The sequence below is a fragment of the Salvelinus namaycush genome, chromosome 15, assembly GCF_016432855.1.
Source record: "Salvelinus namaycush isolate Seneca chromosome 15, SaNama_1.0, whole genome shotgun sequence".
Lineage (NCBI taxonomy): Eukaryota > Metazoa > Chordata > Actinopteri > Salmoniformes > Salmonidae > Salvelinus > Salvelinus namaycush.
The window spans coordinates 26,358,037-26,430,125 of record NC_052321.1 but is presented as its reverse complement, the minus strand read 5'-3'; the positions used below and the strand labels follow the sequence as shown (position 1 = coordinate 26,430,125).

Genomic DNA, 72,089 nt, shown 5'->3' with positions numbered 1-72,089 from the left:
GCAGTTGCAAACCATAGTCTGGCTTTTTTATGGCGGTTTTTGAACAGTGGCTTCTTCCTTGCCGAGTGGCCTTTCAGGTTATGTCAATATAGGACTCGTTTTAATGTGGATATAGATACTTTTGTACCTGTTTCCTCCAGCATCTTCACAAGGTCCTTTGCTGTTGTTCTGGGATTGATTTGCACTTTTCGCACCAAAGTACATTCATCTCTAGGAGACAGAACGCGTCTCCTTCCTGAGCGGTATGACGGCTGTGTGGTCCCATGGTGTTTATACTTGCGTACTATTGTTTGTACAGATGAACATAGTACCTTCAGGCGTTTGGAAATTGCTCCCAAGGATGAACCAGACTTGTGCAGGTCTACAATTTCTTTCTCAGGTCGGCTGATTTCTTTTGATTTTCCCATGATGCCAAGCAAAGAGGCACTGAGTTTGAAGGTAGGCCTTGAAATACATCCACAGGTACACCTCCAATTGACTCAAATGATGTCAATTAGCCTATCAGAAGCTTCTAAAGCCATGACATAATTTTCTGGAATTTTCCAAGCTGTTTAAAGGCACAGTCAACTTAGTGTATGTAAACTTTTGACCCACTGGAATTGTGATACAGTGAATTATAAGTGAAATAATCTGTCTATAAGTGAAATAATCTGTCTATAAACAATTGTTGGAAAAATGACTTGTGTCAAGCACAAAGTAGATGTCCTAACCGACTTGCCAAAACTATAGTTTGTTAACAAGACATTTGTGGAGTGGTTGAAAAACGAGTTTTAATGATTCCAACCTAAGTGGATGTAAACTTCCGACTTCAACTGTATATTTTCCTCCTGGTCTGCATACTACACTGTAAAACCAACAATTTCACAGCAAATGATTCAAATGTTTCTTAGTTGGGCTTTAATTGTCCCCCATGATAAATTCCCTCCGTATTTTCGTCCGTACGTTCGTTAGTCATACACAATATCTCAGTCAGCACTAGGCAGATTTTGACAAAACTTGGGTGAATGATGCGTCTTGCCATAGAGATCTGGCATTTACAAAATTACACTGATTGGCGGCAGCTATAGTAATTCATAGAAATTTGCTAGTCACACATGATATCTCAATTGTCCCAAGGAGGGTTACATAATTAGTGGGGGACGAATTAATCGCAACATGCAACTATTTCAAACATTTTACTGAGTTACATTTCATATAAGGAAATCAGTCAATAGAAAATTAATTAATTAGGCCCTGATCTATGGATTTCACATGACTGGGAGTACAGATATGCATCTGTTGGTCACAGACACCTAAAAACAAAAGTTAGGGGCGGTCAGTATCTGGTGTGCCTCATGCAACACGACACATCTCCTTCGCATAGAGTTGATCAGGCTGTTGATTGTGGCCCGTGGAATGTTGTCCCACTCTTCAATAGCTGTGTACATTTTCTGAATATTGGCTGGAACTGTTGTACACATCGATCCAGAGCATCCCAAACATGCTCAATGGGTGACATGTCTGGTGATTATCAGGCCATGGAAGAACTGGGACATTTTCAGCTTTCAGGAATTGTGTACAGATCCTTGCAACACAGATCCTTGCAATCATTGAAAAGTGAAAGACTAAAGTTACATACATGGGATGCTTTAGTGAATTTCAGAATGTCTGGAATAGAAAAGGCAGAAATAAAACAATTCAATAAGCATTCGCAGCCAGTAATCCAAAACATAGTCCTATGCAGTCGTTAAATTCCTATAGAAGGCTGAGGATGTGTGTTCAACAGGCAGACAAGTTTCAAACCATTTAAATGCATTATCATGCATTATCATGCTGTCGGGGAGAGTGTGGTGTGCCCAACTACACAAGTGACAATGAGTAAACAAGAGTGTGTTTACTTTAGCTTTTAGTTTCTCTTGTGTTCTAGTCCACAAGCCGTTCAGGCAAGAGGGTGGTTAAAGATGGTGGCCACCTGTAGTCTCTTGCGGTGTGGCCTCAATGGCAGAGTCTGTAACTTTCTTCCTGAGGAGTCTGTGGAAGGAGAGAGAACCACATTGTAAGTGGGAGAGTAGGCACAGTGTGGCTGTCTTCCTAACTGCTCCTCTTGAGTGAGGTCCAGCCTGCGTTCCCTAATCAGTTGATTAGGGAATGCCTTGCAGGTGTGCCGAATAGTAATCCTGCACAGGTGTGTTGGGTGAGCAGAGCCGTGGCGCTGTCTTCGGCTGGCTTGGTGCTGAAGGTAGTGCAGCCTTCCAACGTGCTGAACTGAGTGTAGCTTTCCACTGTGCTGCAGCCAATGCCGCTGTCAATGGTGCTGAAGTGAGCGCACCTGTCTCCTGTGCGGAGGTGGGTGGCGACAGATGAATAGCATGACAATGGGCCTCAGGATCTCGTCACGGTATCTCTGTGCATTCAAATTGCCATCAATAAAATTTAATTGTGTTTGTTGTCTGTAGCTTATGCCTGCCATACCATAACCCCACCGCCACCATGGGGCACTCTGTTCACAACGTTGACATCAAAAAAACGCTTGCCCACACAACGCCATACCCGCCGTCTGCCATCTGCCCGGGACAGTTAAAACCTGGATTCATCCGTGAAGAGTACACTTCTCCACCGTGCCAGTGACCATCGAAGGTGAGCATTTGCCCCTTGAAGTCAGTTACGACGCCAAACTGCTGTCAGGTCAAGACGCTGGTGAGAACAACAAACACGCAGATGAGCTTCCCTGAGACGGTTTCTGACAGTTTGTGCAGAAATTCTTCAGTTGTGCAAACAAACAGTTTCATCAGCTGGACTGGCGTGGTTAGATGTGGTCTGCGGTTGTGAGGCCGGTTGGACATACTGCCAAATTCTCTGAAACTATGTTAGAGGCAGCTTATTAACATTAACTTATCTGGCAACAGTTCTGGTGGACATTGCTGCAGTCAGCATGCCAATTGCACGCTCCCTCAAAACATCTGTGGCATTGTGTTGTGTGACAAAACTGCACATTTTAGAGCTGCCGTTTATTGTCCCCAGCACAAGGTGCATTTGTGTAATGATCATGCTGTTTATTAATCAGCTTCTTGATATGCCACACTTGTCAGGTGGATGGATTATCTTGGCAAAGGAGAAATGATCACTAACAGGGATGTAAACAAAGTTGTGCACAGCATTTCTGAGAAATAAGCTTTTTGTGCATATAGAATATTTCTGGGATCTTTTATTTCAGCTCATAAAACATGGGACCAACACTTTACATGGTGCGTTTATATTTTGTTCAGTGTAGTTCTGATTATTTGCCATCAATACAGAAATCCTGGAGACTAATTTGAGCAAAAAACACCAAAACTAAATTTCCCAAGTTTAATCCTCTGAAAAAGTTGTCCTTCTAAACTTCTCCATAAGATGGCATACTAAGTTAGCTTAATATCCCTATATAAAATATGCAACCATAGCTGTTATTATCATGTGCCCATTGTGTATTCACCGCTACCACAGTTTAATTTGCTTTGATTTGATTTCCTGTTATTCATGATATTTTCAGATACAGCATTAAACTATCAATTTATCACATTGATGTTGAGACTATTGCAGAAATTAGAATATGTATTTGCATATGGTTATTGGAAATGACAGTGCAGATGTTTTAATAACAGCGTGTCACTAATGTTGTTACTCTTCATTAGCAGAGTCATCGTAATGTAATAATTGTAGTTTTAATGTCTTGGAAAAAGGGAAAACCATCATTGAGGCAGTGGATGCCCTTGCATTTCTAATTTGGGCTTAATTACTTTATTGAGATGACTACTAAATTGATTATCTGGTCTGCATATTTACATTTTATAAATTTAGCAGACACGCTTATCCAGAGTGACTTACGGTGCATACATTTTGCACTGTGGGAATCAAACCCACAACCCTAGTGTTGCAAGCACCATGTGCTACCAACTGAGCCACATGGGACCAGCCTCAAGAGGCTAGCATATGGGTTGGCTCCTAATGGCCTCTGTTCCTTTAATTGCTGTGATACTTCACTGTGTTCCCTGTTTGTCTCCATGGTCTGGTCATGCCTTCTCAACAATTCACACCCATTGCCGCACTGCTCCTGAGTTACAACAAAAGGTTAACATGTTAATCCTTCAATGCAGTAGGAAATTTGATGACAGCACAGAGAAATAAGGGATGACAAGGCAGACAGAATAAACAGACAATAAGGCACATTGTAAGTGAAACACACAGCCCAAAGTGATGTATTATCATTGCTGGATTAAAAAGAAAATGTTGGTCTATAAATCTGACACATAAGCCTACTTCCACTGTTGCTAAATGACTAAGTTTAGCAGAATCAAGAAAGAAGAAGTAAGTCACCTTTTAAAATGTACCATCATTTCCCCATGCACCAGTGAAAATCCTAATAAACTACTTAAATCTGGTGGTCTGAAATGACCTCCCATCCCCATGAGGATTTAGTGAATGAACCAGGATAATAGGCACACGTGTCATCCACACCCGATTCATAACACCTACAGCCAAGGGTTAAGGGATGGATTCCCTATTGACGTTTTGAACTCAATCAGCCTTGCATGTTACTTGTTGAACGATCATTTAAACCACGTCAGTCCCCAATTTCAAACCCATTAAACCACCATGCATGCTTTACTGGTCCCCTTCCACCCATCCATCAATGAATATCCATACAGCAGCAGGCAGACTGGACTCCCTGAGGAGAGTGAGGGGCGTTGTGGCCTGGATCTAATGTGAAGATCATCGTAGAACTGTAGTTAATTTGGCAGATTTGGGTGCAGATCAAAACATCTCACTAGAATTATATGGGAATTCCAGTCAGGGCAATCAAACACAATAAACCAACCACTCAAAGTGGTGGACAAAAACAATGACTTTCATCTCCGTGTTGATTGATCCTCTTTAATATGCCTAAACGTAGAATGTAGACCTGGGTCTTGGTTGTCGTTGTGAAGTTTATATGCCAGTGTTGTCAGGATTTTTTTGTGTCCCAATCACTCAACTAGAACAGCTGCTTTGGAGTATCCGAGGAAGATGTTTGTTATATGTCATAAAATGTCAACAAATGTCATATACTAACTAGGCCAAATAAAACAGCATGTTTCCCCTTATGCAATGATTGGACTAATAGGAAAACAATTAAGCAGCAAAATTCTGAACACTAGCTTTTTGGTAGTGTGTGAAAACAGTCCAACAATAATTAAGCAAAGCACCAAGTCCCATGAAAGTGCTAAGCTCTATTGTAATACAGAAATGAGTAATATACACACGAGGAACATAATCCAGCTATTCCCAAATGTCTGCCCACGGCCTTTTCCCAACAGGGCATTGAGAGTAGGTTCAGGCGGAGCGGTTATTTGAAAAGGGAATAAGGGATCTGAATTATCTATCTGAACACATGAGGAATCAGCTTCATTACAGTATGTCTCACTGGGACTCACTAGGGTCTGCACACAGTTATTTCTGTGTGGTGAGTTACTTCTGTAATATTTTTACTTTCACACTTCATATGAACAAAAACTAATACATTTTTGGAAATTAGACAACAAGAGCCCCCACACCCTATGGGTCCACAGAACCAGGCTTGAAGAAAGCTGGAATAAACATTTTCTGACAGGAAACTATTATATTTGTCTGGCATGAAATTTGCATATTAATTGTACTGTGGTACAGTTTCCACATGATGCTAAATATGTATGGCCTCTTGAGTAATGACTATTGGTTTAGATGAGACAGAAGGCAAGCCATCAGAGATAAATTAATCCTCTACACAATACCTAATGAATACTTAATGACCAAATATGTGAATTTTAACATTTTGCCACTTTAGCCTTCTTTAACTCATGTTACATGCGTCACAAGTGAAAGCAGATGTTTCGCAATACGGTATGTTTCAAGATCATGACAATTTCTGTGTTGACTAATCAAAGCTTATATGAATCATGGCCGTACTGTCAGGGCCAGATTAAGAAATAATAGGCCTGTGGCTTAAGGTTCGGGTTAGGGTTAGTGGAAGGGTGAGCTAACATGCTAAGTACTTGAAAAGTAGCAAGAAGTTGAAAAGTTGTCTATGATGAGACTAGAACTCACAACTTTTGAGTTGCTAGACATTGATGTTATATGCTTACCCATCAACCCTCACCAACCACCATACTTTTATCTTTGCCTTATGGAACCATACCAAACATAACATATCATACTAATTTGAGTGTGCCGGATTTACATTTACAGATGTATAAAATCAAGTATACAGCCATGCAATCTCGATAGACAAACATTGGCAGTAGAATGGCCTTACTGAAAAGCTCAGTGACCTTCAACATAGTCATAGGAAACATCTACAGTAGGAGCAACAACGGCTCAGCCACAAAGTGGTAGGCCACACAAGCTAACAGAATGGGACCGACGAGTGCTGAAGCAAAAAAAAAAAATCTTCTGTCCTTGGTTGCAACACTCACTACTGAGTTCCAAACTGCCTCTGGAAGCAACATCAGCACAAAAACTGTTAGTCTGGAACTTCATGAAATGGTTTTCCATGGCCGAGCAGCCGCACACAAGCCTAAGATAACCATGCGCAATGCCAAGTGTCGGCTGGAGGGGTGTAAAGCTCACCGCCATTGGACTCTGGAGCAGTGGAGACGCGTTCTCTGGAGTGATGAATCACGTTTCACCATCTGGCAGTCCGACGGACGAATCTGGATTTGGCAGATGCCAGGAAAACGCTACCTGTCCCAATGTATAGTGCCAACTGTAACGTTTGGTGGAGGAGTAATGGTCTGGGGCTGTTTTTCATGGTTCGGGCTAGAACCCCTTAGTTCCAGTGAAGGGAAATTTACAATGACATTCTAGACGATTCTGTGCTTCCACCTTTGTGGCAACAGTTTGGGGAAGGCCCTTTCCTGTTTCCTCATGACAATGTCCCCATGCACAAAGCGAGGTCCATACAGAAATGGTTTGTCGAGATCGGTGTGGAAGAACTTGACTGGCCTGCACAGAGCCCTGACCTCAACCCCATCGAACACCCAACCTCACTAATGCTTGTGGCTGAATGGAAGAAAGTCCGTGCAGAAATGTTCCAACATCTAGTGGGAAGCCTTCCCAGAAGAGTGGAGGCTGTTATAGCAGCAGAGGGGGGACCAACTCCATATTAATGCTTATGATTTTGCAATGAGATGTTCGCAGGTGTCCACATACCTTTGATCATGTAGTGTATTCATTTTTTAATCATTATTTTATATAAATATCTAAATGTTAGAAATAGATTAGGTCATTAACAATCATAAGGTCCTGAAGCCCTCATAATAGTATCACAAACCTCACATATTAAAATTCAAGATCCTGAAAAAACTAGATACTGAATCCTGTCATATTTATATGCATGTCAGATGCTGTTAGATAAAGTTTATACAGTGATGTCATTATTTCATAGACCGCAGACATTGTAGACGCTTCCGTCACCAGACCCAACATATCCCAAGCTGCCTTTCCTGCAGCTCAACTCAGCAGCCAAATTAGTTATGACGTGTTCAGTGCAGTATACACATTTCTCCTGAGGGTAAAGAGCCTTTTGCTCATAGGGTCAGACTGGGAATTTTATCTTGCTGCCTTAATGGCTCAAGTCATATACGGAACAGATACAAATTGGGGAAATGTCCCTTTCAAATAATTCTTCAGGGTGTAACACAGTAAAGATGTAATCTATAGCAACATTTTTAGTGCCTATTGAGCGTACTTGTATTGAATTGTAATCACACTTCTGCAACAGTGTCACAACCACAGCTGGGTTATGCTACAGTAATTTGAGCATTCGCTTACAGTGACAAAAGAGGTCAAGCTGCTGTAACTCTACAGAGTCTGTTGTGAGGTTATTTCAGCTCTGCCATGGACCGCAATAGCATTCAAAGACAGAAAGTTTGAGCTCTTTCTAAATCGAGTCTAATTCTAGGTTACCATTGATTCATATGATTCATAGCTACTCGACCAGGAGTGTTTCAAAGGTATCCTAGGTTAGGCTATATCTAGATCAATCTCTTTTGATGGTGTTAATTACTGTTTGGTCCTCCTAACTTTTTAAGGTTGGGAGCACCATTGCTACTAATTTTTATTTTTATTTAGAGCCCTGCTCATAGATTCTCTGGCTACTAAAGACTTGACTACACATAAGCTGTCACCTAGACTTTTTAATGGGTTAACATGGTCTTCTCTGGTTGGTGGGTCACTAACAATTCTTGTTAAAAAACAAGGCTGTGGAAGATAGTTTTATTATTTGGTCCCTCACTATTGAATTCTTGTTTTTGTAAACCCATGGGACCCAACCTCTGTGCAGTTTGTTGTGATAGGTCATTGTGATCCCACATTCACAAAGTAGATTCTCAGCTGGTGGCTGGTAATCCCCTAAATTACCCTTTTCTAAAAAAAAATATATATATTCATACCTTAGAGGGAACACACTGCTCTTTCAGTCACTCATTCTCCTGCTAAACTACTGATTGGTATTCTTCCCAGGCCCCTATCTCACCCCATAGTCCATGTGCGTTAATTGCCCCTTCTCGCTGGGCAGGGCAAAGCTTGCCAAAAGACACCATGAACAGAGCAGCATGTCCCCAAACCCTTCATCTCTGAGAAAAGGAGTTGGCCTATTCTCAATCAAACACCCTAACATCATTGCAGGGAATTTTTATAACCCAAACTCTTTATGGCATGTTATTCAATGGAGCAATTTCAGTACCAACAGAAATTGTATTCGAATTCCATAATTTAGAATTTGTATTACAATATTGAATTTGAATGTAATACTTTTAAATTTGTAACGCACAAATGTAATCATTGAAATCATAAATTGAACATGTATTTCATGACTTAAAACGGAATATTGAATTCCGTTTTACAATTCAATTTCAAAGTAATTCAAAATTCTAAATCAATATTTATATATTCAATATCAATATGGTACATATTGTATTCATTGTCTGTGTGTCAAGTTTATAAACAATCATTTCAAGTTGATCAAAGTTACATATATTCAACTTCTCAGATCCATTCAGATTCAGTTTTCAGATTCAGTTCTCTATATTCAGATCAAAACCAGAGACAACACAATGGTACTTTTCCAGCCAGGAAAGGTAGAAGAAAACAAATAGAATCGAACACTCACTGTGGTAAACAGATGGGTCCGTGCTATCCGGGCTCATTGGGATGTTGCGATCTCATTGAAGTTGACATTTAAAATGGTTACGGTAAGGGTTAGAGTTAGGTAAGGGTTATGGCTAAGGTTAGGGTAAGGGTTATGGTTGATGATCACAGTCCGCGTTAGAAGGGAATGTCACAAAAAATGCAATTTGGCCCCCATAAGAATACAGTTGAATAGCCCTATCATAGCCCTTCTAAGGATAGCCTTTCCACTATCCATTTCATTTTGCTATTGTGACTGACTGGGTTCAAACCAGGTCTCCTGCATGTTTCAAGACTGTGTTAACCCACTTAGCTAAAGCCTATTGGAATAAGTTCAGGAAGTTCATGTAAAGGACGACAAGCTACCTGCCATAGAGCAGCATGTAACCTAGTGGTTAAGAGCGATGGACTAGCAACTGGAAGGTTGCTGGGTCAAATCCCTGAGCCAACTAGGTGAAAAAAATATATCAATGTGGCCTTGAGCAAGGCTCTTACTCCTAACTGCTTCAGTAAATTGCTCTGGATGAGAGCGTATGCTAAAAATGTAAATTAATTTGTATTTGTCACAGGCTGTGTACTGTAGACTAACAAAAACTGCAATAAAATGCTTACTTATGGACCCTTCCCAGCAATGCAGAGAGAAAGGAGATAATAGAAAAGGAAAATACACAATGAGTAACAATAACTTGGCTATTTACACAGGGTACCAGTACTGAGTGAATGTGCAGGGGTATGAGATAATTGAGGTAGAAATATACATATAACTAGGAATAAAGTGACATAATACGCAGCAGAGTATATGATGAGACAAAAAAAGTTAGTGTGAAAGGGCCAATGCAGATAGTTACCTGGACTAACTATTTAGCAGTCTTATGGCTTGGGGGTAGAAGCTGTTCAGGGTCCTGTTGATTCCAGACTTGGTGTATCGGTACCGCTTCCTGTGCGTTAGCAGAGGGAACAGTCTATGACTTGGGTGGCTGGAGCCTTTGACAATTTTTAGGGCCCTCTTCGGACACTGCTTGCTATAGAGTTCCTGGATGGTAGGGAGCTCGGCCCTAGTGATGTACTGGGCTGTACACACTACCCTCTGTAGCCTTGCGGTCGGATGCCAAGCAGTTGCCAAACCAAGCGGTGATGCAGCCAGTCAAGATACTCTCAACGGTGCAGCTGTAGAACATTTTGAGGATCTGAGGGCCCGTGTTGGTGTGTGTGGACCATGATAGATCCTTAGTGATATAGACATTGAGGAACTTGAAGCTCACCCCCACTCTACTACAGCCCCGTTGATGTGAATGGGGGTGTGCTTGGCCCTCCGTTTCCTGTAGTCCACAATCAGCTCCTGTAGTCCGTCTCATCGTTGTCGGTGATCAGGCCTACCACCGTTGTTTTGTTGTCAAACTTAATGATGGTTTTGGAGTCGTGCATGGCCACGCAGTCGTGGGTGAACAGGGAGTACAGGAAGAGAATAAGCACGCACCCCTGAGGGGCCATCGTGTTGAGGGTCAGCGTGGCGGATGCGTTGTTGCCTACCCTCACCACCTGGGGGCGGCCCGTCAGGAAGTCCAGGATCCAGTTGCAGAGGGAGTTGTTCAGTCCCAGGGTCCTTGGCTTAGTGATGAGCTTGGAGGGCACTATGGCATAGAACACTGAGCTGTAGTCAGTGAACAGAATTATCACATACATGTAGGTGTTCCTCTTCTCCAGGTGGGAAATGACAGAGTGGAGTGCAGTAGAGATTGCATCAACTGCGGATCTGTTGGGGCAGTATGTGAATTGGAGTGGGTCCAGGGTGTCTAGGATGATGATGTTGATGTGAGCAATGACCAGCCTTTCAAAGAATTTCATGGCTACAGATGTGAGTGCTACGAGTCGATAGACATTTAGACAGGTTAACTTGGCTTTCTTGGGCACAGGGACTATGGTGGTCTGCTTGAAACATGTCGGTATTACAGACTGGGTCAGGGAGAGGTAGAAAATGTCAGTTTAGACACTTGTCAGCTGGTCAGCGCATGCTCCGAGTACACGTCCTGGTAATCCGTCTGGCCCTGCGGCCTTCTGAATGTTTACTTTTTTGGGGTAGATCAGCTTTAATATCACAGATAGATTGTGGGTTCTATCAATGTAATTTTTTGCATAATTTCTAATCTCCATTATTTTTATTTTTAAAATATATTTTCCTTCTTTATTATTTTCCCTAACCCTACCACCACTCCCCTAATTGGAGTAAACTAATGGACAACAATACTTTGACTTCTACTTCCAGCTTATACTATATACATTTTAGGGACACAATACATTTGACATTGGTTATCTTTTTTAGTCCCACACTTCAGCTACCTTCAACCCCTCCCATGTACTGTATCTCTGAAAACCATCCACTTTTGAGTTCTACTTGCCATTCTTTTTTCAACTGTGCTGTAATGTTTCACAAAAGTTCTGAACCTTTCTATTCTAATATTTTGTACAGATTGTAAATTAAAGATGAACATTTTTACTAAGAGTATTATTATATTATACATCGATTGACTATAGATTTTCAAGACGCCCAACAGTGGTATTTTCAGAGTTAGTTTTAGGTAAATGTTGTGATTTTTCAGCCAATTCCTACATATGGGCAGCACCAAAACAAGTGATCTAATAATTCTGTCTCTTCGCAGCAAAATCTGCAGAGCTGGGATGGTTGTACCCCCCATATACATAACATTCTATTGGTCGCAAAACTGTTGTATAATCAATTACAGTGGCAAGAAAAAGTATGTGAATCCTTTGGAATTACCTGGATATCTGCATAAATTGGTCAACAAATTTGATCTGATCTTTATCTAGTCACAACAATAGACAAACATAGTGTGCTTAAACTAATAACACACAAATTATTGTATTTTTCTTTACTATATTGAATGCATAATTAGACATTCACAGTGTAGGTTGGAAAAAGTATATTGGAATGCATTTCAATTAATAGGTGTGCCTTGTTAAAAGTTAATTTGTGGAATTTCTTTCCTTCTTAATGCGTCTGAGTCAATCAGTTGTGTTGTGACAAGGTAGGGGTGGTATACAGAAGATAGCCCTGTTTGGTAAAAGACCAATTCCATATTATGGTAAGAACAGCTCAAATAAGCAAAGAGAAACGACAGTCCATCATTACTTTAAGACATGAAGGTCAGTCAATCTGGAAAATTTCAAGAACTTTTAAATTTCAAGAACTTTTAAATTTCAAGAACTTTTAAATTTTCTTCACAGACAGATGCAAAAACCATCAAGCTCTATGATGAAACTGGCTCTCATGAGAACTGCCACAGGAAAGGAAGACCCAGAGTTACCTCTGCCGCAGAGGATATGTTCAGTAGAGTTACCAGCCTCAGAAATTGCAGCCCAAATAAATGTTTCACAGAGTTCAAGAAACAGACACATCTCAACATCAACTGTTCAGAGGAGACTGCGTGAATCAGGCCCTGCCAAATTGCTGCAAAGAAACCACTACTAAAGGACACCAATAAGAAGAAGTGACTTGCTTGGACCAAGAAACACGAGCAATGGACATTAGACCGGTGGAAATCTGTCCTTTGGTCTGATGAGTCCAAATTTTATATTTTTGGTTCCGACCGCTGTGTCTTTGTGAGATGCAGAGTACAGTAGGTGAATGGATGATCTCCGCATGTTTAGTTCCTACCGTGAAGCATGGAGGAGGAAGCGAGATGGTGTGGGGGTTCATTTGCTGATGACACTGTCAGTGATTTATTTAGAATTCAAGGCACACTTAACCAGCGTGGCTACCACAGCATTCTGCAGCGATACGCCATCCCATCTGGTTTGCGCTTAGTGGGACTATAATTTGTTTTTCAACAGGACAATGACCCAACACACCTCCAGGCTGTGTAAGGGCTATTTGACCAAGAAGGAGAGTGATGGAGTGCTGCATCAGATGACCTGGCCTCCACAAATCACCCGACCTCAACCCAATTGAGATGGTTTGGGATGAGTTGGACCGCAGAGTGAAGGGAAAGCAGCCAACAAGTGGTCAGCATATGAGGAAACACCTTTAGGACTGTTGGAAAAGCATTCCAGGTGAAGTTGGTTGAGAGAATGCCAAGGGTGTGCAAAGCTGTCATCAAGGCAAAGGGTGGCTACTTTGAAGTATCTCTAATATAAAATATATTTTGATTTGTTTTGCACTTTTTTGTTTACTACATGATTCCATGTGTGTTTATCATAGTTTTTATGTCTTCACTATTATTCTAAAATGTAGAATAAAGTAAAAATAAAGAAAAACCCTTGAATGAGTAGGTGTGTCTAAACTTTTGACTGGTACTGTATGTTCCAGGGAGGGTTGTCTTCCGGGGAGGGTCGCTCGGGGAGGGCCAACTCTCCCAACAAATCACAAGGTAGACATGCCAAAACGATGTGATTCAAAACCAAAGTCGGCAGGCAAAACTTTTGCAATGGTTTTTGTGAAAGTAGTTGTTGCAAACTAGCGACTTGCGAAATTCACTCATAAAAAATCTTCAAAGGTTGCATTTTCAATCGCTTCATATAGCGACAACATGTGGCCAATTGGCATGGTATTGCATGAGAGGGTGTGGCCCATGACCCTTGATCACCATGCAAGGTTGTACCCTCCTAGGTCTTATAAATCTCACAGGAATTTGCCTTTTTTCACTGTAGTATCCTTAAAGGCTTCTTAGAATAACGACTCATGAGACTTAAGTACGGTTTAGTATTTAATTGTAACTTAGAATTACATTCTCTTATGCACCTGGCTTAAAACTACCTGAAGCTTTCTTAATCATAGTTAAATAGGCAGACATAGGAAATAGCTACGGATAGCTGGAAGCAAACCACCGTCTTGAGTCAATACTGCCATCTATTGGTAAACATAAATATACCAGGTTACTACATTCACCAAAAATGGCAGAAGAACTGGAATAACATTAGTGGACGTAAAACAATAGGGAAATTCAATAGGGTTTAACACAGCTTCGCTGCTTGAACCCCTAATAAAATACACTTCCCGACCCCACCCTGAGAGCACACATCTTATCATTATTGCATGGCGGCTATGGTATTGTTTACAGATGTCATGAAAATAAACTTCAATCTAACAATGTGTGGCAAATCTAAAAGACAAGGCCATAATTCGCTGCAGGTTAAACTACATACAGTGCATTTGGAAATTATTCAGACCCTTTGACTTTTTCCACATTTTGTTACGTTACAACAATTGATTAAATTGTTTTTTATCCTCTTCAATCTACACACAATACCCCATAGTGACACAGGTAAAACTGGTTTTAGTAACTTTTGCAAATTTATAAACATAAAAGTGTATTCAGACCCTTTAATCAGTACTTTGTTGAAGCACCTTTGGCAGTGATTACAGCCTTGAGTCTTCTTGGGTTTGGCGGTACAAGCTTGGCACACCGGTATTTGGGGAGTTTCTCCTATTCTTCCCTGCAGATCCTCTCAAGCTCTGTCAGGTTGGATGGGGAGTGTTGATGCAGAGCTATTTTCAGGTCTCTCCAGTGATGTTTTATCAGGTTCAAGTCCGGGCTCTGACTGGGCCACTCAAGGACATTCAGAGACTTGTCCCGAAGCCACTCCTGCGTTGTCTTGGCTGTGTGCTTAGGGTTGTTGTCCTGTTGGAAAGGAAACCTTCGCCCCAGTCTGAGGTCCTGAGCGCCGGGATATTGGAGTGGGAGGGTTAGATATGTATAGGGGTAACGAATAAATAAAGACTAAGCTAAGACTGTCTTCAAGCCGCCGTTACATCTTCATGTCCTTGGGTTGTGCCTCCTTGGGTTGGTCCTGAGTCATTACAGAACTACCCACCACCAAAGGACTAAGCAGCGTGGTGTAATGGACTCCTGGACATGGGAGGAAATCCTGGACGGCAAGGGACCCTGGGCACAGACGGGAGAGTATCGCCGTCCTAAAGAGGAGCTGGAGACAGCTAAGGCGGAGCGGCGACGCTACGAGGATTTGGCTCGAGGAGGCGTGCACGAGAGGCAGCCCCATCATTTTTTTGGGGGGGGGAACACGGGGAGATTGACGGAGTCAGGTCATAGACCTGAGCCAACTCCTCGTGTTTGCCGTGGGGAGAGATTGACCGGGCAGGCACCGTGTTATGTGGTGATGCGCAAGGTGTCCCCAGTGCGCACTCATAGCCCGGTGCGCTACATCGCAGCTCCTCGCATCGGCCGGGCTAGAGTGGGCATCGAGCCAGGAGGGACGGCTCAGCGCATCTGGCCTCCAGTGCGTCTCCTCGGCCCGGGTTATCCTGCACCAGCCCTATGCACGGTGTCCCCGGTTCACCAGTACAGCCCAGTGCGGCCTGTTCCAGCTCCCCGCACTTGCCGGGCTACAAGGGGTATCCAGCCAGGACGAGTTGTGCTAGCTCTGCGCTCGAGACCTCCAGTGCGCCTCCATGGCCCGGTGTATCCGGTGCCTCGGCCAAGGAAGAGGCCTCCTCCATGTCTCCCCAGCCTGGTGAGTCCTGTGCCTTCTCCCAGAGCCAGGCCTCCTGTGTGTCTCTCCACTCAAGTGGTGATCCATGGCAAGAAGCCTCCAGTGGTGATCCATGGCACGAAGCCTCCAGTGATGATCCATGGCACGAAGCCTCCAGTGATGATCCATGGCACGAAGCCTCCAGTGATGATCCATGGCACGAAGCCTCCAGTGATGATCCATGGCAAGAAGCCTCCAGTGATGATCCATGGCAAGAAGCCTCCAGTGATGATCCATGGCACGAAGCCTCCTGTGTGTCTCTCCACTCCAGTGATGCCAATGTCTCTATTTTGGTTGGTGTTTTGTGGGTAGTTGTTTTCTGTTTTGTGTCTACACCAGACAGGACTGTTTCGTTTGTTCTGTTTTGCTATTTTTTGTTCTAGTGTTCAGTGTTATTAAAAGTCATGAACACATACCGCGCCGCACCTTGGTCCTCTCCTTCTTCCTCAGACGAACGTCGTTACACTGACATACACTGTTAACTGTGGGACCTTATATAGACAGGTGTGTGCCTTTCCAAATCATGTCCAATCAATTGAATTTACCACAGGTGGACTCCAGTCAAGTTGTAGAAACATCTCAAGGATGATCAATGGAAACAGGATGCACCTGAGCTCAATTTCGAGTCTCATAACAAAGGGTCGGAATACTTATTTAAATAAGGTATTTTTGTTTTTCATTTGTAATACATTTCCAAACATTTCTAATAACCTGTTTTCGTTTAGTAGGAAAAGACACACATTTTTTGTGACTTCATTCATAGGAAAATACATTTTTTGGGGGGAACATTTTGGAACAAACTTTTTAGAGCAATGCATGATGGGCAATGGTGTTCTACACTGCCTTTTTTGTGTCCCACATTTATTTATATATATAAATATATATTTATAAATATATATTTATATATATAACAAACATTTGTTAACAACCCAATATTTTTTATCAACCAGGTTGTCACCGACATAATTGTAATATAATGGTAGCTTTACGATGATTGCATTTTTATTAATGCCAATATTATTTTCCGTGCTCACGTGTGGTTCAGTTGGTAGAGCAAAGCACTTATTACGCCAGGGCTGTGGGTTCGAATCCCATGGGGGACTAGTACGGACAAACATGAAAATGTATGCTCTCACTACTTTAGTCTGCTAAATTACTAAAATGTAATAAGGTTATCTCATCCAATTTGTATGCTATTTTATAACTGGGTAAGATACAGTCTAATATAGTATATGTCCTAGAATGCATATGATATTGTACAACTGCTATTCTATTCATAATGTAACCTAATATACAGTATTATACTAAATGGATTGTCACAGAATAATACCAATTGCCCTGAGACCATGTTTATTTCTGAATTAATTACGATAGGCGAAGTCACGCAGCCTCTTGAGCGCATCCAAAGTGCCTCAAATAGCATCTATCCAACTCCTTTACTTGAAACCAGTTCTAGTTTTTACATGGTGGTGGTGTGTTTTGTGTTGCAGAGAAATAGCTTTTCCAAAACCCACAAACATAAATTTGTCACTGGAAATCACATCTGGGATTTATTCTGATGGTCAAAGGGTGGAAGCTATCTCTAGGACCTAGTATATCTGCCTCGCTCGTCTTCCTCACTTTTGTCAGTGGCTCGAGCCACGCGGAATTGGGCGCGCGGGTGCATCCGTTACAGGTGAAAGGTGGGAGCCAATATCGAATATAATTGTGAACCACGGCACTTGGATACAGATGGACAGACCTACATTCGGTCTTTTGGATTTTTTAGGGTTTGGAATATAATCAAAATCTTTACGCGCATTCCGGGTGCATTGCCAAATCTCCGTGGTGTAATTTAGATAATGCACAGAGCTCTTGGGCGCAACTTTACAGCTGAGTTCTCAGAAAGAAAATCAAAGGGGGATACCTTGCGCTAGTCAGGTAGCCTAGCTGTCAACCGCCTCATTGTTTTGCTGCGACTAAGTGACAGTTGCCTTGAAGGTTTGATGATTTCCAAAACGTTTTTAAAACATCTTCTTGCTCTCCATTCCAGCAAATAATAATGGAATTTTCAATAACTTCAATACGTTTAAAAAAATAATGTATCATGTTTTTTATGGAGTGGTCGAATTTATTTGTGTTTGCATGTTGCCATCACATTTGATGTCTTTGCATGGACTTTATAGAGTATACAGCGCATTACTATTTGATTTTGGATAGAGAAAACAGTTTATAGAATTAGTTTGCATTAATTTGTTAACATAAGGCAATAATTCAGAATGAATGGTATTGCTTAGCATTTCAATCGAATGTCTTCATGAATGGAATTTCGGGCTCTGAATATTGCCTTTAATTGGGCATCCTCCCATTCTGTAGGTTTGGATTTCAGCAATGAGCAAGCGATTGGATTTATCACATTATCTAGCGGTGTTCTTCTCTATGATGGTACTGTGGCAGTCAAGGTAAGTTTCGTTGTATTTTCTTTATAAAAAATAAACAATCAATAGATAAAACAGTAAGCGGTGACTGCATCTGCACGTTCTAAATCTTCTAAATTTTGGCCAATCTAAATGGTTCTCAGATTGGAATAAAGCAGTCACGCGAAATTACTATTTATTTTAAAATTATCGTGATAACATGGTGGCACAATTTGTGTGGAGAGCGGAGACACCAATTGCGCGGTGACCTGCGAAGTAGACTCTAGGTGGAGATTGCGCACAGCTCCAGGAAGTTAGAACATTTGTATGAATCTGAAGAAAGAAAACTCAGTAATGTGATAATCGACTGATGCATTTCTTGGTCCCTTCCTTCATTTATCTTCGGAAATGTTTAGGAATTTCTTTGGTGAGGTGGAAATGTCTGTTCTATAATGAACAAATGAGAGCGAGAGGCTGGTTGTCTTTGCAAGAAGCCAACTGAGCCACATTAATTCACTTTTGTGGTCTTTAATAGTTGGCTACAGAACAATTGTTTGCCGCGTAGTGCTCTGTCCCATTTCAAGAGAGGAAGTTGGCAGAGAGAGGTTGAATTAGGTTTTTATGTTCCTTAGGAAAACACACAAAAACAATGTTTTTCCCACATGTCAATTTTCCCCTCACATCTCTCCTAATCATTGATGTTTCTGCTACTTAATGTTACCTACATAGATCAAGAGTGGAATCATCGGCATATGCCTCAGAAGCCTTCAAAAACAATATCACTCTGTTCACCCGGATCTTGGACAGCCTTCTGGATGGCTATGACAACCGATTACGACCTGGACTTGGCGGTGAGCAGTTAACATTGCATACTTTCCATATAAAATGAAAGTTAAATTGGTTTTAAATGTTGATCAGCTGCTCAGCAGGACCTTGATTAGTATAATCAGGTGTGTTAGAGTAGAGCTGGAACAAAAGCCTGTACACCCAGTAGGACTCCAGGACATATATTTTATTCAAAGTTTTAAATATCTTTGAGATTAAACATGTTCTTGTGTCAATCTCTTGCATTTCCCCAGATAGAAGCTTGTTTAAATTCCCAAATAACTTGTCTGGTGTCAGAATGAGTTACTGAGCTTGTATTTGCATCCCCCTTATCACCAAGACAACAACACAGAAGGTATTATCTGCTGTAACAGAAGAGATACTGTAAGAGCTATTCTAGGCTGTTTTATTTAGGGCTGACCCAGTCACATTGAAGTTTTGTTTGCGTGCATCCATTTTAACCGTTGACACTCAAATTTCTCTGTGTGTTTTGGTGTGTCTGGCTCACCATGATGATTGAGCTGTGTATGAGTGTACGGTTCACTATGATTGTGGAATCTCTAATTCATAATGTCCCAGGGTGCATGACTCACAAGGCAAAATAGCTCCCAATACCTCAATGGCTCCCTTTGTCCCAGTTCTGATGAGCAGCATAGACACTGGATGTAGTGTACAAAGACTAGTCTTAGTGACAACTAGGGAATTCTGTTAGAAAAAGGTAAGATAACGAAAAACCAAATGCCTACTGTGCCAATGTGATTATCCTGATAACTGTGTCACAAGGCTTTGCTGAAAATTCACATCCAGAAAGATACAAATGTACATTTGGGACAGCCCTTTAGTCATGTGGTACTATACCTCCAACTGTAAATTGCTGGCAAGGATGTACTTTGCTTCTGGCTTCTTACTGATCCCGGAGCAGCCCACATTAGGTGTGAGTGGTGTGATTTATAATGCCTGGTCCATAAAAGATGACTGATCATAGTTATACAGTAGCCTCTCACTGATCCCAGTACAGTCACTGATCCCATTTGTGTGATTGAATATGCTTTCTTGACTCGTTTAATGAGGACTTACTGAGGTTTTAACTTTTCATGGATCCTATAATAGCCCACAAGGTGCTATGATTTATGTTGATGTTTATCTACTGTAGTTGTAGATATTCCTTCATGACAGAAGCACTCTACAGTCAGGCAGTAAAGTTAATTTGGTTTCCCATGAGACCAAAGAAGACAGATGCACCAGATGTGTACTGGGAAATGGCTGTTTTATTTATGGGAAATGGGATTTTTTTCACTGAGAGATTTTAGAATTGCACAATAGCTCCCAGGTTTGGCTTAAATCAAGGCTTACAGTTGTAGACAATTCAGTGCAATTCAAAATAAGTAGACTGTTTGTTTGTTTTTCACTCCTGACCGCAAAAAAAAATGTAAGAAGCTCAGCAAACCTCATAACAGACAAAAAATGCATGAATTCTGGCACGTTGAGATGACAAAGAATTTGAAATAAGTGATAATGATTTTCAAAACAATTACCAAAAACTGTTGTTGCACAATTTGGGAAAGTCAATGTAAACCTTGTTTGAGATTACCCAGGGCTCCAATGTTTCTGCACCCGGTCATCACACAGGTTTTAGGAAAATCCATGTTCATGGTGTATTTAATAAAAGTGAAAACATATTTTTCAAAATGTTTGCAAATGTGTTGAAAATGAAATACAGAAATATCTAATTTACATAAGTATTCACACCCAAACTCAATACATGTTAGAATCACCTTTGGCAGTGATTACAGCTGTGAGTCTTTCTGGGTAAGTCTCCAAGAGCTTTGCACACCTGGATTGTACAATATTATTTTCTAATTTCTTCAAGCTCTGTCAAATTGGTTGTTGATCATTGCTAGGCAACCACTTTAAAGTCATGCCATAGATTTTCAAGCAGATTTCTCTCCTCTACTTTGAGCCAAGAGAGATTGACATGCATATTATTAATGTTAGCTCTCCGTTTACATTTAAGGGCAAACCGTGCTGCCCTGTTCTGGGCCTATTGTAATTTTCCTAAGTCCCTCTTGGTGGCACATGACCACATGACTGGATAGTAGTCCAGGTGCAACAAAACAAGGACCTGTAGGACCTGCCTTGTTGATCGCGTTGTTAAGAAAGCAGAACAATGCATCATTATGGACAGACCTCTCCCTATCTTAGCTACTGTTGCATCATTGTGTTTTGACCATGATAGTTTACAATCCAAGGTTACTCCAAGCAGTTTTGTCTCCTCAACTTGCTCAATTCACAAATTATTCATTACAAGATTTAGTTAAGGTTTAGAGTTCAGTGAACTTTAAATGTGTACATGACACTGCAACAAAATTTCCCCATGGGGACAATAAAGTAAGTAAGTAAGAATGATTTGTCCCAAATACAATGCTTTTAGTTTTGAAAAATGTAGGACTAAATTATTTCTTCCCACCAATGTTTTAACAAAGAGATGCAGTATCTCTTTGTTAAGATTTGCAGTGATTTCACTTGCTGTGGTAGCTGATGTGTTTAGTCATCAGCTTACATAGACACACAGGCTTTACTCAGAGCCAGTGGCAGGTCATTAGTAAAGATTGAAAAAATTAACGGGCCTAGACAGCTGCCCTGGGGAATGCCTAACTCTACCTGGATTATGCTGGAGAGGCTTCCATTAAAGAACATCCCCTGTGTTCTGTTAGACAGCTAACTTTCGATCCACAATATCAAATCACATGTTATTAGTCACATGCACCGAATACAACAGGTGTAGACCTTAGAGTGAAATGCTTACTTACGAGCCCCTAACCAACAATGCAGTTTAAAAAAATACGGATAAGAAATATAGTAACAGGTAATTAAAGAGCAGCAGTAAAATAACAATAGCGAGACTACAGTATATAAAGGGTACTGGTACAGGATCAATGTGTGGGGGCACCGGTTAATTGAGGTAATATGTACATGTAGGTAGAGTTATTAAAGTGACTATGCATAGATGATAACAGAGAGTAGCAGCAGTGGGGGAGAAGTGGGGGGCAATGCAAATAGTCTGGGTAGCCATTTGATTAGGTGTTCAGGAGTATTATGGCTTGGGGGTAGAAGCTGTTTAGAAGCCTCTTGGACCTAGACTTGGCGCTCCGGTACCGCTTGCCATGCTGGAGCAGAGAGAACAGTCTATGACTAGGGTGGTTGGAGTCTTTGACAATTTTTAGGGCCTTCCTCTGACACCGCCTGGTATAGAGGTCCTGGATGGCAGGGAGCTTGGCCCCAGTGATGTACTGGGCCGTTCGCACTAGCCTCTGTAGTGCCTTGCGGTTGGAGGCCGAGCAGTTGCCATACCAGGCAGTGATGCAAACAGTCAGGATGCTCTCGATGGTGCAGCTGTAGAACCCTTTGAGGATCTGAGAACCCATGTCAAATATTTTCAGTCTCCTGAGGGGGAATAGGTTTTGTCGTGCCCTCTTCACGACTGTCTTGGTGTGCTTGGACCATGTTAGTGTGTTGGTGATGTGGACACCAAGGAACTTGAAGCTCTCAACCTGCTCCACTGTAGCCCTGTCGATGAGAATGAGGGCGTGCACGGTACTCTTTTTTCTGTAGTCCACAATCATCTCCTTTGTCTTGATCACGTTGAGGGAGAGGTTGTTGTCCTGGCACCACACGGCCAGGTCTCTGACCTCCTCCCTATAGGCTGTCTTGTCGTTGTCGGTGGTCAGGCCTACCACTGTTGTGTCATCTGCAAACTTAATGATGGTGTTGGAGTCGTGCCTGGCCGTGCAGTCATGAGTGAACAGGGAGTACAGAAGGGGGCTGAGCAAGCACACCTGAGGTGCCCCTGTGTTGAGGATCAGCGTGGCGGATGTGTTGTTACCTACCCTTATCACCTGGGGGCGGCCCGTCAGGAAGTCCAGGATCCAGTTGCAGAGGGAGGTGTTTGGTCCCAGGGTCCTTAGCTTATTGATGAGCTTTGAGGGCACTATGGTGTTGAACGCTGAGCTGTAGTCAATGAATAGCATTCTCACATTGTTGTTCCTTTTGTCCAGGTGGAGTGCAATAGAGATTGCATCATCTGTGGATCTGTTGGGGCGGTATGCAAATTGGATGTGGGTCCAGGGTTTCTGGGATGATGGTGTTGATGTGAGCCATGACCAGCCTTTCAAAGCACTTCATGGCTACACACGTGAGTGTTACCGGTCGGTAGTCATTTAGGCAGGTTACCTTAGTGTTCTTGGGCACAGGCACTATGGTGGTTTGCTTAAAACATGTTGGTATTACAGACTCAGACAGGGAGAGGTTGGAAATATCAGTGAAGACACATGCTAGTTGGTCAGCGCATGCTCTGAGTACACGTCCTGGTAATCCGACTGGCCCTGCGGCCTAATGAATGTTGACCTGTTTAAAGGTCTTACTCACATCGGCTGTGGAGAGAGTGATCACACAGTCTTCCGTAACAGCTGATGCTCTCATGCATGTTTCAGTGGTATTTGCCTCGAAGCGAGTACAGAAGTATTTTAGCTCGTCTGGTAGGCTCGTTTCACTGGGCAGCTCTCGGCTGTGCTTCCCTTTGTAGTCTGCAATGGTTTGCAAGCCCAATCTTAGTCCTGTATTGATGCTTTGCCTGTTTGCTGGTTCGTTGGAGGGCATAGCCGGATTTCTTATAAGCTTCCAGGTTAGAGTCCCGCTCCTTGAAGTGGCAGCTCTAGCCTTTAGCTCAGTGCGGATGTTGCCTGGTTGGGGTATGTACGTACGGTCACTGTGGGGACGACGTCATCGATGCACTTATTGATGAAGCCAATGACTGATGTGGTGTACTCCTCAATGCCATCGGAGGAATCCCGGAACATATTCCAGTCTGTGGTAGCAAAACAATCATGTAGCTTAACATCTGCTTCATCTGACCACTTTTTTATTGATCTAGTCACGGGAGCTTCCTGCTTTAATTTTTGCTTGTAAACAGGAATCAGGAGGATAGAATTATGGTTAGATTTGCCAAATGGAGGGCGAGGGAGAGCTTTGTATGCGTCTCTGTGTGTGGAGTAAATGTGGTCCAGAGTTTGTTTTCCTCTGGTTGCACATTTAACATGCTGATAGAAATTTGTCAAACGGATTTAAGTTTCCCTGCATTAAAGTCCCCGGCTACTAGGAGTGCCGCCTCTGGGTGAGTGTTTTCTTCTGGCGGAATACAGCTCATTCAATGCTGTCTTAGTGCCAGCCTCTGACTGTGGTGGTATGTAAACAGCCACGAAAAAAACAGATAAACTCTCTAGGTAGATAGTGTGGTCTACAGTTTATCATGAGATACTCTATCTCAGGCGAGCAAAAGCTCGAGACTTCCTTAGATATCATGAACTAGCTGTTTTTTACAGAAATACATAGTCCGGCGCCTCTTGTCTTACCAGACGCCGCTGTTCTATCCTGCCGGTGCAGCGTATAACCAGCCAGCTGTATGTTGACAGTGTTGTCCTTTAGCCACGACTCTGTGAAGCATAAGATATTACAGTTTTGAATGTCCCGTTGGTAATTTAATCTTCCGCGTAGGTCATCTATTTTATTCTCCAGAGATTGCACGTTTGCTAGCAGAATGGAAGGAAGGCAGCCCGCCCGTTTGCCCCTTTTTCTCCACCTCCTCTTCACGCAAATCACGGGGATCTGGTCCTTTTCCCGAGAAAGCAGTATATTGTTCACGTCGGGCTTATCAGACTCGTTAAAGGAAAAAAAGGATTCTGCTAGTCTGTGGTCAGTAATCGCAGTACTGATGTCCAGAAGTTATTTTCGGTCATAAGAGACGGTAGCGGCAACATTATGTACAAAATAAGTTTAAAAAAATAAGTTACACAAAACACAAATAAATGAACCAAAAAACACTATCGGTTGGGGACATGTAAAACGTCTTTCTCCTGTGACATTTTTAGATGAGGGATGTAAAGCAAGGTATTGGATAGCCATGTTTTTTCAGCAGCAGATTATGATCTATAATATCAAAAGCTGCGCTGAAGTCTTACCAAAACAGCTCTCACAATCTTTTTATTATCAATTTCTCTCAGCCAATCATCAGTCATTTGTGTAAGTGCCGTACATGTTTAATGCCCTTGCCAGTAAGCATGCTGAAAATCTGTTGTTGGTTTGTTTACTGTGAAATAGCATTGAATCTGGTCAAACACAACTTTTTCCAAAAGTTTACTAACGGCCTGATTGAGCCTGTATAGGGTGCTTTGCTATTCTTTGGCAATGGAATTACTTTTGCTTTCCTCCAAGCCCGAGGGCACACACTGTAGGCTTAGATTGAAGAGATGGCAAATAGGAGTGGCAAGATCGTTCGCTATCATTTTCAGGGATCTTCCTTCTAAGTTGTCAGACCCAGGTGGCTTGATACTTGATACAATACTTTTTATCACCTCTTCCACACTCACGTCACAGAATTCAAAATGTTAATCCTTGACTTCCATAATTTGGTCAGTTATGCATGGTTGTGTAGGTTCAGAATTTGTTGTTGGCATGTCTTGCCCAAGTTTGCTAACCTTGCCAATGAAAAAAAAAATCCTTAGGTCCATTTAGTTTATTTTTTATCCTGAAACTTCCCAGTCCTTAACAATTACGAACATATTCAGAACATGATGCAGACACCACCATGCTTGAAAATATGAAGAGTGGTACTCAGTGATGTGTTGTGTTGGATTTCACCAAACCTACCATTTTGTATTCAGGACAAAAGTTAATTGCTTTGCCACATTTTTTTCTGTATTACTTAAGTGCCTTATTGCAAACAGGACGCATGTTTTGGAATATTTTTATTTCTCTCTACAGGCTTCTTTCTTTTCACTCTGTCAATTAGGTTTGTATTGTGGATTAACTACAATGTTGCTGATCCATCCTGTAACTTTAAAATCACCATTGGCCTGGGTGGCAGGTAGCCTAGTGGTTAGAGCGTTGGACTAGCAACCGAAAGGTTGCAAGATTGAATCCCTGAGCTGACAAGGTAAAAATCTGTCGTTCTGCCCCTGAACAAGGCATTTAACCCACTGTTCCTAGGCCGTCATTGAACATAAGAATTTGTTCTTAACTGACTTGCCTAGTTAAAGGTAAAATGGTGAAACCCCTGAATGTTTTCCTTCCTCTCTGGCAACTGAGTTAGGAAGGATGCCTGTATCTTTGTAGTGACTGGGTGTAATGATACATCATCCAAAAATGTAATTAATTACTTCACCATGCTCAAAGGGATATTCAATGTTTGCTTTTTTTTACCCATCTAACAATAGGTGCCCTTCTTTACGAGGCATTGGAAAACCTCCCTGGTCTTTGTGGTTGAATCTGTGTTTGAAATTCACTGCTTGACTGAAGGACCTTACAGATAATTGTATGCGTGGAGTACAGAGATGAGGTAGTCATTCAAAAATCATGTTAAACACTATTATTGTACACAGAGTGAGTCCATGCAGCTTTCTACTCCTGAACTTATTTAGGCTTGCCATAAAACTGGAGTGGAGTACTTATTGACTCAAGATATTAAATGTTTTAATTTTTAATTAATTTGTAAAAAATGTGAAAACTAAATTCCCGCTTTGATGTTATGGGGTATGGTGTGTAGGCCAGTGCCAAAAACACCTCAATTTAATCCATTTTAGTTTCAGGCTTTAACACAACAAAATGTGGACATTTCTGAAGGCACTGTACTCAGTGTTATTGGTCACTGGGGTGCTGCCTGAACACTTTTGCTTTTGGCAGTTGTTTGCTGTTCCTTCACTATATTTTTGAGAGTGTGAATTATGAGTATGACTGTATTTGTGTGTGAGGACCTGTGTTTGTGTGTGATGGCCAGTGTATCTGTGTGATGGCCTCTCTATGTGTGTGATGGCCTGTATTTGTGTGCACGCATGCATTTACTGTATATAAGAATGATCATTGATGATACTTTAGTGTTAGATTGGATTTGTATTGTACTTTTCAGTAGGTATCATGTGTCCCTTACTGGGATATTGCTTGGGAGTACTCCCATATATTCCCATGCATTAAATCACCCTACCCATGATCAATATGTAACTCTGACCTGGTAAAAATGAACATTGCTTTTACTATACTTAGGTCAGAATTAATTCCTTTGCATGGAGAGTTGGAGACCAGGAAAGGAGGCCACTTTAGCCAATTGAGATGCCCCTAAAGTGTCTGAAGGGCAGTGAGGAGAGTGAGTGTGTTTTCCCCATGAGGACAGCGCAGACGTAACATGATATAGTGCATGTTCCCATCCCACTGTTCACCAGGGAGTCTGAGGCAGGAATATGAGCGATGAGAAAATGTAAATGTGGAATCATGGACAAAGCGTTGCCATGACAGCACAGACATCTAAGTTTAATGTGAAATCATGGCTTTCAGTGGCTGGATTGATCTCAACCACATCTCATTCCAGATGTACCTCACAGTTCTCAAAAACATGTGTTTTAACATGGGATTTGCGAATGGATGCCTTGTTGACATGAACAGATTGACCTAAAAATATACGTATGAATCATGAATGAAGCATTAAAAACAGTTGTTGCGACTATATAAAAACAACAATTTTAAATACATTTAAAACATTTTTTGTGTTTATATATTTTACAGATCGGGTGACAGAGGTGAAGACTGATATTTATGTCACAAGTTTCGGTCCAGTGTCAGACACAGACATGGTAAGTGTTATACTAGGTATTAGACTACTATGATAAAGCTCTTAGTGAAATATATTCAGCTTCTTTACAGTAATTAATTATTTCATTATTTTTATATATAAGCTTATGTTTAACAATAGATATAAATTGATATATGTTAAGTATTTCACATATTTTGAGTAGGACAGAGACTGACCCTTTAAATTGTGATTGGTCCATCAACATTTCATGTGATTTTGGGGTAGCATCACTACTGTGTCTGTCTCTGTTGCCGTTATAGGTGCACTTTTTTTTCTTAGACACACACACACATACTGTAAATACACAGGCATATCATCTTCACAGAGTCCTCACTCTCTGTGTCCCATTTCTTTTTTCTTTCTCTGTCTCACCCTCTCGCCCCTGTCCTTTGGCCTTGTTCCCCAAGCTCCAGGCTCGTACCTGCTGGGCTTTAAAAGCTTTTCTCAGTTTCCCTCCATCACACTCTCAGCCCTCCATTTCAGCCTGCTCTCAAATATTTAAACCATAAAGAAGAGGGGAAAATGGTTGCTACCGAACTAGCGCCTTAAAAAAGAAGAAGAAAAAATGGCACATGTATAATTCATTTAGAGGCTCCTTCCAGCTCACGGTGGATCATTTCACTCTTGGGCCATCACTCTGCTTTGATAGTGTTTCTCTGATAGTGGCATCTCTCTCTCTGTCTCTGTCTCTGTCTCTGTCTCTGTCTCTGTCTCTGTCTCTGTCTCTGTCTCTGTCTCTCTCTCTCTCTCTCTCTCATATATTTGACAGCATCCCTGCTGCTCCCTATGCTTTTTGTCTGTAAATATATGGCTTCTATATTTCCCTCTCTCCTTATTATGATCCCTCCACGGAGCTCTTGTGGCATAGAATCAGTGTTATAGTGTTAGACAAAACGAACCATTATTAGGCCGAATATTGGACGATACAATTCTAGACTACTTTCATTTGACTGACCAGGGCCCAGTTTTTCCAAAGTTATCTATTTAGATTTTGCCTATCAGACATTAAACGCACAGAAATAGAATTAATAGAATGGACAACTCATTGACTTGAATGGGGACACCAGTTCTGTTCATTTTATTTCTATGCATTTAATTCTATCCAATAGCTGAAATTATCCGTATAGATAACTTTAAAAAAATTGGACCCAGGTGATAATAGTGGATTGGACTGGTTCAGAGCGTTTCGCTAGGCTTTCTCATAGGGCTTTCTCTGTTTGGGGTAACTCAACCCATTAACATCCATTGTGAGACATCACAGCGCTAACTTGTGCTCTTGGAGTGTGTTAACAAAGAAAGTAATTTTCTCTGGGATAAATGGATTGCAACTTCACAGTTGTCATTGAAGTCTTTGAGCATGTGTTTTTGTTTAAGGGCTTCAAATTCAAAGGGTTTCAGAGTCCAGGAATCATTTACCCTTGTGTGTCGCCCCATGAACTGCTCAGTAAAGCCCTTTGGGGTCAGGAGCCTGGGGGCTGTGTGTATGGGAAGGGGGGCTGTACCCATCAGACCCCAGAGGGTCAGATGTTGACGGGATAGGGGGTACTGATGTAAATCCACCATGACATTTGCCAGAGGGCAGGGAGCAGGCATCCACCACTGACTCTGCATGTCCCCAGACATAACAAACCAGGTGCAACCTCAAACACTGACTCAGGAGGCACCACTTTAGAACACACTTTTTTTATTTTATTTTATTGATTGAGGAGATTTAATACCCTTAACGTTTCACTATACTTATTCAATTATTCAAAACACATGTTATGATGCAGCAGTAGGTTTACCAGATCGAAGGTGTTTGTATAACACCCTCTGCCATTGCAGTCTCTTCATTACATATTGTGAGAATTGTGATGGGGGGGGGACATTACCCATATCTCAACCTGTGCTGAAGTCTTTTGTACTCTGCTCTTTGTCAGGAATACACTGTGGACGTGTTCTTCCGTCAGAGCTGGATTGACGAGCGGCTGAAGTTCAATGGGCCGATGAATATCCTGCGGCTGAACAACCTGATGGCCAGTAAAATCTGGACGCCAGATACCTTCTTCCACAATGGGAAGAAATCTGTCGCTCACAACATGACCATGCCCAACAAACTGCTCCGGATCATGGAGGATGGAACACTGCTGTACACTATGAGGTAACAAGTGCTTGTTTTTTTTATTACTCCTGGTTTCATTAGAGGGCTAACAGAGCTGTCCTCAGGTCTAAGGACAAGGTGATGTCAGTGCAGCAGCCAATGCCAGCATTGAGATCTACTGCTATTGTACAGGCAGTCAGCATCACCCTATGAAAACCATACAGGATGGGTACATACAATGTCTCAGCATAGCCTGAAAGTGAGGAGAGATGAGGCCATTCAAAAGAAACATGGTAGCACAACAAAACAACTGCACTGCGAGAGTAGCCCTGAGGTTCTGGGGTGATGTGAACTCTTGCGTCTGTATTTTTGTATTTACTCAGGTTAACGGTCCAGGCGGAATGTCCCATGCACCTCGAAGACTTCCCTATGGATTCCCACTCCTGTCCACTGAAGTTTGGCAGTTGTAAGCTTATCTCCTCATTCTTTCTTCTATTTTACTTTGTAAGGAACTGATTGAGCTAGAGGCAGGACTTTGTTTCTTGCTGGATGTTTAACTGGTTGCCTGTGAGACTGAAACATCTAGTTAGTTGGGTTCATTCTGAGTTCACAAGTAAAATTAGGCTTTTCATAAACAGCAATGCGGTACAGGTACGGGATGGCAACAACAACTGCCCGATTTACACCAGGAACACACAATCCCTCCATCAGTGCTCAGACTGTCCGCAATAGGCTGAGAGAGGCTGGACTGAGGGCTTGTAGGCCTGTTGTAAGGCAGGTCCTCACCAGACATCACCGGCAACAACGTCGTCTATAGGCACAAACCCACCGTCGCTGGACCAGACAGGACTGGCAAAAAGTGCTCTTCACTGACGAGTCGCGGTTTTGTCTCACCATATGATGGCTGCGTGGTCCCATGGTGTTCATACTTGCGTACTATTGTTTGTACAGATGAACATAGTACCTTCAGGCGTTTGGAAATTGCTCCCAAGGATGAACCAGACTTGTGGAGGTCTACAAGTTTTTTTCTGAGGTATTGGCTGAATTCTTTTGATTTTCCCATGAAGTCAAGCAAAGAGGCACTGAGTTTGAAGGTAGGCCTTGAAATACATCCACAGGTACACCTCCAATTGACTCAAATTATGTTAATTAGCCTATCAGAAGCTTCTAAAGCCATGACATAATTTTCTGGAATTTTCCAAGCTCTATAAAGGCACAGTCAACTTAGTGTATGTAAACTTCTGACCCACTGGAATTGTGATACAGTGAAATAATCTGTCTGTAAACAATTGTTGGAAAAATGACTTGTGTCATGCACAAAGTAGATGTCCTATTAGGACCTGGAAGAGGTTGTGCCACAGATTATTTTCAGAAGGAGGAACCACACCGTGTGGTTACATACCTAGGTAGAGACGGGTGGGTTGTATTCTTAACGGCCATGCATAGTGCATTGTCAGAACACAAGTTAACTATCTTGGTATTGTCACTGATTGCGAAGAGACAAGGAGTTGTGTGCATCAGTCCCTGTCATGGTGCCCTTCGAATTCACTACAATGTTATCCTCAATCCCCTGTGTATGCCACCACCTTGCATGGTATCTTAGAGAGTAACAGCTAGGCCAGCAGCCTATTTGTTGAAACGAAAAGTAAAATAAAATAATATTTGTCACATGCGCCGAATACAACAGGTACAGATAGATCTTACCATGAAATGCTTACTTACAAGCCCTTAACCAACAATGCAGTTCAAGAAATAGAGAAAATATTGACTAAATAAAGTAAAAAATACAATAAAAAGTAACAATAAAATTACATAACAATAACGAGGCTATATACAGGGGGTACCGGTAATGAGTCAATGTGCGGGGGTACAGGTTAGTCGAGGTCATTTGTACATGTAGGCAGAGGGTAAAGTGACTATGCATAGATAATAAACAGCGAGTAGCAGCAGTGTAAAAACAAAGGGGGAGGGGTCAATGTAAATTGTCAGCGTGGCCATTTGATGAATTGTTCAGCAGTCTTATAGCTTGAGGGTAGAAGCTGTTAAGGAGCCTTTTGGACCTGGAGTTAGCGCTGCTGTACGGCTTGCCGTGAGGTAGCAGAGAGAACAGTCTTATGACTTGGGTAACTGGAGTCTTTGACAATTTTTCGTCCTTCCTTTGACACCACCTAGTACATAGGTCCTGGAGGGCAGTCAGCTTGGCCCCAGTGATGTATTGGGCCGTACTCCCTACCCTCTGTAGCGCCTTATCATCGGATGCCGAGCAGTTGAGAGCAGTCAGGATGCTCTCAATGGTGCACCTGTAGAACTTTTTGATGATCTGGGGACTCATGCCTCATAATTTCACTCTCCTGAGGGGGGGAAAAGGTGTAGTTGTGCCCTCTTCATGACTGTCTTGGTGTGTTTGGACACCAAGGAACTTGAAACTCTCAACTGACTCCACCAATGTTTTATTTTATTTAACTAGGCAAGTCAGTTAGAAACAAATTCTTATTTTCAATGACGGCCTACAGTTACATGTCTTGTTCAGGGGCAGAATGACAGATTTTGACCTTGTCTGCTTGGGGATTTGATCTTGCAACCTTCCGGTTACTAGTCCAATGCTCTAACCACTAGGCTACCTGCCGCCCCAGGTAGCCTCTACCTCTGTTAATGGGGGCATGTTCGGCCATCCTTTTCCTGTAGTTCACAATCATCTCCTTTGTCTTGTTCACATTGAGGGAAAGGTTGTTGTCGTGACACCACACTGCCAGGTCTCTGACTTCCTCCCTCTCATTGTTGTCGGTGATCAGGCCTACTGTTGTGTCATCAGCAAACGTAATGATGGTGTTGGAGTCGTGCTTGGCCACGCAGTCGTGGGTGAACAGGGAGTACAGGAGGGGATAGAGCAGGCACCCCTGAGGGGCCCCGGTGTTGAGGATCAGCGTGGCAGATGTGTTGTTGCCTACCCTTACCACAGCCCGCAGGAAGTCCAAGATCCAGTTGCAGAGGGAGGTGTTTAGTCCCAGGGTCCCTAGCTTAGTAATGAGCTTTGTGGGCACTATGGTGTTGAATTCTCACATGGGTGTTCCTTTTGTCCAGGTGGGAAAGGGCAGTGTGGAGTGCGATTGAGATTGCGTGATCTGTTGGGGCGGTATGCAAATTGGAGTGGGTCTAGGGTTTCCGGGAGGATGGTGTTGATGTGAGCCATTACCAGCCGTTCAAAGCACTTCATGGCTACCGAGTTGAGTGCTACGGGCGGTAGTCATTTAGGCAGGTTACCTTCGCATTCTTGGGCACAGAGACTACGGTGGTCTGCTTAAAACATGTTGGTATTACAGACTCGGTCAGGAAGAGGTTGAAAAGGTCAGTGAAGACACTTGCCAATTGGTCCACGCATGCTCTGAGTACACGCCCTGGTAATCCGTCTGGCCCTGCAGCCTTGTGAATGTTCACCTGTTTAATGGTCTTGCTCACATCGGCTACGGAGAGCGTGATCACACAGTTGTCCAGGACAGCTGGTGCTCTCATGCATGCTTCAGTGTTGCTTGCCTCGAAGCGAGCATGAAAGTAATTTAGGTCGTCTGGTGGTTTCCTGTCACTGGGCAGCTCGCGGTTGGGTTTCCCTTTGTAGTCCGTCATAGTTTGCAAGCTCTGCCACATCCGACGAGCGTCAGCTAGAGTGTAGTAGTGTGTATTGATGTATTGATGCTTTGCCTGTTTGATGGTTTGTCTGAGGGCATAGCGGGATTTCTTATAAGCGTCTGGATTAGTGTCCCGCTTCTTGATAGTGGCAGCTCTAGCCTTTAGCTTGGTGCGGATGTTGCCTGTAATTTATGGCTTCTGGTTGGGATATGTACGTACGGTCACTGTGGGGATGACATCGTCGATCAACTTATTGATGAAGCTGGTGACTAAGGGGGTATACTCCTCAATGCCATTGGATGAATCACAGAACATATTCCAGTCTGTGCTTGCAAAACAGTCCTGTAACGTAGCATCTGCGTCATCTGACCACTTCCTGCTTAGTTTTTGTTTGTAAACAGGAATCAGGAGGATAGCGTTATGGTCAGATTTGCCAAATGGAGGGCAAGGGAGAGCTTTGTATGCTTCTCTGTGTGTGGAGTAAAGGTGGTCTAGTTTTTTCCCCTCTGGTTGCACATGTGAAATGCTGGTAGAAATTAGGTAAAACGGATTTAAATTTGCCCACATTAAAGTCCCCTGCCACTAGGAGCGCCGCTTCTGGATGAGCATTTTCTTGTGTGCTTATGGCCTTATACAGCTTGTTGAGTACGATCTTAGTGCCAGCATTGGTTTGTGGTGGTAAATAGACTGCTATGAATAATATAGATGAGAACTCTCTTGGTAAATAGTGTGGTCTACAGCTTATCATGAGGTACTCTACCTCAGGCGAGCAATACCCCAAGACTTCCTTTAATATAGACATTGCGCACTAGCAGTTATTGACAAATAGACACACACCCCCACCCCTTGTCTTACCAGACGTAGCTGCTCTGTCCTGCCGATGTACGGAAAACCCAGACAGCTCTATATTATCCGTGTCATCGTTCAGCCATGACTCGGTGAAACATAAGATATTACAGTTTCTGATGTCTCGTTGGTAGTATAGTCTCCACCGTAGATCATCAATTTTGTTTTCCAGTGATTGCACATTGGCTAATAGAACTGATGGTTCTATTAACTTACAAATTTGTGCATAATGGCATGGTGTTTTATGTACACTTCCAAGTAATCTTACAGGCCTAGGTTTATAATCTTGTGAATGTAAGTCACGGATTGTGTGGAGAAGGATTGCGTGGAGAAGGATTGCGCGTTTCGGTTGGGCTCAAGGGCTGCCGCAAAACCCCTGTCATTGACCTTGCATAGTCACGGGGCAGGGGGTTTGGGCAAAGCCCCGTCTGAGACAGCAATTTTTTATCTAATAGGTCTAGCCACTAGCCTCTATAAGGTGAATAAGTGGTAGCCTAAGTTAGCGGTATATAGCTGAGACAAATAGCCTATAACGGAGACAATGCCCCTGTTTTGGGATTACCCATGTGTCCTTCATTCCTCCCATCCTTGAAGACATCACCAATAGATGGATAGTGAAAGGAGATTTTACTCTAGACTACCAACCAAGTCATGTCAGATAAGTGATTATTTATTTATACATAGCCTATGCTCATTGGTCATCATTGATCTAATAGGCCTATATTTATATCAAGGATTATTTCAAGAAAGGGAGAATCCATCAATTAATATATTCAAACAGAGCCTAAGAATAGCTACTTTAAACATGCAGGAGTGGTCCTTGAGATGCCTCTTCTCCCACAGACAGGTGCTATAGGTTTATAATGGGCTGCAAAATAGCGGTGTTGTAGCAGGTTGACATGAGACACATACACACGCATAGCCCTCGGTCTTCAGGATCCCAAGATAATTTGTTTAATTGGGTGTGCTCACATAGCCTAGCCTATAGTCGTTAGAAGGAAATACTACTGTTAGTAAAACACCATGGATAAGGTCATTAATGGTTGCCATTATGCACAGATGTTTTATTCCCCTCTATTCTGAACTTTCTTTTCTCATATAGGTCTAGCTGTAAGACTCTCTAAGCTACTGTCTGTAGTCTATGCAAGGTGTTCGCCTAAGATACACAGAAGAACATTGTAGCAAATTCAGAGGGCAGACTGACAGGGACTAATACCCCTTTTACATCATGGCGTAATGCATATGTCATCTTCACGGAGTCTCGCCCCACTACTGATCAGACAAGTGTAGTGATTGTAACGCAAGAGAGGCGACGCTGTCTCTCGACAGAGATTGCATTTATTGTGGGAGATTGCTAAATATTACCTTTTTATGGAAGACAGGATAAATATATTGTTTCAGGTGATAATAAAACATGTTTTGTTTAGTTACTTTATCCTCAACTTGTTTCTCTAACTTTATAGCATGTCAAGCAAGCTAAAAGCCAACGCTAGGTTGAATGTACCATTGTAGCTAGCGACCTCACCTAGTAATGACTTTTGGTTTTTATAATAATTATTATCACAATAAACTTCAACTGAAGGCAAGTCATATAATATAATGGGTATTATTTACCATGAATATTAAAATATGACTCACTTTTATGGAATGGGTAAAGTTGCTAGCGATCCCATAAAGCCATCAATATTTTAATCTTCTTCTATGGTTTGGTAACTTCCTGTTCTTTGACGGACTGAAAACGACTCAAAGTTATAACAATTTCAAAGTATGCTCTGTCCTTCTCGCAACGGAGCCTATAATCACAAGGGCGCGTTGCGTTTCCACTCTGTTGTGGGTGCAATGTAACAGAGTTCGTTGGGGTAATGTGAACAGGGCTTAATGCCTTGATCACATCGACAGTGTCACTGCATTTTAGTACACCAGAAGTACATACATTTCCAATGGAACACTGTGTTTGCCTTACAGAAATACATTGCAGAGGCAGTTGCAGGGTATTTTGTCTGGTGCATAGTTGGATTTATTCAACGTATGCGTTAAACTGTATGCATAGATGGCTTGACAGGAATGACAGCAGAAAGTTGAACTTTTGTTGCACACACATCCTATTGATGCTGTGTACCATTTTAAGCAATGACGCTGTCGGTGTGATCAAGACATAAGGCCTCAAACACACCTACAGCACCATTGTGCAAAATGGTACGCAGCATCATCTAGATATGTGTGCAACATACAGTACCAGTCAAAAGTTTGGACACACCTACTCATTCAAGGGTTTTTCTTTTTACTATTTTCTACATTGTAGAATAATAGTGAAGACATCAGAACTATGAAATAACACATATGGAATCATGTAGTAACCAGAAAAGTGTTAAACAAATCAAAATATATTTTAGAGTTTAGATTCTTCAAAGTAGCCACCATTTGCCTTGATAATAGCTTTAAACACTCTTGGCATTCTCTCAACCAGCTTCACCTGGAATGATTTTCCAACAGTCTTGAAGGAGATCCCACATATGCTGAGCACTTGTTGACTGCTTTTCAACATATTTACCTCTGCAATGCAGTACTGCAAGGCAGTGCTGCAAAGCAAGCACAGCGTTCCATTGGAAATTAAGGTACTTCTGGTGTACCAAAATGCAATGACGCTGTAGGTGTGATCGAGGAACCCCAGGTCTCTTCGCAGTCAGTGACAGAGCCAAGAAAGTTTTTTGTTTGCACTCATAATGCACCATGGCCTTTAGAAGAGCATATGCCTATAGTATGAAGTTTTCAGGGGGAAACTTGATGTGTGTGCGCGCGTGCAGTGACACCTGTTTGAACTGAGTTATTAGATCATTATACTGATAAGCGTGCGCACGCAGTGACACCTGTTCCAACAAGTGTATTAGATCATTAGATTGATGGCCATTTGTTTGTTTTGCCCCTACCCTTTAACACCCACCCATCTTTACCTATGTATGTAACCACACAGACTTGGATGAAATACCTCATCCAAGTCTGTGTGGTTCCTCCTTCTGAAAAGACCCAATCAACCTCTTGGCTCAACCTCTTCCAGGACCTAATACTTATAATAATACTTTTTTGGGGGGGATACTACATTTGGCCTTTAGTACCACATCCCATAGAAACACAGTTATTTTATTTAACCAGGCAAGTCAGTTAAGAACAAATTCTTATTTACAATGATGGCCTAGGAACAGTGGGTTAACTGCCTTGTTCAGGGGTAGAACAACAGATTTTTACCTTGTCAGCTCAGGGATTTGATCTAGCAACCTTTCGGTTACTGGCCTAACGCTCTAACCACTGGGCTACCTGCCACCCCAAATAACACATCCATAAACGGCAAAAAAGACAGTAAAAAAAAAAAAGGAATAAGGGTTTGAAGTATCTGCCCCATACATAATTATTAACTTTTTTTACACATAACCCCTTTTTTATGATAGGCACAAAATGACCTCCATAATTCCATAACAAATTTTAACCGGTATGTTACCTTCAGACGAGTCCGTCACACTTGTGCGGGTCATAGAGCAAAATGGAGAACACCATAGTGTTTGTGAGAATCTCCCCTTTCCATAGAGTGTGGTTTTGTCTACCTTCGCAGACGATGCAAAAAAACATATCTCTAGCTTAAACTGACGTATTTTGATGTGGATCTTTTATTATACTACTTATATTGACACACCAGTGATAATTATGTGCTAAAAGAGCAAGGATTTCCAGTGTTACTGAAGCCGATTTTAAAAGTATAGTTTCACCAGTCATCTAACTCCGGCATTTCAAAGGTGGCGCGCACAGCAACAGGGAGCCAGAGAGGTATGCAATTAATAACCAAATCCCTTACTTTAATCGCACGTTGACTTTTATTGCCAAGAGTCTTGTCCTGGAGGCAGAACTGAGCGATTTCCCATTAGATAGGCCAGCTATAATGTCAAAATTGGCTAGATTACGAAAACAAAAATTAGTTTCTAAAGTACTATCTCTTCACTTGGTCATAATTCAAAATTACAGTGCTTGTCTTTCATAATTTGGTCAGTTATGTATTATTTTTTAAATATTTTTTATTTATTTCACCTTTATTTAAACAGGTAGGCCAGTTGAAAACAAGTTCTCATTTACAACTGCGACCTGACCAAGATAAAGCAAAGCAGTGTGACACAAATAACAACACATGGAATAAACAAACATACAGTCAATAATATAATAGAGAAAGTCTATATACAGTGTGTGCAAATGAGGTAGGATAAGGGGGTGAGGAAATAAATAGGCCATAGTGACGAAATTATTACAGTATGTCAAAATAAACACTGGCGTGATAGATGTGCAGGAGGTGAGTGTGCAAGTCGCAATACTGGGGTGCAAAGGAGCAAAATAAATAACAATATGGTGATGAGGTAGTTGGATGTGCTATTTACAGATTGGCTATGTACAGTGATCTGTGAGCTGCTCTGACAGCTGGTGCTTAAAGCTAGTGAGGGAGATATGAGTCTGCAGCTTCAGTGATTGTTGCAGTTCGTTCCAGTCATTGGCAGCAGAGAACTGGAAGGAAAGGCGGTCGAAGGAGGAATTGGCTTTGGGGGTGACCAGTGAAATATACCTGCTGGAGCGCGTGCTGTGGGTGGGTGCTGCTATGGTGACCAGTGAGCTGAGATAAGGTGGGGCGTTACCTAGCAATGACTTATAGATGACCTGGAGCCAGTGGGTTTGGCGATGGATATGAAGCGAGGGCCAGCCAACGAGAGCATACAGGTCGCAGTGGTGGGTAGTATATGGGGCTTTGGTGACAAAACGGATGGCAGTGTGATAGACTGCATCCAATTTGCTGAGTAGAGTGTTTGAGGCTATTTTGTAAATGACATCGCCGAAGTCAAGGATCGGTAGGATAGTCAGTTTTACTAGGGTATGTTTGGCAGCGTGAGTGAAGTGAAGGATGCTTTGTTGCGAAATAGGAAGCGATTCTAGATTTAATTTTTGATTGTAGATGCTTAATGTGAGTCTGGAAGGAGAGTTTACAGTCTAACCAGACACCTAGGTATTTGTAGTTGTCCACATATTCTAAGTCAGAACTGTCCAGAGCAGTGATGCTGGACGGGTGGGTAGGTGTGGGCAGCGATCGGTTGGAAAGCATGCATTTAGTTTTGCTTGCATTTAAGAGCAGTTGGAGGCCATGGAAGGAGAGTTGTATGGCATTGAAGCTCGTCTGGAGGTTAGTTAACACAGTGTCCAAAGAAGGGCCAGAAGTATACAGAATGGTGTCGTCTGCGTAGAGGTGGATCAGAGAATCACCAGCAGCAAGAGCAACATCATTGATGTATACAAAGAAAAGAGTCGGCCCGAGGATTGAACCCTGTGGCACCTCCATAGAGACTGCCAGAGGTCCGGACAACAGGCCCTCCGATTTGACACACTGAACTCTGTTTGAGAAGTAATTGGTGAACCAGGCGAGAAAGTCATTTGAGAAACCAAGGCTGTTGAGTCTGCCGATAAGAATGTGGTGATTGACAGAGTCGAAAGCCTTGGCCAGGTCGATGAATACAGCTGCACAGTATTGTCTCTTATCGATGGCGGTTATGATATTGTTTAGGACCTTGAGTGTGGCTGAGGTGCACCCATGACCAGCTCGGAAACCAGATTGCATAGCGGATAAGGTACGGTGGGATTCGAAATGGTCGGTGATCTGTTTGTTAACTTGGCTTTCGAATACCTTAGAAATGCAGGGCAGGATATATATATAGGTCTGTAGCAGTTTGGGTCTAGAGTGTCTCCCCCTTTGAAGAGAGGGATGACCGCGGCAGCTTTCCAATCTTTGGGGATCTCAGACGATACGAAAGAGAGGTTGAACAAGCTAGTAATAGGGGTTGCAACAATTTCTGCGGATAATTTTAGGAAGAGAGGGTCCAGATTGTCTAGCCCTGCTGATTTGTAGGGGTCCAAATTTTGCAGCTCTTTCAGAACATCAGCTATCTGGATTTGGGTGAAGGAGAAATGGTGGAGGCTTGGGCAAGTTGCAGTGAGGGGTGCTGGGCTGTTGACCGGGGTAGGGGTAGCCAGGTGGAAAGCATTGCCAGCCGTAGAAAAATGCTTATTGAAATTCTCAATTTTCGCGGATTTATCGGTGGTGACAGTGTTTCCTAGCCTCAGTGCAGTGGGCAGCTGGGAGGAGGTGCTCTTATTCTCCATGGACTTTAGTGTCCCAGAACTTTTTGGAGTTAGTGCTACAGGATGCAAATTTCTGTTTGAAAAAGCTAGCCTTTGCTTTCCTAACTGCCTGTGTATATTGGTTCCTAACTTCCCTGAAAAGTTGTATATCGCAGGGGCTATTCGATGCTAATGCCGTACGCCACAGGATGTTTTTGTGCTGGTCAAGGGCAGTCAGGTCTGGAGTGAACCAAGGGCTATATCTGTTCCTGGTTCTAACTTTTTTGAATGGGGCATCCTTATTTAAGATGGTGAGGGAAGCACTTTTAAAGAATAACCAGGCATCCTCTACTGACGGAATGAGGTCAATATCCTTCTAGGATACCCGAGCCAGGTCGATTTTAGAAAGGCCTGCTCGTTGAAGTGTTTTAGGGAGACAGTGATGAGTGATGGTCGCTTGACCGCAGACCCATTACGGACGCAGGCAATGAGGCAGTGATCGCTGGTTGAAGACAGCAGAGGTGTATTTGGATGGATATGTTTGGCTATGAAGGTTCAGAGTTTGTTGTTGGCATGTCATGCCTAAGTTTGCTAATCTTGCCAATGAAAAAGTCATTCAAGTAGTTGGCAATATCAGAGGGTTTTGTGATGAGTGAGCTATCTGATTCAATGAAGTACAGTATGTAGCTGAGTTTGCCTTTTTACCCCAAATTTATTTTAATGTGCTCCAAAATAATTTATCTTTGTTTCTTAGTACAGTTTCTTCTTACTTTTGTTTAGTTTAGTCACATTTACAATTAATCAATTTACAGTACATTTGCCAATCAGCTGTTGTGGCAGACTTATTGTACAGACTTATTGACCTTTATTACTTTCTGCAGATGCTTACACAATGGCTGAAGTGACGTACATTTGGACTCGAAACGCATCAGCGTCAGTAGAGGTAGCAGGAGATGGATCCAGACTGAACCAGTATCACCTTCAGGGACAAACTGTGGGGACAGAGACCATTAAATCAAGCACAGGTGAGTCTAGACCAGAATAATCAAAAAATGGTGTGCTCAAATCAAATAGTCTTTTAAAGAAAAGTATTTCGGTGAAGGGTTGGAAAGGAAACATCAACTGGAAAATGAAAACCCACACTCACTAGTAATAGTAACCTGTGAGTGTGTGTTTTCCAGTTGATGAGTCTACACCAGTACCCGTTATTGGATCTGAGCAGCGACACCAAGCAGAGACAACAATCTCCTGAACCAATATAAAAAAATACAATTATCACAACACACTCTCACCTGTATTTGTTCTGCTTCTTCCCTGTCTGCAGGTGAGTACACCGTCATGACAGCCCACTTCCACCTAAAGAGGAAGATTGGCTACTTTGTGATCCAGACTTACCTGCCCTGCATCATGACCGTCATCCTCTCCCAGGTCTCCTTCTGGCTCAACCGAGAGTCTGTACCCGCCAGAACTGTATTTGGTAAGCACTTTCTCACACAATTTCTTGATCACAGCAGATAGGGATTACTACCACAACGGTGCCATGTTTGCAACGTCTCATATGTGATTTTGTCTTTAGTCAGGCTGAACATGTTTGCCTATGTAGTCAAGTAAAACATATTATTCCACTGGAAGTCTCTGCTCTTTAGTGGTTGAGAGTGCTCCTCAATGTTCAGGTCAAACACATTGATGGTCATGTCATACACATCATATGTTCCATTTTTCTAGTCAATCAGCCCTTGTCAGATAAAATGCATTCCACCATAGCTAGTTCGAACACCTGTTACTCTACAGTCAGGCCAAACACCTGCTCTTAAATAACAGCCTGGTCAAATGGTCAGATAAGTCACATGCTGCACATACACTCCTATCCCTGAGCAGGAGTGTTACATCTGACAGGCTAACACTATCAGAGCATCACAGCATGCTTATCACAAGAAGCCCAATCGACCCACAGAAAAAATAAAATAAAAGCCCAGACCCTTATATCCTGTTTGGAAATGTCAGGGACCTGTCGGTCTCTAAACTGGGGCTTCTATACACTCTCTCCGTCTGCCCCATAATGTAGATTCCCCTCATATAATCAGTGCTAATTATGCATTGGAGTTCCATGTATTCAGATCCAGTCAGTGTATTCACAACCTTAATGACATGAAGATTATGTTCTGAATCAGTTGAATGGTTTAACATTAGGGGAACTGGAATGGTTTTTAATAGGCCTTTAAGAGGAGCAAATTCATGGCTTTTAAGTTGACTTAACATAACATAACTACCACTTTAGCCCTCAATGTAACCATAGACCATTTACATTTTAGTCATTTAGCAGACGCTCTTATCCAGAGCAACTTACAGTAGAGTGCATACATTTTATTACATTTTTACATACTGAGACAAGGATATCCCTACCGGCCAAACCCTCCCTAACCCGGACGACGCTATGCCAATTGTGCGTCGCCCCACGGTTGCGGCCGGCTGCGACAGAGCCTGGGCGCGAACCCAGCCCAGCCTGGGCGCGAACCCAGAGACTGGTGGCGAACCCAGAGACTGGTGGCGCAGCTAGCGCAGCTAGCACTGCGATGCAGTGCCCTAGACCACTGCGCCACCCAGGAGGCTAACAGGCGTATTAATGATCAGTTACTCTAAATGCCCATGGTTGCCAACATAACAGACAACATATGAACAAAAACGTTATCAATTTTGTCTATATATGCATTGTTGTTGGTTTAAATTAGTGTAGAATAGTTTCTAAAGTTTTAGGAAATAGTATATCCATCTATTTGTTTTCCTTTGAATACTTCTTTCTATATTATGAGTCCTTTCTTTTTCTTATTGTTTACATTTTGGGGTCAACTCACCATACAAATTCAACACCTGCAGGATTTTCTGTCTATACTTTTAATTTGTTCACAATTCTCCCTCAGTCTTCTAGTGTATCAAACAGATTGATAACTGTTCTAAACATGTTCAATGATAATCCTCATGAATATCACTCATTGAGACAATCTAGCTCAGCATTTCCTAAACTTGGTCCTCAGGACCCCAAGGGATGCACGTTTTGGTTTTTGCCCTTACACTACAAAGCTGATTCAAATGATCAAAGCTTGATGATTAGATTATTATTTGAATCAGCTGTGTAGTGCTAGGGCAAAAACCAAAACGTGCACCCCTTGGGGTCCTGAGGACCGAGCTTGGGAAACCCTGGTCTAGCTATTCATGCAAGGTTATTAAACATTTCAAATTCAGATAATAGCTGTTAAATCCAGCTTTCTAGAGGGGTCAAAGAACTGTGGCTGATTGCTCCTTTTTTTCATTGGGATTTGGCACATTCTACACTGAAAGAGTGAACAGGTTTCATGAAGTTTTTATGAATATGCTTCAAAGGGGGGCTGAACTTCCTGATCTAGCCTCGGTTTCAATTATCCTCATTATGAGATGCCACTGATAACGAGGCGTGCTTTGATGTGGGTGTCTCTTTTGTGTGTTCGAACGTGGGAAGCGATGGTACATTCGCTCTGCTAAAACAGTACACAGTTAGTCATTCACCCTTCCAGATAACTTAAAACATTCTAACCAGGTCTTGTCTGGAAGTAGGCTAGACTAGCTAGCAAGCTAGCCAACTTCTTTCACCAATTAGCTTCAGCCGGCTGGTGTGCGACCATGTGAAAGTTGGTTTGACTTTGAATAGTCTAGCTCTGTGGCTAGTTAGGGACCGTCAATAAATTACACAATATGTTCATGTTGCATATCTTTAGTTGTCTCATTAAATGCTTTCAATATTTGCATATTAATTTCTAAAATTTATAGTTGGTTTGAGGTTTTTAAGTCATTGAAATTTGGAGCTATTGACATTTAAAAGATTGTCTCATGTACTTTTACTGATGGTCCCTAACTAGCCCCATAGGGATATCAAATGTCAAACCAAATGGACCATGGGCATTACAATCGGGTCCCATGCAGCTGCGCTCCGAATTGATGATTACTTGGGTGCTGCCAGCTGTGGGCAGGATTGAAATAAACCCAACCCAAGGAAAACTGTTACGGTACCCTTCATTCTGTGACATACAATTTTTTCCTAATTATCTCGCAAATCTCAGTTTTGGATGAGATTGACTTTATGACGAAAATTATCCTATTTACACTTTGTAGTACATTTTGACACTACGATAATTGTTTCTGACTAATATCGATGCCACATTGGCCGTTTTCTACCAGAGAAGTTGTTTATTGCCTTCAGTTGCTCTTTAAAGGCACACTAACTTGTAACACTGTGGTAGCTAGGAATGAGTTACATAAACAATGATGTTCGACAAACTCCTAACAAATATCTCACAAATACACTGTAACATTAAGGGCTCGATTCAATCCGTAGCGCTGAAGATCTGCGCTGTAGCGCAATTGAAATTTAAAGGCATTGTTCTCGTGTTCGCGGCGACTGCATTCACGGTAAACGCTGCATATATTGGCTCAATCGGAAATAAATCACGATATAATGCAGATTTTCAGCAAAGGCCATCTAAGGAAAAGTGTTCCTTTTTAGAACTGTGTTCCTTGTTGTCTCTGTTCTGTGAGGTCTGGCTCTGTGGTGGTGTTCTGGTTAAATTATTAATGTAGTCACCACTTCAAGCCTCCACAGCACATCCCCACTGGGCGTTTTATCCTCGCAATCGGAGGATTGTTATTTTACGTTAGCCTGCGGTATGTTGTTTGATGTAGTTTCATGTTTCCTCAAATGCATTGAAAAAAAGCCACCAAAAAAACCTATCCATCAGCAGCCATGTGGAAAAAAAACACCCATTATTTCACTGTCAATGTCATCTTAGTCAGAGGTTTGAAGGAAGAAATGATAACTCGTTGTCTATTTACATGCCTATGTTTGCATGTTTAGAGTACACAATGACAATGTGTAGATTGTCAATGGAAAACATGTTTTCCAGATTTGTTTATCCTCTCACCTTCACCTGCAATGCAGTAATCTAAGTGTATTTTTTCTCTCTGAAAATGATGAGGATGAGGCCAGGCAATTAATAAAGAGACAGGGAGATGCTTTGCATTTTGCTCTGACTGAATTCATAGAACAGGGACTTAATTTAAGGGGGAGAGACACCTATTGATCATTTCGGAGGAAACTCAAGGAAGCGGAGGAAATATGGTAGATGCCTCTATGTGTGTGTGTGTCTGTTATTTCTGTGTGTATTCCCGTGTATGTATGAGTACATGTCTGGGAAAACACATTATCCTTTCAAAGCATTGGAGTGGTTTGATAGGGTGGGATTCCCGCATGTCCTCCAGCAGCTGACAGTCTTTGTACACCATGCCGAGTACTTCGTATCAGCCTGTTGGTAATACTTTACTTGAACTGCGCTGCCGAAATGCCTTCTTAAACACATCATAGAAATGATGTGCTAGACATCATAAAAGGTCATGACAACAGCTCACCTTTGACTTGAGACAATTGAACAGTAAAACATATTTTTCCAGATATTTATCTATATATCGTGACTGTGTTATATAAAGATTATTTTTGTTAGGACTGTCAAAAGTAAATGCGTTAATAATGCGTTTAACTCGTGACATGTTTATCGGTGTACATTTTTGGGACGCCATTAATTGCATCTTTATTTCTTCACTGCACAGAATCTTAACGCCTCGATCGCACTAACAGTGTCTTTGCGCAAAATGGTACGCAGCATCATCAAGATATGTGTGAAACATAAGATCAACATTCACCTTCTGCTACCATTTCTGTCAAGCCGTTTACACATACAGTTTGATGCATACATTCGATAAATCCAACGTATGCACCACACAGAACGCACTGCAACTGCCTCTTCAATGCAATGCTGCAAGGCAAACACAGCGTTCCATTGGAAATGAATGTACTTCTGGTGTACTAAAATGCAATGATGCTGTCGGTGTGATCAAGGCGTAAGTGCACATGTTTCCGCACGGACCCTTTTTAAGCGCAAAGCACAACACCACAACTACGGTCAATGGGTGTTTCTAGAAGGGACACATATTTTGTCAAAATTGACTTGTCGGAGAATTTACGCAGCAGGGTAAATAACGTAGGGTTAGCTAAAAACTACTTTTGACATCATTTTGACAAACTGTATCCCATCTAGACATGACCTAGTCATGCTTGCGCCTTAACATGAAACCCCTTTACATCGCAGAAGACCTTGTGCCTCTAGCCAAAATCATGTAAAAATGATGCCCAATATTACCAGAGCTGTTTTTCTTTCTGCCGCAGATTTGTGCGCATGTCACGGGCCACTCGCGAGCCACTATTTTTGGGGGTTTGATAACAAAATATATTTAGCTAGCTAGTTATGTTACTTGACCACAGGAAGAACTGACATTTTATTTTTTATTTTTTTATTTAACCTTTATTTAACCAGGCATTCTTATTTACAATGACGGCCTACCAAAACGCAAAAGGCCTCCTGCGGGGACGGGGGCTTGGATAAAACTTTTTTTTTTAGGACAAAACACACATCATGACAAGAAAGACACCACAACATAACATAAAGAGAGACCTAAGACAACAACACAGCATGGTAGCAACACAACATGACTTCAACATGGTAGCAACACAACATGACAACAACACGGTAGCAACACATGGCAGCATCACAACATGGCAGCAGCACAAAACATTGTGCAAACATTATTGGGCATAGACAACAGCACAAAGGGCAAGAAGGTAGAGACATCAATACATCACGAAAAGGAATAGGCTACTCAAAGAGATGCTTTAAAGGTAGGCTGCATATGCAAGAGTGGGGTGTTTATGATTGTGTGTGTGTGAGAGAGGATGTGTGTGAGAACGGGATTAAGTGGGAGAGTTCGATTTGCCTGGTCCGTTTCCTGGGTGAATGGAGATTTCACTGAAGGACCAACGGAATGGCCTAAAATGTTCAAACTCCGCTCACCCCGGGCACTGAGCCATGCAAAATGAACTTGCCCATCAAGAGCGAGAGGAGGGTGTAGGTGGGAGAGTGTGTAGGCCTATGGGTGTAAAGTTATCTGAACAGTACAGATGGTAACAGTGCTTTCATAACATTGTTAGACAAGTTTAAAAGCTCTTTGTTCTTTGTATCCATAGAGCCCGTTCTTTTTTCCTATAGTCACACTCATTTAGAATGTTTGAAGCTTTAACAGTACTTAAAGCTGTATGTATGTGTGTGTGTGTGTGTACGCGCGCGCACGCAAGTATTAAACTTCAAGAATATTGATAAGAGAGAGTTAGCTTTCTTAACCATCGGGAGTGTTAATAAGCTGTATGTTAGTGACTTTTGTGTTTACTGTGAAAATGCTATTAAAACAGTCTAATTTTGTGTTTCCGTCCCCAATCAATGCATAGTATAACTGCAACTCAATGCAAAGTTGTTTTTTTTATGGAAAAAGCTTTCTTTAGGGCCATTAACTTTATTTAATTATTGTAATCGTTTGACAGCCCTAATTGTTGTGCATGGTATGGGGATGGGCATTTGTAATGCTTGCACTGTGAGGAGTTTCCCCCGGTTTTCAGTAACAGCAGCCACAGCAGTTACATCTTGAAAGAATGCTTCACTCAACACGCAGTGAGCTGTTTGCCACTACATGTGGGAATACTTTTTTTGTAGCCTACCAGAGAATCATCCACATGAATAATCGATTGTCATTGTGGATGGAAATACAATTTTCTGTTACACAAGGAAATACAAGTGAACAAGGAAAAAACTACAGTACTCTTCATTGAAATTAATTGTCAACATTTTTGATTTAGATGGTGATCACATTTCTCTTTTTGTGATGACACAGGTGTGACCACTGTGCTCACTATGACGACTCTCAGTATCAGTGCCCGTAACTCTCTGCCGAAGGTGGCCTACGCCACGGCCATGGATTGGTTCATTGCGGTATGCTACGCCTTTGTGTTCTCTGCCCTCATCGAGTTTGCTACTGTCAACTACTTCACTAAAAGAGGCTGGGCCTGGGACGGCAAAAGTGTGGTCAACGTCAAGGTAACTAGGGCAACCCCACTGACAGTCCCATATTGCTGTTCATTAAATTGAATGTCACATGCAATCCTGCATTTGAGATAACACTGCATCTTTATCATGGTACTGTACTCACTAATAGCAGTTTTCATTTAGTAATGCTATAAGAGGTATGTGTAGAACAAGTGAACAACGGCTGTCAAGACAAATACAAATCTGAACAATGTCATACATTCGGTTAATGTACAGATTCTACAGCCCCATGGCATTGCAGAGATAAATGTAAAGGAAATGCAAAGACCTACCTATAAAGCATAGAAATAAATACATTATATTCAGAGCAAGCCAGGCTCTCTAATACTCAGAAGTGTTTGCCTGAATATTCATGTTGAGATATTGCATCTGAAGCGGTACCTTATTAAAAGAGAGGGAGGGATGAAAGAAAGAAAGGATGATAAAAGGAGATGAGGAGCTGCGTGTGGGTGCTTCAAAAGCAGAGGCGAAACGCACAAATGATCTGTGATCTCTCAAGTAGGAGATGGTTGATAGAGTTACAGTGCCTTCAGAAAGTATTCATACCCCTTGACTTATTCCACATTTTGTTGTGTTACAGCCTGAATTCAAAATGGGATTAAATAGATTTTTTTCTCTCACCGATCTACATACAATACCCAATAATGACAAAGTGAAAACATGTTTTTAGAAATTTTTGCAAATGTATTGAACATTTCATACAGAAATATGTAATTTACATAAGTATTCACACCCCTGAGTCAGTACATATTAGAATCACCTTTGGCAGTGATTATGGCTGTGACTCTTTCTGGGTAAGTTTCTAAGAGCTTTGCACAGCTGAATTGTACAATATTAGCATATTATTCAACATTTGCATAAAAATTATTCAAGCCATGTCAAGTTGGTTGTTGATCATTGCTAGATAGCCATTTTCAAGTCTTGATGTTCAAGCCGATTTAAGTCAAAACTGTAACTCTGCCGTTCAGGAACATTCAATGTCATCTTGGTAGGCAACTCCAGTGTATATTTGGTCTTGTGTTTTAGGTTATTGATCTGCTGAAAGGTGAATTCATCTCCCAGTGTCTGTTGGAAAGCAGATTGCACCAGATTTTCCTCTAGGATTTTGCCTATGCTTAGCTCTATTCCGTTTTTACCCCCCTATTAAACTCCCTAGTCTTTGCTGATGACAAGCATACCCATAACATGATGCAGCCACCACCATGATTGAAAAAAAGAGTGGTACTTAGTGATGTGTTGTGTTGGATTTGCCCCAAACATAACGCTTTGTATTCAGGATATAAAGTTAATTTCTTTGCCACATTTTTTGCAGTTTTACTTTAGTGCCTTATTGCAAACATGATGCATGTTTTGGAATAGTTGTATTCTGTACAGTGTTCCTTCTTTTCATTCTGTCATTTAGTTCAGTATGGAATCACTACAATGTTGTTGATTCATCCTCAGTTTTCTCCTATCACAGCCATTAAACTCTAACTGTTTTAAAGTCACCATTGGCCGTCAGGGTGAAATCCCTGAGCGGTTTCCTTCCTCTCTGGAAACTGAGTTAGGAAGGACGCATGTATCTTTGTAGTGACTAGGTCAATTGATACACCATCCAAAGTGTAATTAATAACTTCACCATGCTCAAATGGATATTCAATGTCTGTTTTTTTACCATCTACCAATAGGTGCCCTTTGAGGCATTAGAAACCCCTCCATGGTCTTTGTGGTTGAATCTGTGTTTGAAATTCACTGGTCGAATGAAGGAGTTTACAGATATATGTATGTGTGGGGTACAGAGATTAGGTGGTCATTAAAAAATCATGTTAAAAACTATTATTGCACACAGAGTGAGTCCATGCAACTTATTATGTGACTTATTAAGCACAGTTTTACTCCTGAACTTATTTAGGCTTGCCATAACAAAGGGGTTGAATACTTATTGACTCAAGACATTTCAGCGTTTCATTTTTAATTAATTTTTAAACATTTCTAAAAACATAATTCCACTTTGACATTATGGAGTATTGTGTGTGTGTGTGTGTGTGTGTGTGTGTGTGTGTGTGTGTGTAGGCCAATGACACAAAATCTCAAGTTAATCCATTTTAAATTCGGGCTGTAACACAACAAAATGTGAAAGTCAAGGGGTGTGAGTACTTTCTGAAGGCACTGTAAGCCAGAGAAATATGTGACACCATGGCTGTGTTTAGACAGACAGCCAAATTTGGATTTTTTTTTGACCAATCGGATCAGCTCTGAAAAACATCTGATGTGATTGGTCAAAATTAGTGGAAAATAAGATCAGCCCAGCATTCAGATTTCATAAGTGTTTCTGAGTTCCGAATTCTGATTTCAGCTCATTCCTTTCCCAGCATATCTGATAATTACACTTTCTCCCCACAACTCACATACTCCGAGGAATGTATGTGACAGCGACAGTGATGGGTGTGCTTTTACTTCAGCTTAACTATTACTAACTGAACTGGTTGTAACCTTATACATATCCTGCCATAATACAGATTTGATAAGTGAGGCCAATTAGAATGGTCATGAGAATTCAAAGAGATTCACACTCCATAAGGACCTCAAGGTTACTGTTCATTTCAATCCAAATTGATATTGAAATCAAACCCCATAAGGCTTAACAGGCAATTTAGCAGATTATACACTTTTTTTTGGTAATACATCATAGATTGTTAAAGGCAGAATCATAATTACTGTGAAATAGCTACTGTACAACAGATGCTCCATTTAAATCAGAAGAATAATTTCAATCACATTATGTTGTCTGGGTATTGTGCCTTGAGATGAGATTTTAGCTGTGTGAGAGATATTGAGAAAACAAATGCAATGATCTAGTAACAATCAAACACTTGAAGGATCAGTTAGCCTTCATAGTAGTATTACCTCTGGTTGTAATTAATTACTGGTTGTAATACAATGAGAGACACTACAAGCCAGTCTCTAATGTGTATTTTATTTCTCTCCTACAACAGAAGAAGGAGGCATCCGTCACGAAGAAGAACAATGCCTACGCTGTTGCCGTGGCAAACTACGCTCCAAACATCATCAAGGACCAAGGTGGTATGCCCACCATCTCCAAGAGTGCCACCTCTGACCCCAACAAGGCCAAGCCAGAGGTCAAGCCCGAGCAGAACAAGAAGACCTTCAACAGCGTCAGCAAAATCGACCGTATGTCCCGGATTATGTTCCCTGTGCTCTTCAGCGGTTTTAACCTGGTCTACTGGGCCACCTACCTGAACAGAGAACCAGTCATAAAGGACATGGTCCCATCCAAATGAATACAAAATATTCACTTTGCAAGGAGACAGGATTCACTTTACACAGCTGACCCAGGACTGATAATCTGTGTGCTTTTATGTGTGTGAGTTTGGTTACATGGAGCCGTGGCATGCACTGGAGTCAATATGGTTGCTTTCTTTTGTAGGCGCATTCATTACGAGGAGATACCTAGGTAAATGATTACTAACTTCTAGTTGAATTGTAATTTGTTTGAAAGATTATACTTGTAAAGAGGTTAACATTTAACGATTGTTTGTTTATAGTGATGTAAGGATCTTATACTTACATAAATAAAGAAATCACTGGTGCTTTCTCTACCTTCTATTTGAACCTCCAAGAAACCAACTGCCATAATTCAGTCAACACAAAAAATAGTTACCAACTCCTAGTTATAACCCTGTATTGAAGACTCCTGTATAAGAAAGCACAGACAACCATTTCCTGTTTTTGTTCCATTATTAACCTATATCATGCTCTTCATATCTTACGATGTAAATGTTTACGTCTCCACTATTCTTTACTTTAATCGGATCAAATTCCTAAGTTGGAAATAAAGACCGTACAGTCATGTTGCACCATTTTTTCATCACACAGTGAACACAGATCTACACAAGTGAGTGTTGATCCTGCAGGTTCCGGCAGTACACAGCTAGACTCACCATAAGTTCAGGGATGGATGAAGGATCACTTCCTATCACTTCCTATCGTAGGCTCAAAGACACTGTGACAGAGGACAGTGAATAGACACAAAGTGTGAGTAAGGCTTGCAGGAATGTACTGTATGCCAATATTTAATATCACTGTTATCTATCATAGAGTTATGACTCATAATGACTCAAGTATGTGATTTCCTGTTGTCACCATTTTATATGCAATGTAGCTTTTTTTCTCTGATGCAGATCAAAGGACCCAGATGCATACAGTGGAGTTGGAAATTGACACCCTTGATAAAGATGAGAAAAAATAACTATAAAATAAACCATTTAAATATTGAGCTATATTGTATGCATGTTATATGCTTAAAAGAAATGGGCCCCAGTACAAGCAAAGATCCACCATTTTACAGTAAGTATGGGGCCAAAGAGCTATATTTTCATGTCACCTGACCAAAGCACTGGTTCCAATCCAAGTGCCAATGCCATTTAGCAAACTCCAGGCATTTACATGCATTTGTTTTAGGACGTCTTTCTGTGTTTTATATTTCCACCCTATGAGGTTGGAGTAATACTGTGAAATTGAGAAAATTATGATAATGTCCTTTTAGTGTATGAGCTGTTTCAAAAGGTCACCTAAAATATCTGCCATTTTTTGTGGGATGGAGTTTTGGTCTTCCATGGTGACATCACCATGCGGTAAATGTGTGAATAGACCAATAAGAAATAGAGTTCCAAACCTCTCGGCTAATAACATTTAATTTTCAGTTTTTCCCTTCCCACTCAGACCACTCCCAGACCGTCCATTCAAAATTCTTACTTGAGAAATTGTTCTTTGCTAAGAAGCTATTTTTGTTTATTTTTGGCCATTTTAATTTAAAACAATCACAGTAAGGTACTTAATTGTTCCCCAGACATTTTAGTAAAAACCTGGTTGCCTCTGCCAGGAGGCTGAAACTTGGCTGCAAGTGGATGATAACCAAGACAATAACCACAAGCCAAATCCACAAATAAATTGTTAATTGGCCACAAAGTCAACATTTTGCAATGACTATCTCAGTCTCCTGACTTGAAACCCAATGAGATTCTGTGGTCTGAATTGAAGAGGGCAGTCCATAAGTGCCGATGAAGGATATCAAGGATCTGGAAGGATTCTGTATGGAGGAATCTAAGTCTCAGTGCCGTTATCCTCCCAAGGTGAGGTATTGAAAGGTTTTGAAAACAGGGGTGTCAATAATTTTGACCCCTACCTTTTTGAGAGAAAAACAATTATATTAGTTGTTAAACAAAATCTGTTTCTCTGATTAATTGTCATACTATAAAATAATAAGATTACCATTTTTTTTTGCATACAATATAGCTCAGTATTTGAATTCTTATTTTATACTGGCATTTTTGCTCATCATTATCAAGGGTGTCAATAATTTTGGACCAAACTGTAAGTGCTTCTAATGTAGTCATATCAAGTCCACCAGGTAACACTTTGTTTGAAGGTCTGCTTATAAACTGCTTATAAACAGTATTACATAAATTGTTAACATTGAAGCTAATGCACAATATAAAGCTGTTATTCATTATGTATATATGATTACATGTCCTCATAATAAATGGTTCCTTAATTGTTTAATTTAGTTCATAAATAGTTAATAAGCATGCTTAAAATACAAATTGTAATAAAAGTTCACAAATCAGTTCATATGGACAAGGTTGTCTCTGTTTGTTTCTCTTTGACTCAACTTGTGAGATATTTTTCTTGGTCACATCACTGTTTCTCTTTCTATTTTAGCAGTGGGTGAGCGTACCATGCCATTGGATTTTCTATTGTAAGTAAATATGTAGTTTAGTGGGATTTGTTGCTGTGTTGTACACACATTTGGAATATAACAAAATGTGGCACAAAACATTACACTTACTTTATGATGATATACCACACACAATACAATCATAAAGTCATGTATTTTTCCAATGAATGCATTTTAAAATGTTACTGTAAGTCTAGAATTCTTGTTATTCTCATGCTTTTCCATAGTGATATTGTCAAAATCACAGAAAGAGTTATACTCTTAAAACTTTGAGCACACAATCGGATTTCACTCCCATTCGAAGGTGTCCTCTTGAACTGAACATGTTCTTCTTGCAGAGTCCCATGAGTTACCATATTAATGGCATTTCAGTTTGACATTGCAAACTGTCCGATGAAAAATACTTATCATGAGCTTCAACAAATCTTGTAGATACCCTATCCTATTACTTTAGGTGACAGATTGCAGAGGTTTAACAACCATAACATTTCAAATAGATATGACACAGAAACTTAAGATATCCTGAAGGCATGCACCCTGACGTTAGAAGTGACTCTTAATGAATAGTCAAGAATTGAGCTGCCCTATTAAGGGTTTAGTCAGCGTACTCACACAGTAGCCCAAAGCGTCCAGCTGATGAATCACATAACCGGACATGTGCGGACATCCTCCTTCAACCTACCAGCTTTAGTTAGACAGTATTTCTTTTTCACTTGACTTGAGGAAGCCATACACACAACCTACATAACACTGCCATAAGAGTGACATAATGCCTAAGGATTGAAAATGTCATATTTATGCCAGTAAACATATGAAGCAGGAAAATATTAAACAAAAATGGCTGAATTACTGTTAGACTTTTATTTTAAATTGCCTGAAAGGGGGTGTCACCAACCTGACTTCTGCCCTTGCCTGTCCCGGATTATTACTGGCTTGGTGCTTCAAGCCTGAGTTTAGTGACTGAATCACAGATCTAAATTAAGTAAACAATAATTTCCCTTACTGTCAACACCAACACATCGTTTCATATAGCAGATATTTCATACTGTACAAAACCCCCAAATGCTCAAATTAAAGGGATGTGTACACCACACACACCACACACACACACACCACACACACACACCACACACACACACACACACACACACACACACACACACACACACACACACACACACACACACACACACACACACACACACACACACACACTCACACACACACACCTCCCTTAGACAGCCTCAGAACTCCCAGAGCCAACACACGACTGTCAGCAGCAGGACATCTAGCAACCAAATCCCAGCGCTGCTAAAATTATAACACTGCTGAAATCCCTACACTGCTGATACCCCAACACCGCTGAATACCTAGTGTTGCTGAAATGGGCACAATCGATATCAGAGCAGACTGTACAGTATAGTGCTCTAAAAGAAAACAGCAAGCAGTGCACTGTCTGTCAGCAGAATTACCTCACTGTGTGCTTCTTCCTTTCTGCTCGCTCTTAATCCTCAAATTGTCTCTCTACTTATCTGTTTCAGTGTTTGTCTGCTTTTTAATGTGTCGACTGCAAACTCCACTAAGATTAACCTCCCTAGAAACCCATATAGGCCTAGATACTAGCCATAAATTAGCAACAATTTGAATGTTGCGTTAAAGACCTGTTCAGATGAACTGTACGGTCCTCTTATAGCCTATAATTGCATTGGAAGGTAAAGTGGTGCTTGATGAGGTTGTTGAACCATGGGTAGTGAATATAATGTAGGCCCTCTATAAACTAGGGTGATAGAAGATAGTAGGGTTATATTATTTTATTCTCTATTCTCTAGTCTAAATTCCACAAATTCTCTGACACTTTCCCATGCACACACATGCACTAAGGATGCCTTCAAACCAGACAAACTGATGCATAAAACTGAACAACTCAATGTTTTTCAATGGGAACAATGTGTTGGGGCAGGGCCTAGGGTTGTGTTGCACTATCCATCAGAAAAGTTCAATTGAAAACGTAGAACAGCGTTTCACGGAATCATTTCTCCTCACCACCACGTTTTTGTTTGAAGGTACCCTAAAGCATAAGGACATGTATGTGTTCACAGGCTCACAGAAAGATACTGTACACAGACACACACCCATTCTTTGGCTCTGTTACATTCGTCAACACACACACACTTAGCCCCCTGGCCATCAGGGGCAGCACAATCTCTCTTCCCTGATCTCTTTTAAGCTGGACCTATGAGGCCAATCGCCAGCGGGCAGAGCTGTCGAGTGTCATCAGAACTCTTATCTCCGCTCCCGCATCCCACTGTGCCCCCTTAACCAGTTGGCCTGTTTGTCTGCAGATGTCAAGGGAGCTTGTCTTCATCTTCCCACTATACGAGCTCAAAATCATTGGTGTATCAGACTGAAAATACACAATGGCTTAGAAAACCTCAAACACGTGCTGGTTTAGTAGGGGCTTGTTCTATCAGCTTGATGTAAATCAGGGATGAAATACTCCAAATAATGGAGGGCTGAGAGTCATCGGGTTCTGTTATTAAGAACTAAACATCCAGGTGAGTGTACGGTTTCTGTGTGCTTCTTTGCACTTTCTTCCTCTGTGCAAAAATGTAACAATAAAGTTACACCTGCATTGCTTGCTGTTTGGGGTTTTAGGCTGGGTTTCTGTACAGCACTTTGTGACATCAGCTGATGTAAGAAGGGCTTTATAAATACATTTGATTGATTGATTGATTGATTGACTATAGCTGTATATTAGTGAGCATGAAATGAGACTGATCTATTTTTTCATCATCATTTTCTTTATTTTTGGGGGGAGGTTAAGATGAACTTACTCCTCCAATAAAGTTAGTTACATTTCACTGTTTATGCACAGATTTCCTTTAACTAAGTTGATGCCACATGAGACCACATGAGATCCCAATCACAGTGCCAACCCAGACAAACCACAGCATCAGCATAACACGCACACTGAACAGTGAATACATGAGCACAGACCACATACCGAACACAATTCTGCCTTAGCTCTCGTTGTACACAGACCCCGACAGATCCCGCCAAACATAATCAATAGACTCCTTTGCCAGAAGATCCAAAGACGAGTAACCTTGGCTTAAAAGAGAGCTCAGTGCAGTTTGTCTGTTTACGTACCTCCTGCCTACTCTTTTGGGCTACTCTTATTTTTTATGTAAAGTGTGTGAAACCAAACAGAAAATTAATTTTGGGAATTAACATATACTTGCCTTGCTGTGTGATTACTGCTAATGCATTCAGAAGCTGCATCTATAGTCAGTATGTGATTCATTTGTAGGCCAAGGTCACTGCAGAGTCTACTCAATTTGATGCATGTTAATTAGGCCCTAGAGAAGTTCATAATGTGAACAAAGACAATTCTTCTCCTTCTCTCTTACTGTTAACCTTCATCACTCATCTACTTCTTGCCCCTTTAAAATAGAAGTCAAGGTAGTTTTGTTCTGAAATAATCTTTCCTCTTTGGAGACTGGCATTTGGAACTGCTTCAGAAATGCAAACTTAATCAGGGTCTTCCCAAATACTTAGCTTTCAGCCATTTTAGAATTCCAACAGCGTGTCTGTTCTCACTTTAATATATATTTTTTACATTATTATGATTACTTTTCTAAGCTGTGGAAAGATTTACCCTGGGAATGAGAAGGAATGGAATTGAACTGTGTTGGTGTTAGCATGAGAGGCTTGGCTAACCTGATAGAGCAAGCTTGTGATTACATTTGAATGAGGTCTTCTCTCACAGGTCTCCTAATGGGTACGCAGAAAGACACAGCTCTGGCAAAGAGAGAAAAGAGGAGGAAACAGTGAAGACAAACCGGGAGATGTGAGATTCCCCTTTAAATGCACGCCAGTCAGGCATGAACAAGGTGTTGATACAGTTGCCTAGCAACAGAGGATAGGTCTCCGAACAGAGGCTTTGATGTTAAAACTAAGTGAACGTCCCCTTTGAGTCTAGATTGTGTGTCTGGATTATCATTAGGATCATTTCATAAGATAAGACAGGTAAGAGGTGAAAAGTAATCCATCCAACAGAGAGGCTTCACCTTGACTGCTGAGTGGGAAGAGAAGTGGTTAGTCACCCCTAAGACAGCCATACAGGGTCATGTTGGCTACTCTTCCTCTATCTTCAGTGAACTCCTTCAGCCTTTTATTTACCATGGCCTCTCCTTCAATGTCATCCTCCATGGAAATTAGACTTCTATTGGGATGGATGGTATTTTGTTAGAGACAGACATCACCTTGGACCATTGGTGTCAGAACCATTTCAAAAGAGATACGCTTTTCAACAGGAAATTATTGTATAGTAGCTCTGAAACAGAAAAGGAAAATGTATAACATGCCGGCTGACATTTTAAGAGGATGGGTGGGGCCTGGACCCCCTCCCCTTTTCTATGTCCATGCCCTGGGGGCCTAGTGAAGAAGTACATGTACATCAGTAGCTTTGTTTGGCAGAGGGAGACAGTCTCTGATGTTAGCCAGCCAGACGATTCAGAGCAGTTTGGAATGCTAATGAGGGCATTGCCATGGTGACATGCAGTTCCATCATGTTATTGCATTGAGAACTTTTGGAGTGCGTCTGCATACTAATGTGACTAGCATTTCATTCTCCCCTGCCTAGGCAGCACCTATTGTGATCATAATAATAATACAAATAATAATTAGGTGGGTGTTTACATTTGTCCTATTTCTTGAAACGTCGCTGGTTCGAATCCCCGAGCCGACTAGTGAAAAATCTGTCGATGTGTCCTTGGGAAAGACACTTAACCTTAAATGCTCCAGGGTCCCTGTCAATAATGGCTGATCCCTGGCCATGACCCCACCCCCCAAGAGTGACTTAGTGGGAGTGGGACGTGCAATGAACATTCACACAAGCGTATAATAGGTATTCGCTCAAATGTAATGGGGTTGGCAGAGAAAACTACAGTAATTTTCAGTTACCAAGTGGGAATTTGGTTCTTTTACATCAAATTCCACAGGTTAAATATCTGATGAATAATACAGGAGTTGTGGCATATTATCATTATTGATCGGGTTAATGATTGACTTCCACTGTTAAAGACTGGATGCATAAAAAACATTTTTAAAAAGAAAGTTGGCTACTGTCCATTGGAAGCCTATCTAGTGAGAAATGTTCTGTAAGGCAGACTTTTCATAAGTTTTGGCTTGGGAACATGCGCGGGTGGCTGGAGTCACACACACAGGTACAAACACACACATAACATACACACTGTAGACATGTACACCTGGATTGTGTGTTGTAGTAGAGTAGTGGCCGGTGGGCACACACTTAATGCATTGTAAAATCTGTTTAAAATGTATTTACAAATTGTATTATAAGGTATATTGCTGCCTTCGTTTTTTCTTGACCCCAGGAAGAGTAGCTGCTGCCATGGAAGCAGCTAATGGGGATCCATAATAAATACAAATACAAACTCATTGTCACTCATTTTTGGCAATGCTATTCCATAAGGAGTTGGAAAAAGAGCACAAACGGCCGAAATACAGCGTATTTCACCACTACGGCCTATTTATTGCCTTACCTCCCTAATCTTACCTCATTTGCACAAACTGTATATATATTTTTTCTATAGTGTTATTGACAGTACGTTTGTTTATTCCATGTGTAATTCTGTGTTGTTGTTTGTGTCACACTGCTTTGCTTTATCTTGGCCAGGTCGCAGTTGTAAATGAGAACTTGTTCTCAACTGGCCTACCTGGTTAAATAAAGGTTCAAAAAAACAAAGAGACCGGCACCAAGGCTAGAATAGCTGCACATGAGATGGTCGCTGTCCACTGTCCTGTGGTGCTGAACTCCCGAATGCCGATTCCTTCGCTGTCCACTTTAGTGGTGCTGAATCGCTGATCGATGCTGTTGCAGCTTGTTTGTAACATCTGACCTTTTACTCTGTCCTGTGACAAAGTCGCCACATAAGGATAGTCCTCAGCTTGGTTGGGTTGTACGAACATTGAAGTAGAGTAATTTACAGTCAATGAGTTATTCATTCTCCATAGGTTGGTTTGTGATCACATAATTATATAGGTTGGGTTCTGTGTTTGCGGGAATGTTGAGGGACAGTTGTTCAATTGGTTGAACTGTATATCCAGGTGTGCTTATGGAAATATTGAAGCATAGATTCAGATTATGTTGTAATTTTTTAAAATCCAAAACAAATAACATTTTTGATAAATGTTAATCTACTGCAGAACAGTATAGGCTATATAGTATATACGGCCGTGTCAGCAGGTTAGAGATGCAAGATGAGCGTAAAAAACCCACTGGTGCAGCACTCGCTGAAGCATTTTTCTTCCGACAAAGAGTACGCAGGCTCTCTCAAGTCATATTATAGGTCTGTCTACCCTATCCTCGCCTACCTTACTGGAGCACAACACCATAAAGATAATGTATGCATCACTCAAATTCGGAAACATCTGTAACCATACCTATTCCTTCTGAATAACAAAGAGGGAGACATCGCGTTTATTTTCTAGACCTAGTTCCGATATTTTTGTGTGTTTTGTTGAAAATGAACTGTGGGATTTCCGCAATATGTGCCAAGCTTCTGCTGCAACATGTCAAAGGCAAAGCGATGAATGCGTGGCTGTTGCTAGCTCTTCTCGGAGTCTGGTAAGTTTGCACTGGACTAGTGGTGATATGAATGACCGATGAGCTTTCGGTGGTTCTGAATTAGGGCAGTAGGCGACAAGACGTCCGTTTATGGTACTAAATAAGGGTAAAAGGGGTTGAAGATCATACTGAATGTGTTGATTAGCTGCTACCCGTAGCATTGTGCCGAAGGATTCGTGCGCGGTTGTCAACACAATCCCGACAAAATCTATAAAATGTCTTACAATATTGTTATGTTAGACGCATATAACTGCAAAACCTAGTGTAGCATAATTTGTTTAGCGTAAAGAATGCCAAGTGTAATAGCCTACCCTTGGCTATAGCCTGTAGGGAGTATATACTATTCCGTAATTTCAGCGGGCAATGTCAATTAAATCAGAGGGACAACCTTGAGCAAAACCAAGGCTACTGCAGATTATCGTTTTCATTCTAAACGAATCGCGCAATACTCGTTCAGAAATATTTTTCAAGCAGCAAACATGAGGTATTCTAAGCCTCGGCACCATAATTCCCACCTCCTGCCAACACTTCCAAAAATATAATGATTAAGCTTAGCGTATAAAATGTTAGATACTGTACATTTTGCTTAATAAGTTTCATGTTGGCTATATTCTTGCCTATAGAGCAGATTTCACATAGGCCTATGCGGCAAAAAGGACCTTAATCTGAGTCTTCATGGCAATATCAGCTGTCACTTCAAGAGCAAGATATATGATTTATGAGTTTGAACCTTAAATTTAATTGACTAATACCACAAATTGACCAATATATATCTGTGGGCCATAAACTAATTACAAAATCAAGGTAAAAAAAAGTTAGCTGTGAAGTTAGAATGAATGACTATTAGGCTATGTCACTACAGTTGGTTCTGTTCCTTGTATTGATAACCACCATGAACCTTCAGACATATTTTTGTCATAAACTTATCTGTCACCTTGTAGTAGATTGGTTCTGCCCCTACAATATAGTTTACATCAGAATTGCATGGCTTTGATCAGCACAGTATATTAGTCCTTCATGCTTCATGCTGAGGGTTGGGGTTTTCCGTTGTGCCCAATAGTAGTGAGCTATATTGACTCAACGTACTCACTGTTTTCCAATACAAAGACCCTGACCACTGACTTACTGATCCCTTGGCTTTCCATGAGCATCCATCCCCGCTTTCATCATCTCTTCTGGCAGCCAGCTAGAGGGGTAGTACCAAGTGCTGGTCTAGGATCAGTTCTGGGTGTTACAGTTCTGTTAAGGTGGCTCCAATCAATAGATCAATCAATAGGCCTGTAGCAGTTGTCACCAACCCTGGTCCTGTTCCAGGCCAGCAGCACAATTCAACTGGTGAAGGTTTCGATGACCATTTGAATAGTTGAAGGTGTGTTAGTGCTGGGCTTGAATAAAAGTTTACACAACCAGTAACCCAGGACCACTGGGGTAGATTAAGCTGATCCTAGACCTGTGCTTTGGTTGTGACACTACAGTGTCTTGGTCACCGATTCTTGATCACCACAACATTCTTGCAGCCCTCAATAATATGCTTCCATACAATTTGCTTAATTGTAGTGTTGTGATATATTTGTGACTGTACAAAAAAAAATATGTGGTATAAATCCATTAAAAATTCTAAGTCATTATTTGACAGATTTAAATTATGTATTATATGATAGAATTTATTGAGAGTTAGCTCAAGTTGCCTTTTCTAACTCTCAGCCACCTCTTATCATCTAAAAGGGCCCACTTGCTTCTAATGGACTATCAGTAGAGTAGGGTTATGGACATTTAGTGCTTTTAGGTTGTTTAACATTGCGGGGTATGGATACTCAGTGTTATTGGGATTGTGAACCATTGTTGTAGAGATTACAGATTCAGTGGCACTGAACAAGTGGGTCTGGCCATATCGATTCTGTTTAAAGGCAGTTGTGCATTAGCATCTGGGAGGGACTGCTGAATGGCCTGGGTGAGGTGCCAAGTCCTCAGGTCTCTTAACGGTATTGGATACATGTTAATTAACACGAAACAACAGTAGCTGGGCTTGGTATTACCGGAGCACTTGCTCATTTGTGACTGCCAGATACAGTGGCACAGTTACAGGGCGGATGGAATGGGATGTACAATTCCCAGATGTACCTCTATAGCTTCTCCCTGAATCAAACCCAAGACTCTACTGTAAGCTTCAAAGTGTGGTCTTTGGCCTTCTTTATCAAAAAAAATCATTTTTAGAGAAGCTGTACATCTGGACAGACTGACACCTTTTCCCCTATAACGTGCCTTAATGACACTGGTCTGAATTCCAGTAAGTGTGTGTCTTGTAAACCCTCAACCTTTAGCCCCACTCTACCCCAGATTCTTATCCAGCTCTTCTGCCAAAACACCTGCCTTAATGGATTGCTTAGTAGTCATTCCAGTGTTCCATCTGCAGAACCAAACTGTCTCTCTATATATATCTCTCTCTCCCTCCCTCCCTCCCTCTGAATCATTTTCTCTCTCTCCTCTCTTCGCAGTGTGGCGTCATTTGGGCCCAGTACAAAGGAGGATGAGGACTATGAAGACGTCCCCATAAATAAGACCTGGGTTTTATCGCCTAAGGTCTATGAGAGCGATGTCACCTTGATCTTAAATAGATTGCTGCAGGGCTATGACAACAAACTCCGACCTGACATTGGAGGCAAGTCCCATTGGGCTCACACTGGTTGAATCAACGTTGTTTCAATGTCATTTCATTGAAAAGACATTGAACCAACGTGGAATAGACGTTGAATTGACATCTGTACCCAGTGGGGTAGTTCTACAGCAGCCAGTGGGAATCTGCTTTGTTTTAAACATTTTAGTTCCCCATTAATTATGTAAGCTTGTGATAGATCATCATTAACTTACTCAGCATTGTTTAGCACTTACCAGTCATTTTCAGAGTGTTTATAATTGTAGAATAAGTTGTGTCTGCATGCATATCTCAAAATCAGGACTCAGCCCATTGCCTGTTTATTACTCCTTCCTAAAATATCCCTCCAAAGCAATGACGTAACTGTGCTGTGTGCAGGCCAATGTGAATATATTTTTAAGCAGATTGATTACACACAGTGGATAGAATGCAACTGAGCCAAATCACGATTGATCGCAAGGCTCTGGGTCATTGTTAGGAGTTCAGTTTATTCGATTGTTGTGTACACTGACGGAGGATACAAATGGTTTGCGAAAAAATTATTATTCTACTTCTAAGCATAGTAGCCTAAAGTTGTTTGGTTAGTTTGAGATTGTGGACTGTATCGTCTACTGTGTATAGCAGCATGGAAGCAGTAAGAATGTGGTTCTTTCTTTCACCTCGTACATACTTGCATTATTTGAGAGCCCCTGGTAGGCTATACTGTAGAGATAGGTTACATTCATAAAGGTGAAAGGTGTTGTGTTTTTTGTTTCAGTAAGGCCCACAGTGATTGAGACAGCGGTGTATGTCAACAGCATCGGACCAGTCGATCCTATTAACATGGTGAGTCTGGTGGCCTGGGGTGGTCTAGCTGTCTAAGCCGCTGCCTCTGGAGCACATGTAAGATGTACAGCTGTAAGCATGGGTTTGAATCCAGCACACTTTCAGCAGTCACTGTCTTACCTTTCACCTCTACCTCTCTTTATCCAATAAACATACAAAATACTTAAAAAAATATATACAGTACCAGTCAAAAGTTTGGACACACCTACTCATTCCAGGTTAAGAATGTGGTTCATCATGGCAAAGGGGGGCTACTTTGAAGAATCTCAAAGATATTTTGATTTGTGTAACACTTCTCTGGTTACTACATGATTCCATATGTGTTATTTCATAGTTTTGATGTCTTCGCTATTATTCTACAATGTAGAAAATAGTAAAAATAAAGAAAAACCCTTGAATGAGTACGTGTGTTCAAACTTTTGACTGGTACTGTATATAAAAAAGAAACATGTTAAGTCCTGTCTTGTCATGTACTACATTGATGCTCTTTGTTGAAACAGAAGGAAAACAGGAGAGCAACAATCTAATACAATGCCCAGAACATAATCATGGCAGTGGCACAATACACTGGCGTACAATAACTGTTCCATGGCAAGGTTAACCCATGTGTCCATCTTGTTTCAGGAGTACACCATAGACATCTTCTTTGCCCAGACGTGGTATGACAGTCGCCTTAAGTTCAACAGCTCCATGAAAGTCCTGATGCTCAACAGTAACATGGTGGGAAAGATCTGGATTCCTGACACCTTCTTCCGGAATTCTAGAAAGTCTGATGCCCACTGGATCACCACTCCGAACCGTCTGCTGCGACTGTGGAACAATGGGAGAGTGATGTACACGCTGAGGTAGGAGGATGACGGCTGCCATTCTTTGTTTTTCCAGGACTCTGTGTTTAGTACTCGTGGTATGTGCAGCTCTAGTTTGTGCATCTGTACTTTTGTCTTGTAGCCCTCTTTTAGGCACCCGCTATTTGTCGAAGCATGATCTTGAAGCCATTGTTATTTTTCCCTAGCATTTGTTTAAATAAAAGAGAGGGAAACACTTTGTTTGTAATTGTTACGATCAAGCCTGTTTGGGGAAAAAAACACATTACAAAATCAATGTAACACATCATTAACTTTTCTCTGTCACAATTCTGTTTTTGTCAGGTTGACTATTAATGCGGAATGCTACCTTAAGCTGCATAACTTTCCTATGGACGAGCACTCGTGTCCGCTGGAGTTTTCGAGCTGTAGGTGTTTAAACACTCTCCCCGTTTTGATCCGTCATTTCGACTTCAGCTTCAGTAGCCAGCCCAGAGAGGGCGTCAGAGCGGGCCAGCATTAGGAGCTGAGCCCCAGCCCCACACAAGCCCATCTGCTTGAGGCTGTCCCTTCAGCCTGTATGATCTATCATCTGCTCCACCGGGGGAGAAAGGAGGTCACAAAGTACCATTCTCTGACAGACTAATGAATTATGCAGCGCCCCCAAACTGATTCATGCTCTGTCTGTGTCATTCTCCATCCGTCCTGCATTGTGCTTCAGCTTCTCATGTCTCGTTGTCATGATCTTAACCCCCACACACCCTGTCGAGCGCTACAGTGTAAACTGGAAGGGCATCCCATGGTTAGAGGAAAGATGTGTACCATCCTGAATGCTCCCCTGCTTGGCCATATAGTATGCCCCTGTGGTGTACTGAGATGCACTGTTGTGTTCTGGATTGTGGAATCTACAAGGCTGGACATTGAGCGGTTCCTAATTTTACATGTGTGTGTTTGTGTGTGTTCAACCGTGCACCCTTCTAGATGGCTATCCTAAAAATGAGATTCTGTACCGTTGGCAAAAGCGTTCTGTGGAAGTGGCCGACCAAAGGTACTGGAGACTCTACCAGTTTGCGTTCGTCGGTTTACGAAACACATCAGATGTGGCGCATACACAGTCAGGTAATGGATGACATGCATCCTTTTAGAAACTGCACTCTTACCTCTGGTTTTTAAGTTTTACAAAATTATGCAAAACATTTTCACTTCTTTTATATGTGTGTATGATTCTCTTTTGAATGTCTAGGTGAATATGTCATCTTGACAATCTTTTTTGACCTGAGTCGGCGAATGGGCTACTTCACTATTCAGACGTACATCCCCTGCAGCATGATTGTGGTGCTGTCATGGGTCTCTTTCTGGATCAATAAAGATGCTGTCCCTGCCAGAACCTCTTTAGGTATGATTAAACCTCAGTAGTTCCTTACACCCCTTTATAACGGACAAAAAAACTGCTTTTCTAATGGCTAGTGTCAGTTAGGTGAACACACAAAGTCAGCTCAACCAGCGAAATCATTAAACTGGCTTTGTGACTTCCTGTGCAGGAATCACCACGGTGCTTACCATGACAACGCTGAGCACCATCTCCAGGAAGTCGCTTCCCAAGGTATCCTATGTGACAGCTATGGACCTGTTTGTGTCTGTCTGCTTCATCTTCACGTTTGCTGCTCTGATGGAATATGGGACTCTACACTACTTCACCAGCAACAGGCAGAGCAAGAAGGATACGGACAAAAAACCACAGGTAGTGACACCACTGTTGCGTCCCAGTAGCTTCTGCTATTTAATTTGAAGATGTACATTTTTTTATGGGAATATACTATTTGTACAGTTTTAAAATCAAGGCAAGTAATCAAATTACAGCAATGTAAATAGGAGATTTCAATGAGTTGTGTGAACACTCACATACCATTACTTAGTAATCAACTATGAAATAGTGCATAACAGCATATAACCTTGACAATGAGTCAATCTGCATACATCAGCTACACAAATGGAGGAAGAAAGGAAGCTGCAGTAGCTCCGTTCTCATTAACATAATTAACTTTAACACTGCCATTTCCAAGGTCAAATTCGTTAGTCGTTAGTAACAATGCTGCCTATAACTCGAGGCCTTATTTTGTTTTCATTATGGTAGATTTCCTTAGTCTGTAATACTATTTATCCATGTTTTAAAGACTTTGTGAGAATAGGTTTCTGTGGGAGAGTAAACACACACTCAGCAGAGGAGTGGGAGTGCAGAGAGGGCATAAGTCATCGCTGTAACCGGCCACGCATCCTTCCAACTGGGACTGAGAAGCAGTGACATTGAGCAGAGAAAAGGAAATCCCTGTAAGCTACATACAAATGGCAACGTCGTCTCTTACAAATAGCAAATGGCATGAAATGCAGTGAAAAAGGCCTATGCCAATTTCCTACCGAGGAGAGACTGTATGCCTTTTTATTGACTAAATATAGCTGAACAACTCTGCTCTTCCTAGCATATTCCCACAGCCACCGTGATGAATTTGAATGTGATATATTGCATTTATAATATACATCTATGATCTTCATCTCTCATTCACCACAAATGGCATCCAATATGTGGGATAACGCTCACCACACAAGTGTTGTCAGCTACAGTGCCTTCGGAAAGTATTCAGACCCCTTGACTTTTCCCCCCACATTCTGTTACGTTACAGCCTTATTCTAAAATTGATTAAATAAAACAATTTCCTCAGTAATCTACACACAATACCCCATAATAACAAAGTGAAAACATGTTGTTAGAAATTGTTGCAAATGTATTAAAAATAAAAAACAGAAATACCTTATTTACATAAGTATTCAGACACTTTGCTATGAGACTCGAAGTTGAGCTCAGCTGCATCCTGTTTCCATTGATCATCCTTGAGATGTTTCTACAACTTGATTGGTGTCCAACAGTGGTAAATTCAATTGATTGGACATGATTTGGAACCACCAAGTTTTAAGTTCCTCGGCGTACACATCACGGACAAACTGAAATGGTCCACCCACACAGACAGGGTGTTGAACAAGGCGCAACAGCCCTCTTCAACCTCAGGAGGCTGAAGAAATTTGGCTTGTCACCGAAAACACTCACAAACTTTTACAGATGCACAATCGAGAGCATCCTGTCGGGCTGTATCACCACCTGGTACGGCAACTGCTCCGCCCACAACCGTAAGGCTCTCCAGAGGGTAGTGAGGTCTGCACAATGCATCACCGGGGGCAAACTACCTGCCCTCCAGGACACCTACACCACCCGATGTCACAGGAAGGCCAAAAAGATCATCAAGGACATAAACCACCCAAGCCACTGCCTGTTCACCCCGCTATCATCCAGATGGCGAGGTCAGTACAGGTCCATCAAAGCTGGGACCGAGAGACTGAAAAACAGCTTCTATCTCAAGGCCATCAGACTGTTAAACAGCCACCACTAACATTGAGTGGCTGCTGCCAACATATTGCCTCAAATCTCTAGCCACTTTAATAATTAAAAATTGGATGTAATAAATGTATCACTAGTCACTTTAAACAATGCCACTTTATATAATGTTTACATACCCTACATTACTCATCTCATATGTATATACTGTACTCTATACCATCTACTGCATCTTGCCTATGCTGCACGGCCATCGCCCATCCATATATTTATATGTACATATTCTTATTCATTCCTTTACACTTGTGTGTAAAAGGTAGTTGTGAAATTGTTAGATTACTTGTTAGATATTACTGCATGGTCGGAACTAGAAGCACAAGCATTTCGCTACACTCGCATTAACATCTGCTAACCATGTGTATGTGACCAATAAAATTTAATTTGATATGATTTGGAAAGGCACACACCTGTCTACATAAGGTCCCACAGGTGATAGTGCATGTCAGAGCAAAAAAACAAGCCACGAGGTCAAAGGAATTGTCCGTAGAGTCATGAAACAGGATTGTGTCAAGGCACAGATCTGAAACATTTCTGCAGCATTGAAGGTCCCCAAGAACACAGTGGCCTCCATCATTCATAAATGGAAGAAGTTTGGAACCACCAAGACTCTTCCTAGAGCTGGCCGCCCGGCCAAACTGAGCAAGAAAGGCCTTGGTCAGGTAGGTGACTAAGAACCCGATGGTCACTCTGACAGAGCTCTAGAGTTCCTCTGTGGAGATGCGAGAACCTTCCAGAAGGACAATCATCGCTGCAGCACTCCACCAATAATTTCTTCATAATAGAGTTCTTCATAATAGAGTGACCAGACGGAAGCCACTCTTCAGTAAAAGGCACATGACAGCCCGCTTAGAGTTTGCCAAAAGGCACCTAAAGTACTCTCAGACCAGGGGAAACAAGATTATCTGGTCTGAGGAAACCAAGATTGAACTCTTTGGTCTGAATGCCAAGCATCACGTCTGGAGGAAACCTGGCACCACTCCTACGGGTGCAGTGGGGATGTTTTTCAGCGGCAGGGACTGGGAGACTAGTCAGGATTGAGGGAAAGATGAACGGAGCAAATTACAGAGAGATCCTTGATGAAAACCTGCTCCAGAGCACTCAGGACCTCAGACTGAAGAGAAGGTTCACCATCCAACAGGACAACAACCCTAAGCACACAGCAAAGACAATTCATGAGTGACTTCGGGACAAGTCTCTGAATGTCCTTGAGTGGCCCAGCAAGAGCCTGGACTTGAACCTGATTGAACATTTTTTGAGAGACCTCAAAATAGCTGTGCAGCAACACTCCCCATCCAACCTGACAAAGCTTGAGAGGATCTGTAGAGATGAATGGGAGAAACTCCCCAAATACAGGTGTGCCAAGCGTATAGCGTTATACCCAAGAAGACTCAGTTCTGTAATCGCTGCCAGAGGTGCTTCAACAAAGTACTGAGTAAAGGGTCTGAATACTTTTGTAAATGTGATATTTCCGTTTTTTTGTATTAGTAAATTAGCAAACATTTCTAAAACACTGTTTTTGCTTTGTCATTGTGGGTATTGTGTGTAGATTGATGAGGGGGGAAAAACTATTTAATTAATTTTAGAATAAGGCTGTAACATAACAAAATGTGGAAAAAGTCAAGGTGTCTGAATACTTTCCGAAGGCACCATACAACTTAAAGTGAATGGTAAATAAAAATCCAATCTTGAAGTGTATTCCCAGAAAGATATGAATAACTCAACCCCAATTGTAATATTTACCTACAGAAATCCAGCAGCTTGGTGAACATTAGGCCAGGGACGTCACTGCTCCAGATGAATAACATCGCCTCCTACCAAGACGAGGACGATTACGCCTACGAGTGTCTGGATGGGAAGGACTGCACCAGCTTCTTCTGCTGCTTCGACGACTGTCGCTCCGGAGCATGGCGCGAAAACCGGATGCATGTCCGAGTTTCAAAGATCGATTCCTACTCACGAATATTCTTCCCCACCGCCTTCGGCCTTTTCAACCTGGTCTACTGGATTGGGTATCTGTACTTATAAATCTAGTCTAGCAAAGAGGAGCAATAGCCTTTTACTTCAGAGAAAACAGGTCAAACTATTTGTTTACTCTCTTTACTTGCTAGTCTTGGCACTGTTGAGGATAAGATGGAAGGGGTGTGGGTGTGCTGCTTTGCAATTTAAAGCCAGGGTATGAATGGGTAAAATTGCTTCTTCTCACCAATATTTGAACAGCTCCCTATGTTTGTATCTGTACTATTTTTCTAGGTGATGGCTCACAGATGAAGGCAGCAGGGTCAGAACAGGGCGAGACTCTGGGTCATACCCACCAGCAATTGCATGATGTTTGGTTCCTAACCTCTATGGATTTAAGGAATTTTATAAAACGGGTTGTTTGGATGCTAGATGCTAGTTGGTTGAAAGCAGGGAGTTATTCATCACAATCCCTGGGAAATGCCTGTTAACAGTTTAATTTGAATTATCAATGCGCATCCACTGTCCCACAGTCCAGCCAGGCAATTTATAAAAATGTATAAACTCCCCTGGGAAAAAGCATGTAGACATTTTTTCCCCAAGCTACTAGGCTAGCATTTGGTTTGTAACAGTTAGGGTTTGTCTAGACTCTAAACCTTGCTGCCTGCCTCTCCGACCTGTGCAACAATGTTGTAGTTTATTTTGCGATCTGCACTGTGCCATAGAGAGAATGAACGTGATGAGTCAGACAGCTTCTCTGAGCTAGGCACATTAATTTATTAGGATCATTGTAATTGATATATCAAAAAAAATGGCAAAAGATACAAAGGTAAAACAAACGGGAATGCAAAAAGTTTGCTGTCATTTCAGCTGCTTTAGGTGATTGTGTGTTAACTTTACTAGTAACTAGACTGCATGGCAACCTTTTTTAGCTTAGAACGTTTGAAATGGGCGACCAGCTCGTTTGTCTAGCAACTTCAGAATCTCAGAACTAACAATTGGCTATTGCCTGGACTGTATCCTCTGGTGGAAGGATGAAATAAAACAAATTTAATAATTCAAATAAAGTTTTTAATTAAAACGTAATTTCTCTTCAACATTTTTTAAATAAAAGTAATAAGGCCCTCGAACCTGGGAATTATCTTAAATAACACCCTCCTGATGGCTGTTTCCCCGGCCCGCCGCTCCACGTTGGGCCTTAGAACAGCCCTTCGTCGAAAACTATTCACACGATAATTCGCATGCCTTATTGCTTAATTGATACACAAAGGTTGTGTTTTACAACAGCCTGGTTTTGTAACCTGTAACTTATTCAAAATTGCAAAATCTATTTGAATATATAAATATACATAAAATAAAGTGTGCCTATGCGAAAAAAATAAGTAGGCCTACATTTCCCCCTTCAATAATTATATCTGACGTCATGTTTTCTGTGCCACACTTTTACTGTAAGCAAAATGAATACAACATTTCCACCAGAGATGATTCAACACAATTTATTTCCATACTTATTGAGGCAGTTCATGATTTGAGGTTTGAAATAATCATTAGGCATTATTTAGGCTTAGCTCCTGTATTGACACAAAGTCAATAAAGCAAGAAATTAATAGCATGTATTTTCATATGATTATATTCTAATAATACACATTATATCTCCTTCTTGATGTGATTACCCCAAATTGGCAGCTGTAAATAGCCTTCATCATTATCATATATAAAAGCAGCAAAAAAAGCAAGACAAGAACATCTACTTTTCATTT

General features: G+C 41.5%; 2 protein-coding genes across 3 annotated transcripts; both read left to right on the top strand.

Annotated features, from left to right (window-relative positions):
• The first annotated feature begins 18,828 nt into the window (after positions 1 to 18,828).
• On the top strand, positions 18,829 to 51,539 carry LOC120059910 (gamma-aminobutyric acid receptor subunit alpha-2-like). 2 transcript variants are annotated; one of them, XM_039008985.1, is made up of 9 exons: positions 18,829 to 18,910; positions 27,492 to 27,559; positions 29,478 to 29,698; positions 30,022 to 30,104; positions 41,128 to 41,271; positions 41,571 to 41,723; positions 48,047 to 48,249; positions 50,414 to 50,425; positions 51,240 to 51,539. In XM_039008985.1, the coding sequence occupies exons 2-9, from the start codon at positions 27,557 to 27,559 to the stop codon at positions 51,537 to 51,539; spliced, it is 1,119 nt and encodes a 372-aa protein (XP_038864913.1). In that variant the 5' UTR covers positions 18,829 to 18,910; positions 27,492 to 27,556. The 2 variants fall into 2 exon arrangements, with proteins under 2 accessions (XP_038864913.1, XP_038864912.1); XM_039008984.1 differs by lacking the exon at positions 50,414 to 50,425 and having other exon boundaries at positions 48,047 to 48,258; positions 51,234 to 51,539.
• An 11,640-nt stretch (positions 51,540 to 63,179) lies between these two features.
• gabrg1 (gamma-aminobutyric acid type A receptor subunit gamma1) lies at positions 63,180 to 70,398 on the top strand. Its single transcript, XM_039008983.1, has 8 exons — positions 63,180 to 63,191; positions 64,753 to 64,970; positions 65,274 to 65,356; positions 65,910 to 66,047; positions 66,172 to 66,324; positions 66,470 to 66,703; positions 66,943 to 66,949; positions 70,131 to 70,398. Exons 2-8 carry the CDS (start codon positions 64,816 to 64,818, stop codon positions 70,396 to 70,398), a joined length of 1,038 nt encoding a protein of 345 aa, XP_038864911.1. The 5' UTR covers positions 63,180 to 63,191; positions 64,753 to 64,815.
• The last annotated feature ends 1,691 nt before the right edge of the window (positions 70,399 to 72,089 follow it).

Coding starts and splice junctions, on each gene's coding strand:
- LOC120059910 (XM_039008984.1), top strand. Junction 29,699..30,021: donor ACACTGCTGTACACTATGAG/GTAACAAGTGCT, acceptor GTATTTACTCAG/GTTAACGGTCCAGGCGGAAT. Junction 41,272..41,570: donor GACCATTAAATCAAGCACAG/GTGAGTCTAGAC, acceptor CCCTGTCTGCAG/GTGAGTACACCGTCATGACA.
- gabrg1 (XM_039008983.1), top strand. CDS start 64,816: ATGAAAGTCCTGATGCTCAACAGTAACATGGTGGGAAAGATCTGGATT. Junction 66,048..66,171: donor TGTGGCGCATACACAGTCAG/GTAATGGATGAC, acceptor TTGAATGTCTAG/GTGAATATGTCATCTTGACA. Junction 66,325..66,469: donor CCCTGCCAGAACCTCTTTAG/GTATGATTAAAC, acceptor CTTCCTGTGCAG/GAATCACCACGGTGCTTACC.